Here is a 71,343-nt window from a genome sequence, read left to right as displayed (position 1 = left end):
TTTTTTATGGGGGGAGGGGACCCCCAGACCCCCTAAAAGATTTGGTCCCCCCCAATGTTGACTCCATGGCTACGGCCTTGGGGCAGCATGAACCCAGGATACACGAATCTGCAGTGAAGTCGTTTGCAGCCTCAAGGATTCCCAGCACCCAGCAGGGGGTGTCTTGTTTTGCACTGACAACTGCGCTCTAGAAGTATGCACTCAAAAAGACGGTGTTTATACTTGGCCGGCACCTCCGACCGCACGTTGAACGGCTTGGCGCAGCTGCAGTCTGAGGTCTCGGAGCCGCCTGATGGTCTCCTCCTGGAGTCCCGTGGTCACGGTGTAATGCGTGCATTTGTCGTATTTGTCATCATAAAGTACTGCGCTGTTCTTTGGTTTTTTCGGTATGAAAAGTGCTGACGTGTGAGCGCCAGGGGTGGCTGGTCAAAGTCCATCTCAACAAACATGTCAACTCATCTCATACACCTCATCTCATCTCAATTCACCTCAACCCTAATTCACGTCATCTTATCTCAACATACCTCATGCTAACTCACCTCTCATACATCGCCCTAAACTCACCACACCATCCTACTAACCCACCATCTCACGCACCCATCGATGTACTCACCGACCATCTCATTCACTCACTCACCATCTCACTCACATTGTGTCACTTTTACACTGACCCACTCACTGATTCAATCACCCACCATCTCACGCACCCACTCACTCTCATTTGGCTAGAACAAAATAACTTTCGTGTAGCTGCCCATATACCATTTAATACAAAGCCACATTGTAACAAAGCGTTCAATCCTGCATTGACCACAAACCACCAACACCTGAAACCACTTTAACATACAAACCACAACCTTAAGAAATCACCCTAATACAGGGGGATCCATTGAGAGATACCCCACTGATTTGCGAATGAACTCCGTCTTACTCTTCCCAGCTGACTAAATATGATTGCAGCGATGGCTACGTAATCTCGGAGCTGTGGGAGATGACAAGACTGTAGAGGTATTCACAAATATCCCCGTACAGCCTTAGCACACTTCTGCTGAGCCACGTGCTGTTAGCGAGTTGCACCTTTGAAGGCCGGCATGGCACACGAGGAGTGGGGGTGGGTGGGCAGTACCACTCTTGAACATCACCAAAGCCAAGGTCGTCCACCAACCGCCACTGGATCAGCCAACCACCCCCGACTATCCATGTCCATGGAGAGGCCCTTAAATATGTGAAGTGTTTCCCTCATGGAACGCCTCCTTATCTTCCCCATTCTGCTGTGTGAGCATATTCCAGGGTTAATGTTATTGTTAAGTTCATGAATCGTGGGTTAAGTTCGTCTCATTTGAGCAGGAGAAGTGACAGATGTGCCGAGGTACACCACTATCGGCTGTAGCGCTTAAATTAACGACAAATCGGCATTTTCTGTCTGCAACGTGGCATTGTATCCTCGTAAAAAGCCTTTTGAAACTTGCCCATGATATTCTACTCACTAGACACAGTCAGCTATTATTGTCAGACAGTATGATTAAATAATTTCAGAGATACATCTCGGACCATTATCAAAAAGGTACATTGTGGTAACATCTCGTCCACAAATTGTTAAATAACAAGGTACGGTGGCTATGGTGACGCTGCGTATACATCAGCTACTAATCTAACACTTAACAGACTAAACCCCATTTATCATTCTGATCTTATATTTGTATTGTATGTACCATGTAGCACCCACTAATGTGACCTCGACTTCAAATCCAATCTCACATCACTTGATGCAAAACAAAATCTACATTGGGCCCTGTTCATCCATAAAAACCCTTATTTGCAAATCTGTGCTTTAATTAGCTAAATCATAAACCCCACTGTCAAGCCAAAGAAACCTAAGACGCACATCTAATTGCCTGTGAACTATCCCAACAACGAGAATTGGAATGGGTGACAAGGCCTTTGCTGTTGCAACACCAACGTTTTGGAACAACCTTGTTTCCTCCCTTAACATCATGAATCTTCATTAAATAAATGTACGTGTTGAAAAAATCGGTTGCAATTTGTAGTTATATACTTTGTTTAATTAGTCTTTATCTAGTTTCAGTGATTTGCACACCTTTGCTATATTTTACACCCCTATCGGTTATTTGTACTGTTTGTTATTGTAACTTTCTGTCCTGCCCCTACTGCACATCTCGAAAAAGAGCTTCATAACTCATTAGATTCCTCCAGTTGAAATAAAGATGCTGATTCAGATTCTATATATGTATGATGAACTTCTTTCGCACCGTACATAGCCAACCGTGCTAATCAGAGGTGCGGGGTGAGGACAACAAACCAAACACAAAAATCAGTTCTAAAGAAATTAGTTTTCAATGTCTGTCAGATCAAGATGCCGCCATCTCTGTTATTTGAGAATGCTTGTCTGAAGTCGCTGTTTGAACAGAGCAAAACTGACTGCAGCGATCAGAGCTTGACCATGCGCTCACAACTCATAGCTACGTTCAGAGCAGATATCTACCACCTACAAACACTCGGAGGGTTGTGCCCGCTCCTCTTTGCCGCAGACCTGTCATCATTAGTTCATGACTTTTTCTTAACACGCCTGAATTACACTCATTGCTTATGCCTCAAAAGTACAGAATTGGCTATTCCCCACAAGATAGATTAAGTGCTGAGTAAATTAGGAGTAACTTCTAGAACATTATATAACTTTCCAGTAATATAAATAGTAGTATAAATACAGGGGCCTTAAGCCCACCAGTTCAGTTTAGTTCCAGCTGCCTAAGTGGATACATATCTGCATTTTTCTGAGATGGCATCAAGAGGCTGCAAGCATCCGGCAGTCACATTTTGCTATGTCTGTGGCCAATTTATCAAGACGAGCGAAAAGTACTCTGGAAGGATCTGCTAAAATGTGTGAGACCTACAAGGCATATTTCGGCATTCCTGTCGGGGATCAAGACAAACCTTCGGCACCTCATTTCACCTTCAAGCAATGTAATAAAACTCAGGAAGGTAACATGTACAATTGTTGATGAGAATTTTATATTATAAAATTTGTTCCAATTTTTTTAAATTAAGTTTTTAGTTTGAAAATGTTTTACAATTTTCAATGTTGAAAAAAATAAACATGAAAAATGTCAGACTCTCTTACACATTAGTCATGGGTGAAATTTATTTTTGAAGGATGGTACAGAGGGGAAGAGAGAGCCATGAAGTTCGCTATCCCAATAATTTGGCAGGAACTCAGTGACCACTCAAGCAACTGCTACTTTTGCAAGGTGGACCCTTCCAAACGTCGGACTGGCAATAATGCACCTGCTATCACGTATCAGGACCTTCCTTCATCCATCACCCCGGTAACACACTGCCATGAGCTCCCCGTACCCACTCCAGAGAGAGAGCAGCCGTCTTTAGAAGAGAGCAGCAAGTCAGAGCAAGGAAGATGTAGATCCAGATGACAATTTCAGAGGTGGAGCTGAGGAGAGAAACCATACTACCCCAACCAAAAAGACCTCAACGACTTGATTAGAGATCTTGGTCTCACCAAGTCCAATGCCGAGCTTTTGACGTCTAGGCTCAAGCAGTGGAACTTTTTGGATGAAAGTGTGCAAGTCGCAGATCAGAGGAAGCATCACCAACCTTTTTGCAGCTTCTTCACCCGTCAAGATGGGCTCTTCTTCTGCCACAATGTGACCAGTCTGTTCGTGGCAATCAGAATCGCCTGTAACCAGAATGAGTGGCGCCTCTTCATTGACAGCTCATCCAGGAGCCTCAAAGCTGTGCTGCTCCCTAATGGTAACAAGTACACGTCTCTTCCCCTGGCTCACTCGGTGCACCTCAAAGAGGATTACAACAGCATCAATACCTTGCTGGACGACTTGTAGTCTGATGAGTACGGCTGGGAGGTCATCGGAGACTTCAAAATGATGGCATTCCTGATGGGTCTCCAAGGAGGTTTTACCAAGTTTCCCTGCTATATTTGCCTTTGGGACGGCAGGGACAACCAATGCGCACTTACACAGGTGGGATTGGCCACAGCGGATCGAGTTCTCTGTGGGGAGGAACAACGTCAAGTGGGAGCCATTGGTGGACCCCCGGAAGGTGCTGATGCCAATGCTGCACATAAAATTGGGCCTTATGAAACAATTTTTCAGAGTTGGAGATAAAGAGTCGGCAGCCTTCAAGTACCTTCAAGACTTCTTCACTAAGCTGTCTGAGGCAAAGGTCAAAGCCGGTGTCTTCATCGGATCACAGATAAAGAATATCCTGGAGTGCAATGAATCCCCCAAGAAGCTCACTAGTAAGGAGGAAGCGGCTTGGAACAGCTTTGTTGCACTGATTTTTTGTCTTTCTGGGCAAACACAAGGTCAAAAACTATGTGGAGCTGGTTGAGGCTGGTGAAGAACTACGGCACAATGGGCTGTAGGATGTCCCTCAAAGCCCATATCCTTTATGCCCATCTTGATAAATTCAAGGAGAACATGGGAGTGTACTCGGAGGATTAAGGCGAGCGCTTCCACCAGGATATACTGGATTTTGAACTCCGCTACCAAGCCCAGAGCCCCCCACACCACTAACAACTCCCGTCTGGCCAAAAACCTGAACGAGTTCTACTGCAGATTTGAAAGACAATTGGACTGTCCTGAACTACCCCTTCCCACCCAAGAGGCATCCCCTCTCCCCCCCACTACAGAGATGACTCTCTCAATTCAGGAGGGAGAGGTTAACAGACTTTTCAAGAGGCAGAACCCCCACAAAGCAGCTGGGCCAGACTCTGTCTCTCCAGCGACCCTCAAGCACTGCGCTGACCAGCTGTCTCCAGTGTTCACCAGCATCTTCAACACCTCACTGGAGACATGCCATGTACCAGCCTGTCTCAAGTCCTCCACTATCATCCCTGTACCCAAAAAGCTAAGGCCAACAACTTAATGATTATAGACCCATCGCCCTAACCTCTGTGGTAATGAAGTATTTTGAGCGCCTGGTGCTGGCACATCTCAAAGCTATCACAGACCCTCTCCTGGACCCCCTGCAGTTTGCCTACAGAGCCAACAGGGCTGTGGACGACGCAGTTAACATGGCCCTCCACATCACCCTACAGCACCTGGACTCCCCAGCATCCTATGCCAGGATTCTGTTTGTGGACTTCAGCTCTGCTTTCAACACCATCATCCCTGCCCTGCTTCAGGACAAGCTCTCCCAGCTGAACGTGCCCGACTCCACCTGCAGATGGATCACAGACTTCCTGTCTGACAGGAAGCAGTGCGTTAGGCTGGGAACACAAGTCTCTGACTCCCGGTCCATCAGCACCGGATCTCCTCAAGGCTACGTCATTTCCCCTCTGCTCTTCTCCCTGTACACCAACAGCTGCACCTCCAGTCATCCGTCCGTCAAACTCTTGAAGTTTGCGGACGACACCACCCTCATTGGGCTCATCTCTGGTGGGGATGAGTCTGACTATAGGTGGGAAGCTGACAACCTGGTGACCTGGTGTAGCCAGAACAACTTAGAGCGTAATGCTCTTAAGACAGTGGAGATGGCTGTGGACTTCAGGAAGAATACAGCCCCCTCTCACCCCCATCACCCTGTACGACTCCCCAGTCAACACTGTGGAGTCCTTCCGCTTCCTGGGCACTATCCTCTCCCAGGACCTTAAGTGGGAACTGAACATCAGCTCCCTCATAAAGAGAGCACAACAGAGGATATATTTCCTACGGCAGCTGAAGAAATTCGACCTGCCAAAGACAATGATGGTGCACTTCTACACAGCCATCATTGAGTCCATCCTCACCTTCTCCATCACCATCTGGTACGCTGCTGCCACTGACAATGACAAGAGCAGACTGCAGCGTATCATCCGCACTGCTGAGAAGGTGATTGGCTGCAATCTGCCTACCCTCGAGGACCTGCACACCTCGAGGACCCTGAGGCGAGCGAAGAAGATTGTGGCCGACTCCTCCCACCCTGGGCACTCTCTGTTCCAGCTACTCCCCTCCAGCAGAAGGCTGCGGTCCATCAGGACGAAAACCTCACGCCACAAAAACAGTTTCTTCCCATCCACTGCTGGCCTCTTCAACAAGGCCAAGGGCTCACACTGACTTTAACACTTTATCTGCACAATGACACCTTGCCATATTTGCACTATGTTACCCTATTTGTATTTTTATATTGTGTAGTATAGCTATTTAAAAATCTTATTTTATTCTAAATTTTTACATACTTTATCCCCTTAGTATTAGTTAGACGTTGTACCTTTAGTATAGTTAGACTTGTACACCACTTATTTAAGATTTAAGATTCCTATATGTTGAATGTATGCACCTTCCTGCCAAAGTTAATTCCTTGTCTGTGCGAACTTTCATGGCGAATAAAACCCTTTGATTTTGATTCTGGAAACAACAACAATCTCGTGGAGTAGAGCGGCAGGGAGCAACGAGTTTACTAGCAAAGTTCTCCTGCCAGTTCAGTTGAGATGAGGTGAGTTGAAGTGAGTTTAGGTGAGTTGAGGTGAGGTGAGTTGAGGTGAGATGAGGTGAGTTGAGGTGAGGTGAGTTACGATGGGGTGAGTAGAGGTGAGGGGGAGTAGAGGTGAGGATGAGTATTTGAGACGAGGTGATCCGAGTCTTCTTTTTTAAGCCACCCCTGGAGCGGAGACGTCTGTACTCGCTCACACGTCAACACATTCCAGGGCGTGCCTCGTAATACGCAACTCAAACTGAAAGACTTCCTGCTTCCTTGTTGCCCATTTACGTGGCTTGTTCCTCGTTTAGCGTCTCAGACGCAGCCAGCGACAGCCTCAGAAACAGACAGCGACTGCCTGAGCTACAGAGACTGCCTGAGTTAGTCAGAGACTGCCTGAGATACAACCAGAGACTAACTGAGTTAGTCAGAGACTGCCTGAGCTACAGCCAGCGACTGCCAGAGTTAGTCAGATACTGCCTGAGTTACAGACAGAGACTGCCTGAGCTACAGCCAGAGACTGTCTGATCTACAGACAGTGACTGCCTGAGCTACAGCCAGAGACTGTCTGAGCTACAGCCAGAGACTGCCTGAGCTACAGCCAGAGACTGCCTGAGCTCCAGCCAGATACTATCTGAAGCTACAGCCAGTGGCTGCCTGAGGTACAGCCAGAGACTGCCTGAGCTCCAGCCAGATACTATCTGAAGCTACAGCCAGCGACTGCCTGAGCTACAGCCAGAGACTGCCTGAGCTACAGTCAGCAATTGTCTAAAGTTACAGCCAGAGACTGCCTGAGCTCCAGCCCGCGACTTTCTGAGCTGCAGCCAGCGACTGCCTGAGCTACAGCCAGTACTCGTCTCTGAGTGGAGCCACAGGGCATGGCGAGTGCGGCTCCCAGTGGTAGCGAGGGTCCAGGGGAGTTGACCTGCCCCATCTGCCTGGACGCCTTCCGCTGCCCCTGCACGCTCAGCTGCGGCCACTCGTTCTGCCTCAAGTGCGTGGAGGACGCCTGGGATGCGGCAGAGTCCTTCTCCTGCCCACAGTGCCGAGTGACCTTCCCTCGGAGGCCCAAACTGAACAAGAGCGTGACGCTCACCAACCTCATCGAGCAGCTGCGAGTGGCTGAGCCCGTGGCTGCCGATTCTGCTGCTTCGGCTGTTTGCTGCGATCATTGCAGGAGGCCCGCAGTGAAGACTTGCCTCAAGTGTGAGACGTCGTTCTGTATGACCCACGTCGCGCCCCACCGGCAGTTGGCAAAGTTTAGTGACCACGTCCTTGTGTCGCCCGGTGTGAATCTGGAGAATCGACGGTGCGCGGAGCACGGAGACGAGTACCGCTTCTACTGCGTTAACGACGGACGCCTCGTCTGCAGGGACTGCACCGTCACTGTGGATCATCGAGGGCACGAACTCGTCACTCTTAAGGTGGAGCACGACAAACGAAAGGTGAGGAGGAGGTTCTCACGGTCACCACGTAGCTGATGAACTCTGTCATTGGATCTCAAAAGCAACATCTAATAACGAAACCACAGTGAGTGGCTCAGACTCATTTTAAAGTGGATTTAATATTTTGCATGCCCGTCAATTTATTTTTCAAACGAGTTTTTGAAGGGTAGATTCATAGTACAGTCGACCCTTCTGCATCGTGACTTTCCCCATTACGGTTTCGATATATCGCGGGGTCGGCATAAGAAATGAAATGGGCATTTTTTGGGAGTTTCTGGGAGTTTTGCGAAAGCCGCAGGCGACACGCGAAAGCCAGTACATGACACACAAAAAGTTTAGTAACTCAAATGCATAAATTATATGTACAGTATTGTATAATATTAATGTATTTTATATTTTAGCTAGCTTGTTTGTCCGTCCAATGACGGGTGTATATTGCAGTAAATCTGAAATATTCAAAAGAAAAAATGTTCAACTCATGATTAATGTGGAGTGATGTAACCCGCTAATGGTTATTGGGGAGGAATGCGGTATATGGATTGACGTCACCCTCTCATGGTTATTAATGAGGTGGGGGGAGTCCATGTGGAGGACCCCACCTGTTCATGAATATGAATGAGGGGGTTGGCCTCATTTGGAGTGATGTCACGCGCGGGACACACAGACCATAAATATACACAATTTTTTCAAGTTACATTTTTTAAAAAGTTAGTTTGCGAAAAGAACTGCGGTTCTATGCGCTCGTTTGGAGGACACCAAGCGTGTTTACCGCAGCCTCTCACGTGATATCTCGCAGTGATCTCGCAGTGATCTTTGTATCTCGCGTTTCTCGTATCTTTATGTACCGCTTCGCTCGCCAAGGGGACCAAGGAAACCAACACATTTTAAGCGTTTTTTTCAGATCACGGGGGGCCTGCGCCCCAAAATCCCGCGATGTGGAAGGGTCGACTGTATACAGGTGTAGTGGGTTAAATTCAGGTGCACACTGGAACTTTGGAGACAACACTATTTATTAGGTAACATAACAATTAACACTTAACACAACGACTTAAGGTGGTAGCCACCTTACCTAAATTAACCAACCCATGGGGATACTACATCACTGGACCAGGACAGCCCAACACGCTGCCTGGTCCACTAGCGGAGACCGGAGAGCTTCATCCCAGAGATGACCCAGAAGAACATCACAAAACAGTCCAGAACAGCCCAGAACAGCACAGCTCTCCATCCACACCCCGCTTATAACCACTCCGGCATGGCCGGCTCTGCCCCAGGCCACGCCCCCCCCTGGGGCCCCTGGCCCGCTTTTATCCGGTCACGTGTCCTGTTGGGTTCACACATAGTGTCACGGCCCGACACGACCTCCGTGACAACTGCCGACAGCCCCCATACCGAGCCAATACAGTAGTGTCGTTCTACTACTCTACACAGGCATCAGGGTCCGGTTCGAACCCACGACCTCCTGTTTAGTAGGCAAGGCAGATAACATCTCACCACTATGGTGCCCTGTCCACCCTCTACTCAGATAGCCCCGTTCACAACTCGGATAGGCCCGCCCACTACTCACGTAGCCCCACCCACCACTCTGATAACCGCTCATTACTCAGGTAGCCCTGCCCACTACTCCAGTAGCCCTGCCCACTGCTGAGGCAGCTCCACCCACTGCTCAGGTAGCCCCGCCCACTGCCCAGATAGCTCCAGTAGCCACACCTAATACTTAGGGAGCTCCACCCACTGCTCAGGTAGCCCCACCCACTACTCAGGTAGCCCCACCCACTACTCAGGTAGCCCCACCCACTACTCAGGTAGCCCCACCCACTACGCAGGTAGCCCCACCCACTACTCAGGTAGCTCTGCCCATTGCTCAGGTAGCCCCACCCACTACTTAGGTAGCTTCACCCACAACCTAGGTAGCCCTGCGCATGTTTGAGCTCCTCGTGAAATCTGTTCCCTGCAGCGCTTGCTGCCCCAGCCTCCATTGCTGCACCGGGGCTACTGCCCCCGTCACTGTGGAGGGGTTCACGTAAGAGGGGACGCTCAGAGAGTTAGTAGAGTCTCCCCTGGTGACGTCTCTCACAGAAACAAGTGGGAGAGGAGACGCGGGCGGTGGAGGAGAAGAGGAAGGAGGCGGAGGAGTCCATAAAGCGGATGGAGGCCGCTCACAGGGACGTGCAGGTACCGTGTCTGGGCCAGACTCTGTGACCCCGTGACTCCACCCTGAGAAGAGTTTATGATGGAGAACAACTTCATTCATTCACGTGGACTTCCATTGGCTCTAAACACATTGTGGGACTAAAGAAACAACGGTTAATGCGCCTCAATAATCAGGACGATCAAAGAGGTGTTTCTCATCTCCACTGAGAAACTGAATCAGTGGTGGAATTTCCACATTCCCATATCTCCATACAACTTACCACTTCAACGACTGTTAACTATATTGGTCAGATGAGGTGGTACGTACCTCTTATCCAATGCTCTGGTGGCAGAGTTGGTGATCACACACAGGCTGTTGTACACCATCTTACTAAAATAACTCAAGCTTTGGGGTGGCCAGGTGGCAGTATAGCAAGTAGTTTCATGATCCGCTCTCTTCATCCATACATGTAGTTTTCCTCACATTCAAAACATTCATTTAAGGAGGAATTGGCCTAACTTTCCATTTCATTAAAGCTCTTTACAGATTTCCCTTCGCTTCGTGCGAAGGTAACAAAGCATAGTCCTGAAAACCTCGTGCAATGAGAATGGCACAGATGCTAAATGTACTCATGATGGTATTTGATGATTTCATTGCTTCACAGCCCTCGCCAGTTATGGTGAGTCGTGTTGTAGTGAAAATGTACAGTGGCGTTATCAGAGGCAGAGGAAGAAGGAGGCCTCAGTGCTTCAGACTCGTATCACTGCCTGGACACCTTCATAGTTGCACTCGGGTCACCGACCTGAATGTCATTTCACAAAGGACCAGACATTCAATGAACAGAGGTGGCTTTGTTTCTCTTTGCAGGGATCCATGACAGATGAAAAGGCCTCAATCTCGGTCAGATTCACCCACGCGAGAGCAGCGTTGGATGCGGAGGAGAAGGCGGCTTTAGAGCAAGCGGAGCAGAAAGGGCGCGAGCTGCTGTCCCAGATCGAGAAGAAGATCGCTCACTACCAGCGCGAGATCAGCGAGCTCCAGACAGCAGCCACTCGCCTGCAGGCCCTAGCACAGGAGAGGGACTCGCTCACGTTCCTGCAGGTGAGCGATGAGTCTCCAGTGTCACTATTGGCACAGAGCCCTCTCACCAGCAGCAGCAGAGGGAGGCTCCTGAATGAGAGCTCGCATCCACTGGGCTTGAGAACACAGCTCCACTCATGGATTCGCATCACAGCTCCAGTGACTGCCATTTGGAAGCCCAGCTCATATTTTCTCAGTTAAATGAATTCCCTCTCATATTCTTTAACAGATTCCCATTAAGTGTGCTTCATTGTGATATCAACTAAATGTTATTGAAATTACACTTTTTAAATAAACCCTACAACAACAGCAATAACTATGTACACGGTAATCATGATTATCATCAGCCGTGATCTATTAACTGATGGATGAAGGCCTCCCCAAGCTATTGCCACATCTCATGATGCTGCGATGCAACAATCAACCAGTGCCTGCTCATGAGTCAATGGAAGCTAAATTAAATACGAGGTTTCATACGCGTATTAATGACATTATTGTGTATTCACCACCACTTCTGTAAGACCTGCCACGTGTGCATTAACGACATAAATTAATCTCAACACTGATTAATATCAACTGGTCTCACTCTGAAATAGTTGCCCTGCAAATCAGTGTTGGTCCTCATGGGGTTGGTGAGATGTTAACTACCTCGCCTGGTATACCGAAGGTCGGGGATTGGATCAATACCCTGACGTCCTTATACATTTGGAGTTTTTATGCCTCTTTCCATGGTCGCATCGATTTTTCTCCGGGTCCTCCAGTTTTTCACTCCACATTTAGAAACGTGCGTTTAGAATATTGAGCTGCTATAAATTCCCACGTGATGAACCACTTCGTTGAGCTATCATTTGTGGCCAGGTCGCTTCTGAAAAAGAGCTCTATCACTCAGTGGGCCTTACGTGGAAAAATTCAAATAGTTTATAGTTGACTATCAATCGGTCTCACTCTGAAATATTTGCCCCGTAAGTCAGTGTTGGTGATTATGGGGTCATAATTTAAGACTTTGGGTTTATATTCCACCCACAGTGTTGCAGTGGGAACTCCATTGATCACAAGGGATTGGAGGTATTGTCACAGTAACGCATCTCCTTCTCCCACAGGGGCACCTGGAGGAGACGTGCAGGTAAAAGACGACTATCACTCACGACTCGACACACGACAACATGGGACTGAGTTTGGGGTGTGGACAGTGAGGCATTGGCTCTGTGTGGGGATGCTGTGTGATGGTGCTGTAATGATGCTGTGTGCTATGTGGTTATGCTGTGTGTTGTGATGCTGTGTGTGAAGCTGTGTGTGGTGATGCTGTGTGGTGATGCTGTGTGATGAAGCTTTGTGTTGTGAAGCTGCGTGGTGATGCTGTGATGAGGCTGTGTGGTGAAGCTGTGCGATGAGGTAGTGTCTGGTGAAGCTGTGTGATGATGCTGTGTGTGGTAATGCTGTGTGGTAATACCGTGTGTGATTATGCTATGTGTGATGATGCTGTGTATTGATACCGTGTGTGGTGATGATGTGTGTGGCAATAGTAATTCTGTGTGGTGATGCTGTAATTGTGAGATGAGTGATGATGCTTTGTTTGATGAGTGCCTGTGTGATGGAGCTGTGATGATCCCACGCCTGGTGATGCTGTGATGAGTGTCTATGTGATGGAGCTGTGATGATCCTGTGAGTGACGATGCTCTGTGTGAAACAGTAGCCATGTCTGTTCTGCTTTCACAGGGCAGGGAGGGTTACAGCAGCTCCATCCTCAGCTCCCAGCCAAGAGGACATTGCCTCACTTAAAGTTCTGGAGACAACTGCAGTCAAACTCCTGTGTGAGTTCTTCAGTGTGAATCATGGGTGATGGGGCCATCTTGACAATAAATGATCCCCGTGTGTGTGCACGAGTTCGACTTAGCCTCAAATAATTACCTGGATTTTTATAAACATCACCACTAGGGAGACAAAGGCGGCCAGGCGTAGTGCTGGCCACGCACCCCTCGTGTGTCATGTCAAACTTCAACGGTGCTGATTTGCCCCCACAGTCTGTAATGGCTACACAGGGGATATTTCTCTGTTTACATCCTGGAACCTGATGCGGTGTGTAAACCAAATTGCCACTAGGGAGACAAAGTTGGTCGGGCGCGGTGCTGGCCACCCACCTCGTGTGCCATGCCAATCTTCATAGAGAAACACGGACAGCACTTGTCCCAATAGTCTGTGAAGGCTACACAGGGGATCTCTGTCTTTGTTCACATCCCATTCCTGGACCCTACTGAACAGAACCGTGAGACTCAGTGTGGTGTTCTTGGGTAAATAATCAGCATTACGAGTCAGAGGTAATTGTGATGTTGAGATGGAGTGTGTGCCTGTGAATGGCTGTGCATTTGTGCATGGGGGGAGCGGTCTCATATGGTGTCGAACACCTAGCCTCATATGGTGCCGAACACCATATGAGACTAGGCTCCAAAGAAAGCTGTCTCTGGTGTGGACCAATCAGTTTCAAAGACAATGCATAAATTATCAGAGTATTGTTTTGTTTTTGCATTTGACTGCAAGTATTGTGGTTAATGTAAGCGGTATTCCTTGTAAAAGGTGTCAGTTTTGTTGCCAGAAAAAAGGGGAAAACCCTATTAGTATAACATGTAACCCAATCAACGGTGGAGAAGCGGGATGGTGAGGAGAGGGTGAAGTGAGGGGAAGGTGGAACGGAGGGTGAGGTTAGGTGAGGGTGAGGGGAGGGTGAGGTGGAAATTGAGGGAAGGGAGAGGTGAGCATGGAGGGGTAGGGTGAGGAGGGAGGGTGAGGTTCAGGTTGGCGGACATGAGAGGTATCGCCGGTGCAGAACAAATCGCAGGTTCGTGTGTCCGCTCCTTTGCCTGCAGTGCGCGCTCACGTCACCACGCCTCCTCATCCCTGCGATTCACCATCAGCACCATCGTCACCATCACCATCGTCACCATCACCAACATCATCATCACTATCAACAACAACCGCCATTCGCCACTAAGTGGCGGTGACGTCAGCACGACACTTGTGCCAGGCCGTGTGCACCTTGAGGCTACCACGTGAAGTGTCGAACGCCCGCTGGCAGGAGGTCACGGGGCAGACCCAGATGCCACAGGTCGACTGAGACGACTGGCTGATGCACCACCTGTGCCCCCTACTGTGCCAACTTGCTGTGCTTTAGCCACCCGGCGCTCCGCTTGTTGTTGTGAGCGTCACTCCTCCGCCCTCCGTTGTTGTTGGAGGGCGACTGCCTCCAACTGCCCAGTAGCGTCCTTCACGAGCCTCCTCCACTGAGGCCGATCTTGACACCGCTGGTTCCAGTCATTGGCAAGTCCACTCAGCTCCACGTCCTCCTGTACCACAGCACTCCATCTCTTCTCGGGCCCGCGCCGCGCCCGTTGAGCCCCCTCGATCCGGCCGAACAAAAGCTGTTAAAGGCATGCGGTGGCTGGGCAGGCGGTCTACATGGCCCAGCCAACGCAGCCTTGCCTGCCGGAGTAGCTCAACGATGGGGCCTCGTCCAGATCTTTCAAGGATTTGTGAGCTCCTCACACAATCCAGCCTGGTTAAACCCAGGATGGATCGTAGGTCGGCCAGCCAAAATGTTTCCAACTGGCGAAGATGCTCCATCAGGGGGGTCCACGTTTCGCAAGCATAGAGAAGGGAGGGAATGACTGTGGCCGAGAAGACCTGAAGCTTCGTGCGGAGCGAGAGACGCCACCTTCGTTGGTCGTAATATGCATCATGAGGGAAATGTGAGCATGAGGAAGACGACGTTTTTGCCACCAAATGGTGTGCAATGTACTGCTTGTCTATGAAAAGACGCCGCATCTCATGATGCGTATGACGACAAAAAAATCCGCAGACTACCTGCTGGATCTCCTCTCTGTTTCAAAGAACAAATTTGACCTAAGGTCTTCGCTCATTTACCAGCTTTACATTCCCTATTGCCGTACAAATACTGGAGTAAGGGCCTTTGCTATTAAAGCCCCCAGGGTCTGGAATGCTATTGCCAATAAACTGCAACTTGAATCGCTACCTATGAGATCTTCACTCAAAACTGCTCTAGAGGATTTCGATTTAAAGCTTTCGTGACTGCAGTGATTCATCTTCTTGGTTCTTTCGGTAAAGTCACATAGAAATAAATTAATAAAATAATAAAAATAAAACATAATAAAATAATTCTGTCTCCTTGACAGACCTGTTCTTCACCTGAAGACGGATACTTGCGTTGTGGCCGAAACTTCGTGAGAATTAAATTATTATTGTTTTATTTTTATTATTTTATTAATTTCTTTCTACGTGACTTTACCGAAAGAACCAAGAAGATGCTCTAGAGCAGTTGTCCACTCTAGCTGCCACTGCTATTCAGTGGCCTGAAATCAAATGTATCGCTCCGGATGACCGCTGCAAAGTAACATCTTGTGTTTTGATTATAGTGTGCTAATCTTTAAAGATACATTGAAAATGTTTGATATTCCTACTGATACTCCGGCTGTTATGCAGTGACTCATGCAGCCAGCTATTGTTGCAAAGTCTGGTCGTACATGTTATGTATATCGTTTATTGTTAAATTGGAATCACAGTTCCTATGATTACTGTTGTTACATTGTTTTTGTAGCTTTATTTTGGTGATTTCGACAAGGTTCTGGTTTAGCCATATTTGTTTGTTGTAGTACAGAGTTAGACTGATAATCGAAATTGTCTTAAGGTTGTTATTGTTTGACTTGCATCCCACTGGGATTCTTGCACACAGCGTAGATATGCGGTGCTTTATCTGGAAGACTTTGCTGTTTTTTCCTGGATTTTTCTGTTGCACGTAATCACTTTAAAATGTTTCTTGTTCATGTTTTTGTTTGTTGCGGTTGCACCCGATTCAAGAGCCGAATGGCTCACAGGGCTATACCTAATACATGAACTGAATTGAAATTAGCTCCCACACAGCGTTACGCAACCAATGAAAAGATAATGCCGCTTGACTGATTCGGAGTGAGACCTCTGCTGTTAAACCGGAGCCGGTCATGAGCACACTGCCCAGGTATAGGAAACTCTACACTCTCTCCACAACTGCCCCATCATGGTACAAAATACCCAGGCAGGTGCTTAGTTTTGGTGGGGCTGATGGTAAGGCCCCAACTCCCGGTGGCAAGTTCCAGTTTCAGCAGCAGCGTCTCCAACTCCTCCTCTGAGTGAGCAGCATTCACCAGATCATTGGCATACGTAACATGGTTGAGTAATAGGGAGTCATCCCTTGACTGCACCCGGGCATCGATCAGCCTCCCATTATATCTGGACCAGATGGAAATTCCTCCGGTACAGCTATTGAAGGCTTCACGAAGTACGTGGTCAAAATAGATGTTAAATAATGTGGGAGTAAGAGGACATCCCTGTCGCATCCCAAGGTGTACAAGAAATGGCTCTGACTCCCGGCCACGTAGTTTTCCCGGGCCCGCTCACCATCATGAAGGTCCTTAATGATCATGAGCAGAGGGTCAGGGACTCCGAAAGCACGAAGAACAACCGAGAGCCTACTGATGGTATCATAGGCGGTTCAATCTTAATTTTGGAGCTTGCGTGACTGCAGGAATTATTCTTTGGTTCTTTCGGTAAAGTCACGTATAAAGATAAAATAATAAATTAAATAATAGCATACGACGTTTTGATTGCAACACAAGCAATCATCATCAGGTATAAATGAAATAGCAACAAAAAATCTAACCAGAAAACTATAGACAGACATATAAGCAGACAGATATCACCAAGATACATAGAGAGAGAGTAACACATAGGCACAGAGAGGGAGATCGTCTCTGTGGCGAGGCCTTAAATAGACCGAGGAGGGCGGAAAGAGGGAGGGGTTAGAGAATTTTTTTTACATGTCAATGAGTACGAAGAGACGTGTAGTAAAGTACGCAGGCTTGAACTTTAGGAGAGAGGGAGAAAGAACACACTAAATTAAATAACCTAGCAAAATATCGAAATGATATGTAATACAACACAGAGAGTCGGTCAACACACAATTAACGCTTAGCCTGGTCGACTCTGGATCGCCTTCTGTCTATAGTTTTCTGGTTATATTTTTTGTTGCTATTTCATTTATACCTGATGATGATTGCTTGTGTTGCAATCGAAACGTCGTATGCTATTATTTAATTTATTATTTTGTCTTTATACGTGACTTTACCGAAAGAACCAAAGAAGAATGGTATCATAGGCCTTGACCAGGTCAATAAAGCAGAGATGTAGGTCTTGTTGGAATTCCCTACACCTCTGCTGTAGCAGACGGACAGAAAATATGGCGTCTGTGGAGGACCGCCCTTTCCTGACACGGCATTGGGGCTCCACAAGCCTCTCCTACCTAGAAAGCCGCGTGCCTAGCAATGCGATTTTGAGTAATCCTTGCCAGGACCTTTCCCGGCACACTAAGTAGTGAGATGCCCCTGTAGTTGTTACAGTCTGTGCGGTCCCCCTTCTTAAAGAAGGGGGACCACCAGGGTATCCTTCCAATCCTGCGGAACACGTCCAGTGTTCCAGACTATTGTTATGTCATGTAGGGCAGTCTGTGCACAAACGCCACCCTCCCTCAGCATTTCGGTTGGGAGATCATCTCTGCCCGGTGCCTTTCCTGGTCTCAGACTCTGGATCGCCTTCAGTACTTCTGTAATATGAGAATATATCCGGCTCACTGACGTATCACAACTTGTCATGGTGATTGGCTCTGCCGGTCCTGGTTTACAGCCAATGGGGGGAAGCCTGGGGGCATGGCCCTAACGTGATGGAGAGGTGACAGCTATGGAGATTGGTTCTGCTGGCTTTGGCCTCAGCCAATGGGGAGATGAGTCAGGGGCGTGGTCCCGGGAGCTGACGAGGGAACCTGGAAGATTCGATGCAGGCTAACGAGGATTGGCGGAAGCGTACCACGTGACCCGGGTATTAAATATGGGTAGAGAGGAACGACACGTGGTCAGAACGGGAACGAACGGAGGAAGGGGCCACGCGGGAGTGGGGCTCCGAGTTGCCACGTGGAAGTGCGTCTTATTCGGTCTATCTGTCCCCTTCACGTTGCCTATCAGCAGCGTGAAGTAACTGTAACCTAAAGTGAATAAAAGACTGATTCCAGAAGTCGTCTCAAAGAGCTTAATTAAACTTCCACAACAGATGGCACCTCAGCAGGCCACTCGAGCACCACCGCCAGCCTGACACCGTCGTCGTCAGAGGAGAGGAAGCGATCCGGCGCCTGCTGGCTCCTTTCTACCATAGGGAGGTGTCAGAGGCAGCCTCCTTGTGCTCCACTGCCCCTTCCCTGCTCCCCACCGGGTGTCCAAGCTGGAAACGTGGCCGGTTTCTGGGTACCGCTCTCGTTCCCTGCTGACCGGAGTTCAAGAGCGAAGAGGCCTGGGGTCTTCCTCCATTCACCCTCTAGTCTCTGGTGGTGACTGACACTTTGTTTGCTGCAGGTGTTTCAAAATTTCAATCACCCACTTTCCCTATGCAGGTGTATTTTCTTTTGCCACTTATTTGTACCATGTGACACAATACACTACACTACTATACTCTTCACTAAACAATACACTACTATAGACTACTATACACTACACTATACACTACTGTAGACTACTATACACTACACTATACACTACACTATACACTACTATACACTACACTATACACTACACTATACACTACATACTACACTACTATACACTACACTATACAATACACAATACACTGCTATAGACTACTATACACTACACTATACACTACACTATACACTACTGTAGAACACTATACACTACTATACACTACACTATACACTACTATACACTACACTATACACTACTGTAGACTACTATACACTACACTATACTATACACTACACTATACACTACACACTACACTATACACTACACACTATACACTATTAACTCAAATCCCAGCTCTCCCATGACCAAAGCTTGACACCCCAACCTCCAGAGGGGGACCCCCCCCCCCTCCCCCCACCACTTCCTAAGACCCCTTAAGAAAAGACCTTCTAGAAGGTTCTAGGTCGAGGTGATGCTGCTTTGAATCCTTGGAGTGCTGCACTACCGTTGGGTCCTGGGGGGGGGGGGTGGTCCCCGAGGCTGCAAGCGACCTCGTGAGTGAATGTTGCGCACCAAGCTGGTGGGCTTCTGCCGGGTTGCCTCGTCACCCCGGAGCGGAGCGCGCGTCAGGGTTGTGGTGCGAACGGTCGCCGCGGAGTTCTGCGATCGTCGACGCGCTGTGGCGTCGCCGTGTTAAGCCGGTGGACTTACGGGGTTTATGTAAACGTGCGCTGTTACTGTTGCCGAGACTTTTGAAGAATTGTTTGCACTTGGTTGTCAATAAATTTGTATCTGCCACAGTTGGTTTGCGTCCTTGAGCAAAGTGTTTCAATAGCGCATGACGAATCGAGGTGTGGTTATTCAATTCCAAATCTTGTTAAGTTTCTCTGTATTCCTGAGCCAGTTAATGTCCTTGTTTTTGTCGCAATTAAAACAATGTTGAAAAATCCGCGCTGGTGCCATATAACAAAATTTATTGTGGGAATTGCAGGGCAAAGAAAATGGATCCGAACTGCGTTTTCTTGCCTTTATACTGATCGTGTTTTAGTGTTCTCTGGTCTACAAACATTGGTGGTGAGACTTGGCCATTAAGAAGGCTGCTGTCTCTGGTGTAGGCCAATAAGTTTCAAATACAATGCCTATATAATTATCACAGCATGTTTTTAATGCATTCATCACAATCACTGTGTGTGGTTACTGCAGACATTTTTCTTTGCTTAAGTTTCTGTTTAGTGTTTCAACATCTTAACACAACTCATGCTTTATTGCCAGAAAGGGTAACACTTATTCTTATACAGTGATCCCTCGTTTATCGCGGTTAATGGGGACCGGAACCCCCCGCGATAAGTGAAAATCCGCGAAGTAGGATTGGCCCCCCTAGGAATTTCCGTATATGTGTGTGTGGGTACCAGAATGTTTAAAATATGTGTAGGGGTGTCAGGGGAAGGATTCCCACCAATAGATGGGTTAGTGGGAGGGGTGATCGAAGAGATATAAGGAGAGAACGGGCGGGAAGAAGGGGCCTTTGGCGGGAACGAGATTGGGACGGCTGGGGACAGGTGTGGATGGAAGGAAAGGAATAAAGGACGAGACCCCTGCAATCTGGTGTCGGCTCCTACTTTACATCTGGTGGCAGCGGTGGGATCTCATGGCTACAAAGAAAAATCCCCGCGGGAAAGAGCCAAGGGAGGAGGAAGCAGGGGCCGGGGATCCTTCCCATCCCGGGCAACAAGGGGGCCTGCTATCAGAAGCAGCAGCAGGGGGCCCGGATCGCCTGGAGGACCCCATGGAGGACCGCATGGCCCGTGTGGAGAGGGCACTCCAGGAGCTCCTACAGAGGCTCCCTATGGGGGGCCCGCCAGCACCGGGACCCCCACCCCCACGCGTACTACGGGAGGAGAGGCCACGGGACCCGGAGGCCGACCAGCCGGCCGGGCAAGAGCCGCAACCAACCTCGTCACGCCAGCCGCCGCCGGTCCCGCCAAAACCCACAGGGCTAACCACCCAACACGGAGAGCAGGTGGCCGGACGGCCGCGTCGGCTGGGGCCCGTCGACAAGTTCGTGGCTGAGGAAGAAGACTGGGAGGAGTTTGTCCGCCGATTCGAGGCTGCCTTCCACGCTCTCGAGTGGACAGACGAAGAGGCACTATGAGCGCTGCCATCCGTTCTGGGCAAGGAAGCACTCGCCTCTTACACCTCCCTTCCCTCGCACAGCAAGACCACGCTACAGGCGGCCTACGAGGCTTTGGGGGAGATCTATTGCCCGGCGGAAGGAGCCTTTAAACGGTTCCAGGATCGCCAGCGAGGGGCTAAAGAATCCCCTTTAGCCTACAGGGGTGCACTGCTCGTGTTGGCGAGGAGAGCTTTCCCTCGCCTGGCTGAAGAAGCGCTCGAGGACCTCGTGGTCGAGCACCTCATCGCCTATGCTTGCCGCGCCGGCGTTGTAATGCCCGTGGTGACGCCGGGGGAACGCACCTCGCTGTGGGCTGCCCGGACCATCCAAGCCCACGAGCAGGTCATGGGCCGGGCGCCACCCGTGGGCCCGGTGGCTGGCGCGGCGGGGGGGAACAGCCGAGCCGTTGCCGCGGCGCTACTGGGTCCAGCGACACCAACCGCCGAACCTGCACCGTTGCCACAGGCTGCCTGTGGGGCAGCTGGGGACGGATCCCCGACGTCTGAGCCGGAGCCATCGCTGCGGGAGGTGTACGCGGCGATCCGGGGACTGGCGGAGCAGAGGGACCAGGGGCGCAACCAGCCGCCGCGTCGCTGGCAGCCGCCTCTACAACATCGCGCCGAGCCCCCCCGACGAAACACCCCGTGGGTCTGCCACCGTTGTGGTCGAGAGGGGCATGTGGCGAGGGGGTGCCGCACGGAGCCGGAGGCCGCCAACGCCACCTGGAACCCGCCGGGGCCGAACGCCGACAGGATCCAGGCGAGTGACGCCGTCCCGCCCGGCCTCTCGGTCGGGCTGAGCAATTACAACCCCGACGCCGCGAACTCACCGGGAGTCTCCTCGGGGTGGGCGCCGTGGGTGTCGTTTCCCGGTCCCCACTGTCCTGGTCGGGGGAAGGGGATCGCGCCGGGGATAGCGCCGGGGCCAGGGATCGCGTCGCGACCAGAAGTGGCGTCGTGACCCGGAGTGGCGTCGCGAACGGACGTGACGTTGCATCCAGAAGTGACGTCGCGGCCGAAAGTGGTGTCGCGGATCGCGCCGGGAATTGCGCCGGGGCTGTGGACCCCGCCGGGAATCGCGCCGGGGCCGGGGACCGCGCCGGGGATCGCGCCGAGGCCGGGGATCGCGCCGGGAATCGCGCCGAGGCCGGGAGGGACGTTGCGGGCGGAGGTGACGTCGCGGGCGGAGGTGACGTCGCGGGCGGAGGTGACGTCGTGGACGGAGGTGGCGTCGCGGGCGGACGTGGCGTCGCAGGCGGAAGTGACGTCGTGGGCGGGCGTGACGTCGCGGGCGGGCGTGACGTCGCGGGCGGGCGTGACATCACCAGTTACCTTCGACGCCGGCGAGTTGCCAGGGGCAACGGCCCTTGGGCGGAGGCAGCCCACAAAATTGACATTGCGCCCTGGAGCAGTTCCACGGCCCGCCTCACCACCGCTTTGCGGCAGAGCGAGACGGAACCAGGGGGACCACGCCCCCGTGACAAAGGAAAGGGAGGGGAGAAGGGAGGGGCTCACAGGAAGGCCCACCCCCCAGTCCCCACCGCCCCCTACAATGGGGGGGCCCCCCCACACCGCAAGGGGGGCCCATCCTACGTCACCAAGGGGGGGCAATTTGCACCACATAGAGAGCCCAGCCCGCAACCCAAGGGGAAGCCCACACTATGTAACAAGGGCGCGTTTACCCTGCTGTGACGCACTCCAAAGGGAGGAACCCCATCTTCGGTCCATTCACATCCATCCCACATCATCTCACCATGCACCACAGGATAACGAGACGCCGCCTGGTCAGTGGCCGGACTCAGCCACACAATGGAGGAAGCTGGCAAGGCGGGTGGTAGCGGCCACGTCAGGAACCTCGGTCCTAGTCGGTGAAATCGCGGGAGTGTCGGCACGTATCTTGGTGGATACGGGGGCATCAGCCACGATCATCTCGAGCACCATGCACGAGATGCTGCCAGATAAAATCCGACCTTTGGTCCCCGTCAAGACAACGTTCATTGCAGCAAATGGAGGCAGCATGGGCTTCCTGGGCCAGGTTGAAGCCCCGATACAGATTGGGCAGCTTTCGGTAGCAGGACCCATCCTTGTCTCCGCAACGTTGCCCGTACCCTGCCTGTTGGGGACGGACTTTCTGAGGCGGATGCCAATGAAAATCGATCTGGCCAATGGGCGGGTGGAAGTCCAGGGAACGCATCTCCATTTCCTAAAGGCGGAGGGGGCCAGCCGGGGTGTACCCTACGTGCAGGCTCTGGTCAGTAAGTCTGTCTCCATTCCCCCGGCAGCCCAGATGCTAATTCCGCTGCGATATCGGTCCCCCCTCATGACAGCCCGACCAGACTCACCCATCCTGGTGTCTCCGGCGTCAACTGCCATGGATCGCCATGCGCTGGTGGGAGCCGAAACTATTGTACAGAGGAACCAGCATCTGTTCATTCAGGTGCTGAACACCTGCGATAGAACAGCAACGGTGCAGGAGGGAACAGTTCTGGCCCACGTTAGCCCCTTGTCACTAGGAGCCCCAGGGACAGAGCCCGAGCTTGTAGGCAGCATCAGCCAGTCCGAAGACAGAGGGGCCGAATCGTGGATGGAGCAGCTGGCGGGGCCTGAGCCGGGATTGCCGCCCGACCAGAAACAGCAGCTGCACTCGTTATTGCATGAGTTCTCGGACGTGTTCAGCCGGGGACCGTTCGACCTAGGGCACACAAATCTGTCGCAGCACCACATTAACACGGGAGATGCCGCACCCCTGCGCCAAAACACATATAGAATGAGCCCAATGGAAAAAGGGCACATTCAACAAGCGGTGCAGGAGATGCCGCGGGCCGACATAATTTCTCCATCCTCGAGTCCCTGGGGGGCACCGGTGGTCCTAGTCAAGAAGTCAGACGGGTCACTGAGATTCTGTGTGGACTTCCGACGCCTCAATGCCGTCACGCTGGCCGACACATATCCCCTACCACGTATCGACGACTCATTGGATGCACTGGCAGGAGCAAAATTTTTCAGTACGCTGGATTTATTGTCCGGGTTCTGGCAGGTCCCACTAGACGCGGATTCCCGGCCTAAAACAGCGTTCCGGACACCACAGGGCCTGTTCGAGTTCAACTGCCTGCCTATGGGCCTCCAGACGGCACCGGCGACGTTCCAACGCATAATGGAGTTGGCCTTAGCAGGCCACCAATGGGAAACGTGCCTCATCTACCTGGATGACGTCATTGTCTTCAGCCGATCATTCGAGGAACACATTGACCGATTACGTCAGGTATTCCTGCGGTTCCGGAACGCGAACTTGAAGCTCAAGCCGTCGAAGTGCCACCTTATGCAGTCGTCGGTACGCTACTTGGGCCACGACGTCAGTGAGTCTGGAGTGGCTACAGACCCGGAAAAGACGGCCTGCGTGAGGGCCTGGGCTGTTCCCACAACGGTTCCAGAGGTACGCCGGTTTGTGGGTTTCGTTTCTTACTACCGCCGGTTTGTACCGAACTTCGCAACCATTGTCAAGCCCTTGCACGTGTTGACGGCGAAGAACCAGAGGTTTTATTGGGGCCCTCTGGAGGAGGAGGCATTCCAGCAGCTGCGCTCACATCTGACGGATGCACCACCATTGGCCTTTCCCGATTTTGGCCTCCCCTTTATCCTGGATACGGACGCCAGCGATGTGGGCATCGGCAGTGTTTTGTCGCAAGTCCAGCAGGGTCGGGAGGTGGTTATCGCCTACGGTAGTCGCGTGCTTTCATCAGCGGAGCAGCGCTACTGCGTAACAGGTAGGGAACTTCTGGCAGTCGTTCACTTCGTGCAGCAATTCCGACCCTACCTATATGGTCACAAATTTACGGTCCGCACTGACCAAGCGGCCTTGCAGTATTCGCTCCGCATCGACCAGCCTTCGGGCCAGCTGGCCAGATGGATAGAGCGCCTGCAGGAGTACAGGTACCAAGTAGTGCATCGCAAAGGGACCAGACATGCCAACGCAGAAGCATTGTCCCGACTGGCGCCCCAGGGCCCTTGTGCATGCACCACAGGCGGGGCACGCTGCAAGGAGGCGAAGCCGGAGGGGACGGTCATCGCTCCCGTACGCACGGCGGAGGGCGCACAGGGTAAGGTCCAGCTGACCGACCATGACCTGGGACTGACCTTGGACGATTGGAGACGGCTACAGCTGGAGGAAGCCCCACTGCGTACACTACGTGCCTCAGCAGAGGCAGGGGGGGAGGAGTACATCGTATGGGAGGACCTCCTCATGCGATGGGACCCGACAGGGCACCGGCGATGCCTGGTAGTTCCGGAGTCGCTGCGTCAACAATTGGTTATGGACGTACACGGTCGCCAGCTTCTGCACCTGGCGGGGCGGAAGACACTGTACACATTACAGGGTCGGTACTTTTGGCCAGGTATGACTGCTGACGTGCATCGATGGGTCGCTACCTGCGTCGAATGTGCGCGGCGAAAGCCGCCACCCCGGGTAAGCCGGGCGCCCCTACAGCCCATCACGGTGACCAGGGTCAACGAATTGGTTGCGTTGGACATACTGGGACCACTGCCGGTCACGCCACGGGGAAATAAATACCTGTTGGTCGGAGTCGAGTACTGCACGAGGTGGCCGATGGCGTGGGCCCTCCCGGACCAAACGGCACAGACCATCGCCGATGCCTTCGTGGGAGGCTATGTCCTTGATAAGGGGGCACCGGAGCGGTTGCTCACGAATCAGGGCAGGAATTTCTCCTCACAGCTATTGAAGGACGTCTGCTCTATCCTGGGCACTAAAAAGGTCCGAACATCTCCGTATCATCCCCAGACCGATGGGATGGTAGAGTGGCTTAACCGCACCATAGCGGCCATGTTGTCCCAAGTGGTGGACGAAAACCATTCCGACTGGGACCTCCACATTCCCTCGGTCTTAGCGGCGTACAGGGTGGCCCCGCACGCGGCGACGGGGTTCTCGCCGTTTTTCCTGATGTACGGACGGGATCCCGTTCCACCTATTGAGGTGCAGCTGACGGAGATTCACCAAGAGCCGACGCATGGCCGAAGGCACTAAAGACCTCCCTCATTTATTTGAGAGAGGCCCGCCAAGCAGCCGAAGCCGCATCGGCCACGAGCCAAGAGAGTAATGTACGGATACGGGAGAGGACAGTGACAGCCAAGCCCTTTAAAGTCGGGGACCAGGCATGGCTACACTGTCCTCAGGTGCCGGTTGGCCTCTCACCAAAGCTGCACCGACCCTGGAAAGGGCCGGTCGAGGTCATTAAAGCACTCCGACCGCAGTGCGTCCAGGTCCAACTGGGTAAGCGACGAAGGTTTGTACACCCCACCCACCTTAAGCCATACATCTCTCCACCGTCATCTTCACCAACATCACCACCAACATCACTGCCAACATCATCATCATCATCATCATCCCTACCCAGGCCAAGGTCGCCGACCACCACGCGCCGACCGGCAGGGGGTTCGGTGCCCTGTGTTCCCTTGTCACCTACAGCACCCCATGTGAGGCCTGACGGAGCGGCGGCATGAGCGGGGGCCAGAGAGGCAGCGGCGCCAGGCAAGGCGACACCGGCACCACCGAACCAGGGACCGCGACGAGAGGGCCTTCGAAGAAGGGGGCCGCCACGGTCATCTGCTGCCTGTGGATGTCCGGGCTGTTACGGGACGCTGGCTGGAGACCTGGGCAGGCCGCGCAATTGATTTTGTTGTGTTATATTGCATTGTATGGTTGTGGGGGGGTTAAGGGCTGTCGTCACTGTCAGTGGGGGGAGGCATGGGGAGACTTAAATGGTCCATGGGGGAAGCAGAACCGAGGACGGTTTTTTTTCTCCGGGGGGGGGGGGGGGGGGTGATGTAGGGGTGTCAGGGGAAGGATTCCCACAAATAGGAGGGTTAGTGGGAGGGGTGATCGAGGGGATATAAGGGGAGAACAGGCGGGAAGAGAGGGCCTTTTGGGGGGAACGAGATTGGGACGGCTGGGGACAGGTGTGGATGGGAGAAAAGGATTAAAAGACGAAACCCCTGCAATCTTGTGTCGGCTCTCCTTTACACTAAGAATACGGGACTGCATGCAATAAGGTTCACGAACACCTTTAGAATGTGACCGTTGCACCCTGCACAGCTATTGCTTCACTGAATGTGGGCAGTTTAGTTAGGGCGGACGTTGTAAGAATGATTATAGACCAATCTATATTCTTTCAACAGTTACTAAAACAAGTTTTTACTTTAATCACGAATAGACGGATACCTAAAACTCACAATCTCCCGCACAGTAAACAGGTAGGGGGGCAATCCCTTCAGTAATGAAAAATTATAGGAGTTGTTAGTAAGTAAGGACTTGTCCTTTGCTTTTTATTCGATGCATGTGCGGCGATGGCGCAGCCATCGATCGAGGGTCGAATTTGAACCGTGTGTGATCGGCATCGCGCTCGCAGAAGGTGAATGCCTTCAGGGAAGTCGTGTACTGTATACGCAACTGCGCACAATTCTGAGTCACTTATAACTGCTTTGCCATTACTTATTACCAATTATGGACTAAGACTATCTCATAGAGTCCTTGGCACATAATAATATGCTACCCCAATGATCCGATGTAAATTAGGGATTTCGATCGGATCATTGTGGGGGCACGTGTCACCCCCCCCCCCCCCCACACTGTCTGAACGTAGCTATGAGCTGTGAGCGTACGGTCAAGCTCTGATCGAACAGAACACCGAGATTGCATACTTTGGACACACGGAGAGGGCGAGCTCTCCTAATCAGTAGAGGATCGATGTGGCCCTGCCACGCTCTCAGACGCTGCTTTGAGCCAACTATTTTGTACTCTGTCTTGCCCAGGTTTAAATGCAGCCAGTTTTGCTTCAGACAAGCATTCTAGAAGGACAGGAATTTTGGCGTCTGGATCACTCGAACATTTAAAACGAATTTCTTTAGAACTGATGGTTCTGTTTCGTTTATTGTCATCACCCCGCACCTCCGATTAGCACGGTTGGCTATGTACGGTGCGAAAGAAGTTCAAAATACATACATACATAGAATCTGAATCAGCATCTTTAAACTCGAGAAATCCAATAATTCTTAAAGATATTTTTCAAAGATGTCCAGTACGGGTGGGTCAGAAAGTTACAATAACAAACAGTCCAAACAACGGATATGGGTGTAAAATATAGGAAAGGTGTGCAAATCACTGAAACTAGATAAATACTAATTAAACTAAGTTTATAACTACAAATTGCAATCGTATAGTACTTCCTACCAATTTTCAAAACTAAATTCAAGCGTGAGCAAGGCAGTAACAACAGTCCCAGATCACACCAAGACAACACGGCAGTCCCTGGATACAACTGCACATGAATATTGAACTATCGATACATGGGTATGGATCAACGTTCCAATCACATTTGCAAATGAGGCTTTGTACAGCATGAATCTTCTGCTTCAGATCATTTATTGCAGGAAGATTTATGATGTTAAGGGAGGAAACAAGGTTGTTCCCAAACGTTGGTGCTGCAATGGCAAAGGCCTTGTCACCCATTCCAATTCTCATTGTTGGGATACTTCACAGGCAATTAGATGTATGTCTTAGGTTTCTTTGTATTGACAGTGGGGTTTATGATTTAGCTAATTAAAGCACATATTTGCCAATAAGGTGTTTATGGATGAACAGGGCCAAATGTAGGTTTTGTTTTGCATCAAGTGATATGAGATTGTATTTAATGTCGAGGTCACATTAGTGGGTGCTGTATGGTAGATCCAATACAAATCGAAGATCCGAATGATAAATGGGGTTTAATCTGTTAAGTGTTAGATTAGTAGCTGATTTGTACACAGCGTCACAGTAGCCACCATGCCTTGTGTAACGCCCTTTGTCATTTTTAAATTTATGGACGAGATTTTATGACGATGTACCGTTTAGATAAAGGTTTGAGATGTATCTCTGAAACCATTTAATCGTACTGTCTGACAATTCTAGTTGACTGCGTCTTGTGAGTAGAATACCATGGTCAAGAGTTTAAAAACGCTTTAGACAAGGCAAGAAACAGTCCACAGCAGTAGCGGCCTTCATGCATGTTACTGAAAAACATTTTAAATCATCCATAATAGCTGTGGTGGCGCAGTAATCCTCATGGAAACCAGACTGTTTACTGTGCGGGAGATTGTGAGTTTTACGTATCCGTCTCTTCGTGATTAAAGTAAAAAAAAATTTGTAACTGTTGAAAGAATATAGATTGGTCTATAATCATTCTTACAACGTCTGCCCTAACTAAACTGCCCACATCCAGTGAAGCAGTAGCTGTGCAGGGTGCAACGGTCACATTATAAAGGTGTTCATAAACCTTACCTTATGGCATGCAGTCCTGTATTTTTAGTCTAGCAAACAGCCTATTATCTCCGAAGAATAATAAAGCATTTCCACACTTTTAAAAGATTGCACTTTATTGGTGCCGAGTAACCTATTTTTGCGTACAAAAATGCAACTGGCTGTTTCTTAAAACGTTCACATAACATCCGACTTTTTCACATATCCACCAATGATTCAGACCCGAGTGAGTCAGACACGTGATGGTATACCACAAACATTTCAATAAAAATCCTCATTCTGTCCCAACTTTGTGTTGCCGTTCCAATCCTTAAGCCGAGAGGTAATTCCTCAAATCCTTACCCGTACCACACGACCGTTCTATTACGATACTCTGAAGCGTAGTCAAATAATCCACACAACCCGCACAGCGTGCAGCGGCCTTCATCCCGCAGTGGATTAAAAAAAGGGCTGTTCACGGACAGCGTATTGCATTGTGGTTAGGATACGGAATCAAGAATTCACGAACGTGTGTTGAACTTGTTTCGCAACGTACATTGCCAACTGTCCAAATCGGTACGAACTGTTTTCTGTGAAAAAAACACAACTTGACATAAGTTAAGTTGCGTCGACACCAGAGCAATCATTTGCATGCAACTTGGCAACTAGGGTGTATGCAACCGAATCGCTTCTACATGGGCGTTTCTGCAACATTTTGCTCACAGCGTAACGAGCAGAGGTGGGACAAAGTCATTGTTATGCAAGTCCAAGTCGAGTCTGAAGTCATCAAATTCATGACTCGAGTCTGACTCGAGTCCAAGTCACATGACTCGAGTCCACACCTCAGAGGTGGGACAGACAAAGTCATTGTTATGCAAGTCCAAGTCGAGTCTGAAGTCATCAAATTCATGACTCGAGTCTGACTCGAGTCCAAGTCACATGACTCGAGTCCACACCTCTGGTAACGAGACTACTGTCAAGCATCTCCTTAGCGAATCATATCAACGTATCGCATCATCACACGCTGCACAGTTCTGAATTGTGATAAACAGTTACATTCCAAATGCAGGTGAGGAGTCGTGTAACCAGAACAGGGCGCAGACATTATAGTCACTAAGACTTGTTATTTGTTGTGCAACTACTCGCAAAGATTTTGGCAAAGAAACTGCAGGTGACTAAGTCACGGGAATTCGAGTGATTTGGTTGCACAACTCATCTCTAATTTTGATTAAGAAAATGTTACACAATCAGTTTTGTCATTTTCCAAATTGTATAATGCAATCCGTGTTCATAATCATCAGCATCGTCCTTACCACTGAAACATGTAGGATCAGTAACACGTTACCTTGATGATACAATACCACGGTACAAGTAGGACATGCTCATACAGTATGTGGTTTATTTAAGCGACAGCTGATTGTGGTGTACCTCGAGACATCTGTCACTTCTACCTTACTGTACATCCCCTGCTCAAAGGAGACAAACATAACTCACGATTCATGAATGCACGAAACAATAACGCTGGCATGCGCTCACATACAGCAGGATGGAAACGATATGGAGGTGTCAAGAGGGAAATACTCCACATATTCAAGGGCCTCTCAATCAAAATTGATAGTTGGGGGATGTTTGGCTGTTCCAGTCACGGTTATTATCTTAATGACATTTATATAGCACATTTACGAAGGCGTTTTACAGCAATTATAAAATTGTATACAGCATGATAAATGAAATGAAGAATTGGGTTATTTAAGGGCCCGTTGATATTTCTAGTACGCGGGCTATCCCATGCTTGTGGAACAACGACTTTTGGAATAAAATGCCCTCAAAAATTGACGCAGTAGAAGTGTAATGGATGCCGTCGGGGCAGTGGATATTTTTTTATGGATCCTGTTGGAAGGGAGGCGAGTGCAATGTTGCGATTCAGGCATTGGTGAGGGAGTCAGTAGAAATCACTGCTGGGCATAGAGATGTTGGTTCCCTTGCGGTACCGGAAGCAGTTGCATTCGGCCGACCCAGATGCGGCAATTCTCCTGAAACCATCCAACACGAGCTTATGCTGACTCATTAATCCCCCCTCCCCCCCCACTTTGTGCAAGAGCGCAAAAGTGTGGTCACCACATCTACGCCTCTAAATAAGGAGCTAAACAGTTAGACTTTTCTACAAATCTGGCTGTCGCCTGATGAAGCGAGTTGTAATTACTGGCGAAACGTCGTACTCAGATTGTACATTTTGTGGCTTGGCTCTCCAACACACAGGTGTGCTGGACTAGTGACGAATTGGCATGTTCTGTTGACGTGACAACACTTACTAGTTGGCTGTGTCGGGTGGTGGCGGGTTTTAACTACACATTTATATATCTACACGATCTTAAACACAAGTACTGTGTGGTTAATGAATACATTACTCCTTCCAAAAGTATTTGTTTGGTGATTGAACATCTTAACACAACTGTTTTATTGCCAGAAAGGGTAACACTTATTCGTATATTTTAATACTGGTGTAGAGGTGTAATTGCACATGGCTGCGAATGTTGAGGCGTGATTATGCATGGCCACGGATGGCCAACAAACACAAGGGGCGGGGTTACGGCCGTACACAAGGGTGGCGCTCGCACCGACGTCCGCATGTGTATCCCCCACGGGCCCCCCCTTGGGGGCAAGTCCTATAAAAGGTGATGAGCCGAAAGGCTCGGGAGTCGGGACTCAGCTTTAACCAGAGAAGAACGAAGACCTGCTAGTATAGGCCCCGGAGCTCCCCTGGCTCGCTGTCCTTCTAAGGGCCGACCAGGGCAAGCCGGTGGCGTGGCCCCGAGAGCCCAGACGAAGCTGGTCTGGTGACTCAGGGAGCCGGGATCCCAGCTTAACCAAGCTGGGACAGATAGCCTCCCCTAGTCCCGTAGTGGAGGAGTTGGTATAGGCTAGAGGGGTTAGCTGTCGAGAAATCCCTGTAGCCAAGTGACCTGTAATAACTGTGTTGGTGTAATAAATAAGTGTGCCTCCGATCCTGTCGTCAAGCCTCCATATATACTTACTACATCTGGGGTCAGAAGTAAACGTCCAACGATGGACACACGAGGGACGACACGTACCAGGGAGTCGGAGATGGAAGACGCCGGGGCCGAATCACCACCAGAGATGGCCGGGGTCGAATCGGAGCAGCCAGGGCCGAGTACGCCCGCGCCGCTACGACAGGAGGAGGGGGATGCGTCGGCCGAAGGACTCCGGCTGGCCCACTCCCGCCTGGCGGACCTGCTCTACGCCGCGGCCGCCGCGTTGGAGGAGATCACGCGGCTGGGGGTTGGAGGAGCAGCGCGGGTCGACGACGGCAGCCGGCGCGGGGCGACGGTTCCCGCCACCCCGACGCGGCTCGCGGTCAAATTTCCCGCCATCTCTACAGTACGAGCGGTGGGCGGGGCCGGCCCGCGTCACGTGTCTGCTGAGCGCCAAGCACAAGCCGTGACATCATTAACGCCGGCCGGCGCGTCAACATCAGAGCGACCGGCGATGCCATGCTCACGGCCCGCCCACACTGTATCATCGGCGGGGAGCGACGGAGAGCATTCTGCAGCCACGGACGCCGCCTTACAGCAGCGTCTGCCGCCTCATAAAGAATTCGTCGGCGCTGACGGAGACTGGGGCGGCTTCAAGAGGCGGTTCATCGCTCATCAAGAGATGGCGAACTGGTCGGACGCCGAGGCTCTACGCGCGCTGCCAGCGATGCTGGACAACGACGCCCTGGCTACCCTCACCTCGGCGCCGAGGGAAAAGCGCGCCACTCTACACCTGGCGTTGCAGCTGCTGTCAGCCGTCTATGGGCCGCCTTCGGACTGCAGGCAGCTGTTCCACGATCGGCATCGGGGCGCCAACGAATCGCCCCTGGCCTTCCGGACGGCCCTCCTGGCCCTGGCGAAGGCTGCTTTTCCACGGATGGACGAGGAAGGAGTGGATGCCATGGTGGCTGAGAAGCTGCTGCTACTCGCTGATGAGCTGGACGTCAACGTCCTGGCTCAAGACGACGCAGAGATGTCGTCCCTGCTGGTCGCGCGCCACATCCACGGGGGCTTGCGGTCCCTTCGTCGAAAGGCGGCAAAGGGGGCGGCCAGCCATGCCATGGCGGCTACCGCCCTCCCATCGGAGGAGGTCTGCGGGGTGGAGCGGCGAGGGGAATGGAGAGCGGCGGCACCACAGGCTCGGAATGGACCGAGCCGCCAGGAGCAGCCCAGGACATCGGGGGCGCTCACACGCTGCTACAACTGTGGCCTGCAAGGCCACGTTGCGTCAGGATGCCGGGCTCCCCGTCAGCGCGGGGCGACACCTCGTCAGGACGCCACGCCGTCTCCTCCCAAGCTCCAGCAGAGAAATACGGCGAGTCGCGGCACCTCACACGTTTGGCCCACGCACACATCCGACACACACTCACGCGCTCAACTAAACAGGGCTCCAAATTCCCCATCCGTCGCGCGCGATTGTTCGGTAATGCGGCGAGCGCTCCAACCGGGTCAGTGGTCGGAGCTCGCCCATCGTGTCGTTGCTGCGTCGGCGGGATCATCGGTCGTGGTCGGTCACATTGATGGGGCATTGAGCTCACTTCGGGCTAACGCGTTACATTTCTGTCTTCCCCCACCACGGAGCGTCGGGCGTTTGCCACCGTGCAGGCGCTCGTCACAAAAACTGTGCGCGTGCCTCCGGGGGCTCAGATGCTCGTCCCTCTTAGGTTGCGTCGGCCGTTTAATGAAGGGGTTGCGGATCGGGGGGTCTTGTTGGGACCATCTCGGGCCGGGGTAAATGGACCCGATTTGCTCGCGGCTCAGACCATGGTGAGAGGGGATGGGGACCCCTTCATTGCAGTCCTTAATGTGGGATCGCGAACGGCCGTGGTTCCTCAAGGGACCGTGCTTGCACACGCAACGCCGGTACCCTATGAGGAACCACTCGTGGGTCAGGTATCCACCGATCCTCCGTCGCGACCGCATTCGGACTGTGATGACGGATGGCTGGATGCGCTTTGCGCGGGTTCAGTGGACCTGTCCGACTCGCAGCGCGCGCAGCTGCGAGTTCTCCTGAGCGAATTTGCTGACGTTTTAAGTCAACACAAATTTGATATTGGTTGTACTAAATTGCTGCGACACCATATTGACACGGGTGACAGCGCGCCAATCCGCCAAAATCCCTTTCGGTTGAGTCCCGCCGAAAAGGATCATGTCAAATCGGCTGTTGATGACATGCTAGCCGCCGATATCATTTCCCCTTCCAACAGCCCGTGGGGCGCGCCGATCGTTTTGGTGAAAAAACACGACGGCTCACTGCGGTTTTGTGTCGACTTTCGGCGTCTGAACAAAATCTCTGTGGCAGATGCGTACCCGCTTCCTCGAATGGATGAGTCGCTCGATGCCTTGGCGGGGGCGCGATTCTTTTCCACCCTCGATTTGCTATCTGGATTCTGGCAGCTTCCTCTGGATGACGAATCAAAACCTAAGACTGCTTTTCGGACACCGCAAGGTCTCTTCCAATTTAACCGCTTGCCGATGGGTTTACATTCTGCGCCGGCAACTTTTCAGCAGTTAATGGAATTGGTCTTGGCAGGTTTGCAATGGGATTCGTGTTTGATTTACTTAGACGATGTCATCGTCTTTAGCAAATCCTTCGAGGAACACCTCCAGAGGTTGCGTGCTGTTTTTCTCAAAATGCGGGCTGCCAATTTGAAATTTAAACCGCAGAAGTGCCATTTACTCCGCGAATCGGTGCGATATTTGGGTCACATTGTTGGGCGCTCGGGGATATCCACTGATCCCGCCAAAACGGAATGCGTCAGCTCCTGGCCGACTCCCACCTCGGTGGGAGAGGTCAGGAGTTTCATTGGGTTCGCGTCGTATTATCGACGATTTGTGGCTGACTTCGCTACGATTGCGAAACCGTTGCATGCCTTGACGTCCAAGGGAGTCAGGTTTCATTGGGGGCCGGAGGAGGAGACTGCTTTTCGTGCCCTCCGGAATGCTTTGGTGGGGGCTCCGCCGTTGAATTACCCCGATTTTTCACAACCCTTCTTGCTCGATACTGACGCAAGTAACACGGGCATCGGGGGCGTGCTGTCCCAGCTCATTGGGGGCGTAGAGCATGTGGTGGCTTACGGTAGTCGGGTACTGTCTCCAGCCGAACAGCGGTACTGCGTTACCCGTCGGGAATTATTGGCGATTGTTTATTTCATTCAGCAGTACCGCCCGTATCTGTACGGTCGGCGGTTCACCGTCCGTACAGATCATGCGGCCCTACAGTACGCCCTGCGGGTTCAACAACCATCGGGCCAGTTGTCTCGATGGTTGGAGATCCTCCAAGACTATGACTTTGTCACCACATATCGTAAGGGTGTCCGCCACACGAACGCTGACGCCCTGTCACGATTGCCACCCACTTTGGAGTGCGCGTGCCTGTTGGGTTCGGGGCGTTGTAGGCCCCCGAACGTCACCACCGATTCGGTCCTCGTGGCCGCTGCCGATGCACCTTCGGCTTCGGGTCCTATCGAGCAAGAAGGGAGGGATTCGTTGCTGGGGTTGCCGGTCGCGGAATGGGGACGCCTCCAAATGGAGGACACCTCCCTCCTCGCTTTGCGCCGTCGCGTCGGGGGGGCTGGTCAGGGGGTGGAAAACGTTGACTCGTGGGGGTTGTTCCAGGGTCTTTTGATGCACTGGGACGGACAAACCCGGCGCCAGCGGCTTGTGGTGCCTGCTGCTTTAAGGGGTAAGGTGGTATGGGCTGTTCATGAGCGGCTTCTGCACTTGGGGGTTCACAAGACCTTTGCCACGCTCCAGCTGGATTTCTTCTGGCCAGGCATGGAAAAGGACGTGGGGGATCTCTTGGGGTCATGCACGCAATGCGCGCAGAGGAAGCCGCCTGCGAGGGGGTCCAACCCTCCGCTGCAGTCCATAAAAGTTTCCCGGGTTAACGAGCTCGTCGCTCTGGACATACTTGGCCCATTTCCCGCTACGCCCAGGGGCAATAGGTATTTACTAACGGGGGTTGAATACTTCACGAGATGGCCTATGGCCTGGCCCCTGGCGAACCAGTCGGCAGCAGCCATCGCGGAGGCCTTTGTCCAGGGCTATGTCCTCGACAAAGGTGCTCCGGAACGGCTGCTTACTGACCAGGGTAGGAATTTTTCTGGTAAACTCCTACGTGAGGTGTGCGACCTCTTGGGTACGGAGAAGGTTCGGACCTCTCCGTATCACCCACAAACTGACGGGATGGTGGAACGGCTGCATCGGACCATCACGTCCATGCTGTCCCAGCAGGTGTCGATATCCCAGACGGATTGGGACCTCCGTATAGCCGGTGTGTTGCAGGCCTACAGAATGGCTCCCCATGCGGCCACCGGATTTTCCCCTTTCTTTTTGATGTATGGGCGCGAAGTTCACCCCCCTGTGGCGACCCAGCTGAAGCTCTCGGCGCCCCAGGCGAAGTCTAACTTGTCCGAACACGTTAAATTTAACATCGCTAAATTGTCTGAGGCGCGGGAAGCGGCCGTGCAAAATTCCGAACTCCGCCAGAAGGCGAACGAGAGGCTTCGGTTAAGGCGGGTGCAGGTGGTCAAATGGAAACCAGGGGACAGGGCGTGGTTGCACTGTCCTCAGGTGCCGCTGGCAACCTCGTCGAAATTGGTACGGCCGTGGCGGGGGCCAGTGGAGGTCGTGCAGGTTTTGCGGCCGCAATGTGTTCGCGTCAAATGGGGGAGGCGCCGGTGGTATGTGCACCCCTCAAGGTTAAAACCATTCGTCACGCCGCCCCGTGGTTCACACACACATACGCATGGCCAAACGTGTGAGGGTGTCGCCGACTCCCCGTCGTCGCTGCACTCGCCTAACCTGACGCCAGCTGTTCCGTCCCCAGGTGAAACAGGAGTGACGGGCCCACGCCCACCAACCCCTCCCGGAGGGGTCGGGGGTCACTCGGCAGCGACGCCTGACCCTCTTGCACCCGGACCGTCTACAACCGTCACTGAGCGTGCCGGGACGGGCCCTTGTGACGGGCCCGCCGCGAGAACGCGCGCCAAAACGCGCAGACTTTTGTGAGGTCGGCCGTTGGGGGGCCTTGCGGACAAAAAGGGAAGGGGTGTTGTGAGGTCGGCCGTTGGGGGGCCTTGCGGACAATGGGAAAGGTGGCGTCCGGAGCGTATATATATGTTGGTTTTGGGGTATTTATCCGGGGAGGGTGCGTCGGGTTATTTTTTTTCTCTCTCTCTCTCTTCCTCTTGTTGTTCTTGTTGAGGTTTTCTTGTTCTTGTTAAAAATTATGCGAGGCACACACATGGGGTTTTCGTGAGGGATGCACCTTTATTCAGATTTTTTTTTTTTGCAGCCGGGGACGGCTGCGAGCTGTACAGGGGGGGGGTGATGTAGAGGTGTAATTGCACATGGCTACGAATGTTGAGGCGTGATTATGCATGGCCACGGATGGCCAACAAACACAAGGGGCGGGGTTACGGCCGTACACAAGGGTGGCGCTCGCACCGACGTCCGCATGTGTATCCCCCACGGGCCCCCCCTTGGGGGCAAGTCCTATAAAAGGTGATGAGCCGAAAGGCTCGGGAGTCGGGACTCAGCTTTAACCAGAGAAGAACGAAGACCTGCTAGTATAGGCCCCGGAGCTCCCCTGGCTCGCTGTCCTTCTAAGGGCCGACCAGGGCAAGCCGGTGGCGTGGCCCCGAGAGCCCAGACGAAGCTGGTCTGGTGACTCAGGGAGCCGGGATCCCAGCTTAACCAAGCTGGGACAGATAGCCTCCCCTAGTCCCGTAGTGGAGGAGTTGGTATAGGCTAGAGGGGTTAGCTGTCGAGAAATCCCTGTAGCCAAGTGACCTGTAATAACTGTGTTGGTGTAATAAATAAGTGTGCCTCCGATCCTGTCGTCAAGCCTCCATATATACTTACTACACTGGCAAGGGAGGTCCCATGAGGTGTTAAGATGTTCATACTCAAAATGGATGCCTTTTGCAACGAATAAAGTCTGCATTAACTACACAAACTTATTTGGTGTTTGAACATCTGAAAACAACTCCTGTTTTATTGCCAGAAAGGGTAAAACCTATCATTATTATTTTCTCACACTTTGATACCAGCAAAAAAAAGGTCCTATTTTTTTTTTACGCGCTGATGTTGATGTGATACGGCCAGACTACCCCTGGGGCGCCTGCCCCCTGCCCACATGAGCGGTTAACGGTGCCGGGTTCAGCAAAGGGCCTCGCCCGGTGGTTTGTGACTCCACAAACTGGACCCTGAGCCGCAGCCCCGTGACCGAGTTAAACACGACAACTCCCACCGGTGTCTCACAGCTCAACAACTGCATCGCGACTTTGAGACAAAAACACATTATTTTCATAAAGTAGTTTAAAGTGTTAAACTTAAAACAAATAAAGTGAAGCCGGAAGACGAAGATAACAACAACAACAATCAATCTTAATTTGAAGCTTTCGTGACTGCAGGGATTACTGTTTGGTTCTTTCGGTAAAGTCACGTATAAAGATAAAATAATAAATTAAATAATAGCATACTACGACGTTTCGATTGCAACACAAGCAATCATCATCAGGTATAAAAGAAATAGCAGCAAAAATCTAACCAGAAAACTATATCTGTCTGCTTATATGTCTGTCTATAGTTTTCTGGTTAGATTTTTGTTGCTATTTCTTTTATACCTGATGATGATTGCTTGTGTTGCAATCGAAACGTCGTAGTATGCTATTAATTAATTTATTATTTTATCTTTATACGTGACTTTACCGAAAGAACCAAAGAACAACAACAATGTCGTGGAGTAGAGCGGCAGGGAGCAACGAGTTTACTAGCAGCGTTCTCCTGACAGTTTAGCTGAGACGAGTTGAGGTGAGGTGGTGAGGTGAGTAGAGGTGAGTTGAGTTGTGATGAGGTGCATGAGGATGAGTATTTGAGACGAGGTGATCCGAGTCTTCTTTTTAAAGCCACCCCTGGAGTGGAGACGTCTGTACTCACTCACACGTCAACACATTCCAGAGCACGCCTCGTGATATGCCAATAAAACTGGAAGACTTCCTTCTTCCTTGTCACCTATTTACGTGGCTTGTTCCTCGTTTAGCATCTCAGACGTAGCCAGCGACTACCTGAGCTACAGACAGAGACTGCCTGAGCTACAGCCAGAGACTTCCTGAGCTCCATCCAGCGCCTGTCTTTGAAGCCACGGGGCCATGGCGAGTGCGGCTCCCAGTGGTAGCGAGGCTCCAGGGGAGTTGACCTGCCCCATCTGCCTAGACGTCTTCCGCTGCCCCTGCACGCTCAGCTGCGGTCACTCGTTCTGCCTCAAGTGCGTGGAGGACGCCTGGAATGCGGCAGAGTCCTTCTCCTGCCCGCAGTGCCGAATGACTTTCCCTCGGAGGCCCAAGCTGAGCAAGAACGTGACGCTCACCAGCCTCATCGAGCAGCTGCGAGTGACTGAGCCCATGGATGCCGATGCTGCTGCTTCTGCTGTTTGCTGCGACCATTGCAGGAAGCCCGCAGTGAAGACTTGCCTCAAGTGTGATACGTCGTTCTGTATGACCCACGTCGTGCCCCACCAGAAGTTGGAAAAGTTTAGTGACCACGTCCTGGTGTCGCCCGGTGTGAACCTGGAGAATCGACGGTGCGCAGAGCACGGAGACGAGTACCGCTTCTACTGCGTTAACGATGGACGCCTCGTCTGCAGGGATTGCACCGTCACTGTGGATCATCGAGGGCACAAACTTGTCACTCTGAAGGTGGAGCACGACAAAAGAAAGGTGAGGAGGAGGTTCTCACGGTCACCGTGTAGTACCCATGATACCGCAGCATCAAGCTGATGAACTCTGTCATTGGCTCTCAACAGCAACATCGAATGATAACGAAACCACAGCGAGTGGCTCAGACTCATTTTAAAGTGGATTTAATATTTTACATGTCCGTCAATTTATTTTTCAAACGAGTTTTTGAACGGTAGATTCATAGCACCCTTCTGCATCGCGACTTTCCCCATCGCGGTTTCGATATATCGCGGGGTTGGCATAAGAAATAAAATTGGCATTTTTGGGGAGTTTTTGGGAGTTTTGCGAAAGCCGCAGACGACACGCAAAAAGTTTAGTAACTCAAATGCATAAATTATATGTACAGTACTGTATAATATTAATGTATTTAATATTTCAACAAGCCTGTTTGTCCCTCCAAGGACGGGTGTATATTGCAGTAAATCTGAAATATTCAATAGAAAAATTGTTCAGCTCATGATTATTAATGAGGGGGGTGGGGGGGGGGTTGCCCCACGCCCCATGTGGAGTGATTTAACCCGCTAATGGTTATTGGGGAGGAGTGCGGCATGTGGAGTGACGTCACCCGTTCATGATTATTAATGAGGCGGGGGGAGTCCATGTAGAGGACCCCATCTGTTCATGAATATTAATGAGGGGGGTTGGCCTCATTTGGAGTGACGTCACGTGCGGGACACAAAGACCATAAATATACACAAATGTTTTTAAGTTACATTTTTTTAAAAGTTAGTTTTCTAAAAGAACTGCGGTTCTATGCGCTGGTTTGGAGGACACCAAGCGTGTTTACGGCAGCCTCTCACTTGATGTCTCGCAGTGATCTCGCAGTGATCTTTGTATCTCGCTTTTCTCGTGTCTTTTTGTACCGCTTCGCTCGCCAAGGGGACCAAAACATTTTACGCGGTTTTTTTTAGATCACGGGGGGCCTGCGCCCCAAAATCCCGCGATGTGAAAGGATCGACTGTATACAGGTGTAGTGGTTTAAATTCAGGCGCACACTGGAACTTTGGAGGCAATTCTATTTATTAGGTAACATAACAATTAACACTTAACATAACGACTTAAGGTGGTAGCCACCTTTCCTAACTTAACCAACACACGGGGATATTACATCACTGGACCAGGACAGCCCAACACGCTGCCTGGTCCACTAGCGGAGACCGGAGAGCTTCATCCCAGAGATGACCCAGAAGAACAGTCCAGAACAGCCCAGAACAGCACAGCTCTCCATCCACACCCCGCTTATAACCACTCTGGCGTGGCTGGCTCTGCCCCAGGCCACGCCCCCCCCCTGGGGCCCCTGGCCCGCTTTTATCCGGTCACGTGTCCTGTTGGGTTCACACAGAGTGTCACGGCCTGACACGACCTCCGTGACAACTGCCGACAGCCCCCATACCGAGCCAATACAGTAGTGTCGTTCTACTACACTACACAGGCATCAGGGTTCGGTTCGAACCCACGACCTCCTGTTTAGCAGGCAAGGCAGATAACATCTCACCACTATGGTGCCCTGTCCACCCACTACTCAGATAGCCCCGTCCACGACTCGGATAGGCCCGCCCACTACTCATGTAGCCCCACCCACCTCTCGGGTAGCCCCACCCACCACTCTGATAACCGCTCATTACTCAGGTAGCCCTGCCCACTACTCCAGTAGCCCTGCCCACTGCTGAGGCAGTTCCACCCACTACTTAGGTAGCCCCGCCCACTGCCCAGATAGCTCCAGTAGCCACACCTAATACTTAGGTAGCTCCTCCCACCGCTCAGGTAGCCCCACCCACTACTCAGGAAGCCCCACCCACTACATGGGTCACCTGCTCATTATTCGGGTAGCCCCACCCACTACTCCAGTAGCCCCACCTTCTGCTCAGGTAACTCCACCCACTACTCAGCACCACTCACTACTCACGCAGCCCCAACCACTATGCAGGTAGCTCCACCCTCTGCTCAGGTAGCCCTACCCAATGTTCAGGTATCCCCACTCACTGCTTAGGTAGTTCCACCCACTACTCAGCACCGCTCAACACTCACGCAGCCCCAACCACTACGCAGGTAGCCCAATCCACACTGCAGGTAGCCCCACCCAATACGCATGTAGCTCCACCGACTCCTCAGGTAGCCCCACCCAATACGCATGTAGCTCCACCCAATACACAGGTAGCTCTGCCCACTGCTGAGGCAGCTCCACCAACAACTTAAGTAGCCCCCCCCCACTGCTCAAGTAGCCCCACCCACTACTTTGGTAGCCCTGCGCACGTTTGAGCTCCTCGAAAAATGAGTTCCCTTCTGCGCTTGCTCCTCCGGGGCTATTGCCGCCATCATTGTGGAGGGGTTCGCGTGGAGTTGGGGTGAGAGGGGATGCTTAGAGAGTGAGTTGAGTCTCTCCTGGTGACGTCTCTCACAGAAACAAGTGGGAGAGGAGACGCGGGCAGTGGAGGAGAAAAGGAAGGAGGCGGAGGAGTCCGTGAGGCGGATGGAGGCCGATCGTAGGGATGTGCAGGTACCGCGTCTGGGCCAGACTCTGTGACCCCGTGACTCCACCCTGAGTAGGGTTTGTGATGGAGGAGAACTCCATTCATTCACGTGGACTTCCATTGGCTCTAAACACATTGTGGGACTAAAGACACAACAGTTAATGCGCCTCAATAATCAGGACGAGCAACGAGGTGATTCTCATCTCCACTGAGAAACTCAATCAGTGGTGGAAATTCCACATTCCCATATCTCCATACAACTTACCAATTCAACGACTGTTAACTATATTGGTCAGATGAGGTGGTACGTACCTCTTATCCAATACTCTGGTGGCAGAGTTGGTGGATCACACACAGGCTGTTGTACACCATCTTACTGAAATCAATCAGCTTTGGGGTGGCTAGGTGGCTGTATAGCAAGTGGTTTCATGATCCCATCTCTTCATCCATACATATGTGGCTTTCTCTTACATTCAAAACATTCATTTCAAGAGGAATTGGCCTAACTTCCCATATCATTCAGGCTCTACTTGTTGAAGGCAAATTACAAATTTCCCTTCGCTTCATGTGACGGTAAACAAAGCATAGTTCTGATAACCTTGCACAATGACAATGGCATGGATGCTAAATGTACTCATGATGGTATTTGATGATTTCATTTCCTCACAGCCTCCGCCAGTTATGGCGAATCGTGTTGTAGCGAAAATGCACAGCGGCGTTATCAGAGGCAGAGAAAGAAGGAGGCCTCAGTGCTGCAGACTCGTATCACTGTCGGACCACCTTCAGAGTTGCACTCGGGTCACACCGACCTGAATGTCATTTCACAACGGACCAGACATTTAATGAACAGAAGTGGAATTTATTTCTTTTTGCAGGGATCAATGACAGATGAAAAGGCCTCAATCTCGGTCAGATTCACCCGCGCGAGAGCAGCGTTGGATGTGGAGGAGAAGGCGGCTTTTGAGCAAGCGGAGCAGAAAGGGCGCGAGCTGCTGACCCAGATCGAGAAGAAGATCGCTCGCTACCAGCGCGAGATCAGCGAGCTCCAGACAGCAGCCACTCGCCTGAAGGCCCTAGCACAGGAGAGGGACTCGCTCGCATTCCTGCAGGTGAGCGATGAGTCTCGAGTGTCGCTATTGGCACAGAGCCCTCTCACCAGGAGCAGCAGAGGGAGGCTCCTGAATGAGAGCTCGCATCCACTGGGCTTGAGAACACAGCTCCACTCATGGACTCGCATCGCAGCTCATATTTTCTCAGTTTAGTTAATTAGCTCTCCTATTTTTTAACAGATTCCCATTAAGTTAGTTTTATTGTGATTCTAAACTAAATGTTATTGGAATTGCACTTTTTAAATAAACCCTACAACAACAGCAACAACAATGTACATGGTCATCATTATTATCATCAGCCATAAGCTATCCACTGATGGATGAAGGCCTCCCCAAGCCATTGCCACATCTCATGATCCTGCGATGCAACAATCCACCAGCGCCTGCTCACGAGCCGATGTCATCTCTGCTTCTTACTTTGTGGACCTCCTCTTGGATGCGCTACCTTCAGTGTTCCTATTATGGAAGCTAAAATAAATACGAGGTCTCATACGCGTATTAATGACATTCTTGTGTATTCACCACCACTTCTGTAAGACCTGCCACGTGTGCATTGACGACAGAATTAATCTCAACACTAATTAATATCAACTGGTCTCACTCTGAAATAGTTGGTCCTCATAGGGGTGGCGAGATGTTAACTGCCTCGCCTGGTATACCGAAGGTCGGGGATTTTATCCCAACCCTGATGTCCTTTTACATTTGGAGTTTTCATGTCTCTTTCCATGGTCACATCGATTTTTCTCCGGGTCCTCCAGTTTTTCACTCCACATTTGGAAACGTGCGTTTAGAGTATTAGGCTGCTATAAATTCCACACGTTATGAACTACTTAATTGAGCTATCATTTGTTGCCAGGTCGCTTCTGAAAAAGAGCTCTATCGCTCAGTGGGCCTTACGTGGAAAAAAAAATAGTAGTTCATAGTTGACTTTCAACTGGTCTCACTGAAATATTTGCCCCGTAAGTCAGTGTTGGTGATCATGGGGTCATAAGCAAAGACTTTGGAGTTTACATTCCACCCACGGTGTTGCAGTGGGAACTCCACTGATCACAAGGGATTGGAGGTAGAGACACAGTAATAAATCTCTCTCTATCTCTCCCACAGGGCCACCTGAAGGAGACGCACAGGTAAAAGACGACTATCACTCACGACTCGACACACGACAACATGGGACTGAGTGTGAGGTGCGGGCAGTGAGACATTGGCTGTGTGTGGGGTAGCTGTGTGTTGTGATGCTGTGTTTGGTGATGCTGTGTGGTAATGATGCTGTGTGGTAATGATGCTGTGTGTGGTGAAGCTGTGTGTGGTGATATTGTGTGATGAGGCTGTGTGTGGTGAAGCTGTGTGATGAGGCTGTGTGTGGTGATTCTGTGTGATGAAGCTGTGTGGTGATGCTGTGTGGTGATGATGCTGTGGGATGAGGCTGTGTGTGGTGATGCTGTGTTATGAGGTTGTATCTGGTGAAGCTGTGTGAAGATGCTTTGTGATGATGATGTGTGCTGTGTGGTGATGCTGTGTGTGGTGATGCTGTGTGTGATGATGCTGTATGTGGTAATGCTGTGTGATTATGCTATGTGTGGTGAACTGTGTGTTGATACCGTGCGTGGTTATGCTGTGTGTGGTAATATTAATTCTGTGTGGTGATGCTGTAATTGTGAGATGAGTGATGATGCTTTGTTTGATGAGTGCCTGAGAGATGGAGCTGTGATGATCCTGTGAATAACGATGCTCTGCGTGAGACAGTAGCCATGTCTGTTCTGCTTTCACAGGACAGGGAGGGTTACAGCAGATCCACCCTCAGCTCCCAGCCAAGAGGACTTTGCCTCACTTAAAGTCCTGGGGACAACTAGAGCCAAACTCCTGTGTGAGTTCTTCAGTGTGAATGATGGGTGATTGGGCGGTCTTGACAAAAAAATAATCCCCGTGTGTGTTTTATAAACATCACCACTAGGGAGACAACGGCGACCAGGCGTAGTGCAGGCCACCCACCCCCTCGTTTGCCGTCCCAGCCTTCAACGGTGCTGATTTGCCCCAAGAGTCTGTAAAGGCAACACGGGGGATGTATTTGTTTACATCCTGAAACCTGATGTGGTGTATAAACAAAATCGCCACTTAGGGAGACAAAGGTGGTCGGGCGTGGTACTGGCCACCCACCTCGTGTGCCATGCCAGCCTTCATAGACACACACGGACAGCACTTGTCCCAATCGTCTGTGAAGGCTACACAGGGGATCTTAGTCTTTGTTCACATCCCATTCCAGGATCCTACTGAACAGAGCCATGAGACTCAGTGTGGTGGTCTTGGGTAAATAATCAGCATTACGAGTCAGGGGTAATTGTGATGTTGAGATGGAGTTTGTGCCTGTGAATGTGTCTGTGCATTTATGCATGGGGGGAGCGGTGGCATAGTGGTGAGCACACTGCACTACGAACCTATTTACCTGGGTGTGATTACCCGCCATGGCTAACATCAGTGGCAGGTGATATCTGATCCAGTCCTGGGCCTATGCTAGGCAGTTTCATCCTCAAATGAGTTCCTGACGCTGGTAATGGTCATAATGATGGTGATAGTGGTCGAGATGAGGATGGTGGTAATGATGCTGATGTTAGTAATGTGAGTGATGGGGATGGTGATGGTGTTGGTCGTGTTGATGGCAGCGATGGTCGTGGTGATGGCAGTGATGGTGACATTGGTGATAATATAGGTGGTGATGGATGTGATTGTTTTGCTAATGGCGCTGATGGTAGTAATGATGATGATATTGGTTAAGGTGGTCATGGTAGTGATGGTGGTGATGATGGTTTTGATGGCCGTTGTGATGGTTATGATGCTGATCGTGTTGGTGATGTTGGTGATGAAGATGGTGCTGATGGGGATAGTGGTGATGGAAATAGTGGCGATCGTCGGGGGGGTGGTAGTGATGGTGGATGGCGCTAGTAGTGGTGATGATGGTTGTGATGTTGCTTATTGCGGTAGTGATGTTGATATTCAGTGTTGATGATGGTGGTGAATGTGATATTTATGTTGTTGTCATTGGTGATATTGATGGCGAGGATGGTTGGTGATGGTGATGTTATTGTTGATGGTGAAGATGATAGTTGGTGATGGTAATGTTGATGGTGGTGATGGTGGATGATGGTGATGACGGTGTTCTGTAGTGATGTGATCGCTGTTGTCACAGACGGATGCTCACCAACTCTGGACACAAACTCAGCTCAAAACAAACTCCAGATCTCCTCGGATCTCAGGACGATGACAGCATTCCATGCCTCCCAGGGTCGCCCCGATCACCCACACCGGTTTGATGGCTGTGCACAAGCCCTGTGTTGTGAGAGCTTCTCGTCGGGCCACCACTACTGGGAGGTGGACGTGGGGGACGCGCGGTGGTGGCGGATTGGAGTCGCGTACGGGACGATTCCACGGAAAGGACGTGGTGATGCACAGCAGATGGGAGGGAGCGACGCGTCCTGGTGTTTAGAGAAATGTTACGACAACTTCTCAGTGTTTCATGGTGGAGTGGAGACTGCACTGTCAGTGAGGGGGGCCCCCTCCCCCCGCAGAATCGGGCTTCACCTGCACTGGGAGGAGGGGCTCCTGGCGTTTTACCGCGCCGACTCCATGGAGGTGATCCACGAGGTTCGGCAGAGATTCTCGCAGCCTCTCTACCCTGCGATGTGGGTGGGGTTTTGTAATGAACCATTGAAGATTGTGGATCTGAGTCGTGCATCCTGAGGATGAAGAGAGATAGAACCCCAATAAACGGTGGAGAGGGGGATGGTGAGGAGATGGTGAAGTGAGGGTGAGGGGAAGGTGGAACGGAGGGTGAGGTTAGGTTCAAGTTCATGTATTAGGTGTAGCCCTGTGAGCCATTCGGCTCTTGAATCGGGTGCAACCGCAACAAACAAAAACACTAAAACATGAACAAGAAAACATCTTAAAGTGACTATATGTGACTGAGTGCAAAGAGAAATACAAGAAAAGACTGCTAAATATTGCAGAAAAAAATCACCGTACACCAACGCTGTGTGCAAAAATCCCAGTGTGATGCAAGTACAACAACAACCACAAGACAACTTAGATTAAGGCCATCAGTCTAACTCTGTACTACAACAACACAAACATGGCTAAACCAATATACTTTTCGAAATCACCAAAATAAAGCCATGAAAGCAATGAAACAGTGATCATAGGAACTGACGGAATTTTCACAATAAATGGCATAAACAACATGTAACCCATCATGGGACCTCCTTTGCCAGTACCAAAATATACTAATAGGGGTTTTTCCCCTTTTTTTCTGGCAAAAAAACTGACACCTTTTGCAAGGAATCATGCTTACATTAACCACAATACTTGCAGTCAAATGCAAACAAAAAACAATACTCTGATAATTTATGCATTGTCGAACACCATATGAGACAAGCTCCAAAGAAAGCTGTCTCTGGTGTGGACCAATCAGTTTCAAAGACAATGCATAAATTATCAGAGTATTGTTTTGTGTTTGCATTTGACCGCAAGTATTGTGGTTAATGTAAGCATGATTCCTTGCAAAAGGTGTCAGTTTTGTTGCCAGAAAAAAAGGGGAAAAACCCCTATTAGTATAACATGTAACCCAATCAACGGTGGAGAAGCAGGATGGTGAGGAGAGGGTGAAGTGAGGGGAAGGTGGAACGGAGGATGAGTGGACAACTCCTCTAGAGCATCTTCTTGGTTCTTTCGGTAAAGTCACGTAGAAAGAAATTAATAAAATAATAAAAATAAAACATAATAAAATAATTCTCACGACGTTTCGGCCACAACGCAAGTATCCGTCTTCAGGTGAAGAACAGGTCTGTCAAGGAGACATAATTATTTTATTATGTTTTATTTTTATTATTTTATTAATTTCTTTCTACGTGACTTTACCGAAAGAACCAAGAAGATGCTCTAGAGGAGTTGTCCACTCTAGCTGCCACTGCTTTTCAGTGGCCTGAAATCAAATGTATCGCTCCGGATGACCGCTGTAAAGTAACATCTTGTGTTTTGATTATAGTGTGCTAATCTTTAAAGATACATTGAAATTGTTTTGATATTCCTACTGATACTCCTGCTGTTATGCAGTGACTCATGCGGCCAGCTAGGGTTGTAAAGTTTGCTCGTACATGTTATGTGTATCGTTTATTGTAAAATTTTAATCACAGTTCCTATGATCACTGTTACATTGTTATTGTAGCTTTATTTTGGTGATTTCGAAAAGGTTCTGGTTTAGCCATATTTGTTTGTTGTAGTTGTATTGTTTGACTTGCATCCCACTGGGATGTTTACACACAGCATTGATATTCGGTGCTTTATCTGGAAGACTTTGCTGTTTTTTCCTGGATTTTTCTGTTGCACGTAATCACTTTAAAATGTTTCTTGTTCATGTTTTTATTTGTTGCGGTTGCACCCGATTCAAGAGCCGAATGGCTCACAGGGCTATATCTAATACATGAACTGAACTGAAGTTAGCTCCCACACAGCGTTACGCAACCAATGAAAAGATAATGCCGCTTGACTGATTCGGAGTGAGACCTCTGCTGTTAAACCGGAGCCGGTCATGAGCACACTGCCCAGGTATAGGAAACTCTACACTCTCTCCACAACTGCCCCATCACCAATTGAGAGTTGTGAGGGTGGAGTGTCCGATGGTACAAATTTCCAGGCAGGTGCTTAGTTTTGGTGGGGCTGATGGTAAGGCCCCAACTCCCGGTGGCAAGCTCCAGGTTCAGCAGTAGCACCTCCTACTCCTCCTCTGAGTGAGCAGCATTCACCAGATCTTTGGCATACGTAACATGGTTGAGTAATAGGGAGTCATCCCTTGACCGCACCCGGGCATCGATCAGCATCCCATTATATCTGGACCAGATGGAAATTCCTCCGGTACAGCTATTGAAGCCTTCACGAACTACGTGGTCAAAATAGATGTTAAATAATGTGGGAGCAAGAGGACATCCCTGTCGCATCCCAAGGTGTACAGTGTTGTATCTATGCCCCTTTTTAAAATTTATATTAAGAATAATTAGGCCAAAATGTTTATATATATATTAATTAAATAATGAAAACAACCCACTACTCACCACATTCCATGCCGGGCATCTGGGAAAGTGGAATGCCACCAAAAACAGCAACGTCAGGACCTCCCCATCAACCTTTGTCTTCTAACGGTTCGGCACAAACATGCCAGCCATCAAATAGAGAGGGGTCTGGCCTCGGGGCGACCCACTCAGGGGGAGGAGGGGTCAAAATGTCGAGAGGGGGGTCTGTGCTGGCATAGCTGGGACGTCTGTCTTTGGTTGTTTTTCTCTCGCAAGAAATGCGTAGAGGGGAGGTTTTTTTTTTCACTTTTTTGGGTTTTAAACACAAACGCACATCACGCAGTGCAGTCTGGTTCGAGTCGCGCTCAGTCTTGCTCTCGGCTTGCGACGGGGCTCGCAAGGGAGTTGGGGCGCGTCGTGCCTCGAGGAGAGATGGGACGACGAGGGGTCGTTAGAGTGACAGTCTGATGGCAGTCTGGTTCGAGTCGTGTTCGGTGTGACTCAAGCTTGCGACGCAGAGTTGCGAGGGAGGCTCATAAGGGAGACAGGGCGGAGGCTTGCCGAGGCATCAACAAACCATGGGTCGTGCCTCGAGGAGAGATGGAACGAAGTGGCGAGGTGTGGTTAAGAGCGAGTGAAGCTGTCAGCTGCACGAACAAAGGAAAGCACGGAGAAATGAGAGAGAGAGAGTGACAACAAGCAATCAACCTGTAGAAAAGGGCGGAAATCGCCAAGCGTCGACCAAGCGAGCATCGCAAAAGACGAGCAGCAGCGGATGAGCAACGAGAGCCATCGTTCATCGCCAGAGCGCTCCAAGCGCACAGCCGCGTCGTCCAGAGCCTGAGCCAACACATCCCTGAAGTAAGGGCGCGTGTCCGTGTGAAGTTGGCAGCGATCAAGGAGAGAGAGAGAGCACGAGCAGCACCACCCGGGCGTCATCGAGCGTCGTGCCGACTCGTCATCCAGCGGTGGAGGAGCTGCGCGCTATCCGATGACGGAATCACCGCGCACCACGACGGCGAGCGTCGTGCCGACGCCACTCATCAAGCAGTGGAGAGAGAGAGCGCACGAGCAGCACCAAGCCCCCGGAACCATCAAGCGCCATGCAACCAAGTTCTTCAAGGAACATCGTGCCAACGCCGCTCAATCTAGCAGCGGAGAGAGAGAGCGCACGAGCAGCACCAAGCCCCGGGCGCCATAAAGCGCCAAGCAACCAAGTTCTTCAAGGAACATCGTGCCAATGCCGCTCAATCTAGCAGTGGAGAGAGAAAGCAGGACGGGCTCGCTGCTGCCACGCCCAAGCGAGAGAGAACCTCTCTGGCTCTTGGTGGAATATCGCCTTCCCCCACCCCCTGTAAGCTAACGACACAACTCCAAGCTCTAAAAATAAATTAATTTTTCAAGGATACAACGCACACACAACACGCACACGAATAAGACTTTCAAAAAGTTATCTTTGTGTTTCGAAAAGGGTTGCAATTTCAAGTTGGTACGTTCAATATCAGCTGATCGTGCAAAACAGTTGCTGCCGTCGAGTTCCATTAATAAGAAATGTTTTAGTCATTTATTTTCGTTAATTGCATAATCTTGCCGATTAATCTATTGACATATACTTTTGTCTTTGCATATTAGAGTGTCATATTTTTGTTTAGAATTAAAATTGCTTAACACCAAGTGTTCGAGTGCTTCTTTCCCAGTCCATGCAAAACTGTCTTATTCGTTGAGATATGAATTTGGAGACCTAACATAACAAACACACTAAGATAATCAATAAATGTTTAATCAAAGATAATCGTTTTATCCTGATTGATACAACTCTGGATAACGAATCTAAGTCTAATTATCATAACTGCACACATTAACATAATCGCAAGCATTCGCATAAAGCAATAATGTATTCACATAATTTAAAACATTAGCATAATTTATGCGAAATTTTCTAGAATTATCTTTTTTTTTTCAATATTTCATACTCCAGCATATACAAGAACAGGAAATGGCTCTGACTCCCGGCCACGTAGTTTTCCCGGGCCCGCTCACCATCATGAAGGTCCTTAATGATCATGAGCAGAGGGTCAGGGACTCCGAAAGCACGAAGAACAACCGAGAGCCTACTGATGGTATCATCAGCCTTGACCAGGTCAATAAAGCAGAGTTGTCGGTCTTTTTGGAATTTCCTACACCTCTGCTGTAGCAGACGGACAGAAAATATGGCATGTGCAGGACCGCCCTTTCCTGAAACGTCATTGGGGTTCCACAAGCCTCTCCTGCCTAGAAAGCCGCATGCCTAGCAAGGCGATTTTGAATAATCCTTGCCAGGACCTTTCCCGGCACACTAAGTAGTGAGATGCCCCTGTAGTTGTTACAGTCTGTGCGGTCCCCCTTCTTAAAGAGGGGGACCACCAGGGTATCCTTCCAATCCTGCAGAACCCGTCCAGTGTTCCAGACAATTGTAATGTCATGTAGGGCAGTCTGTGCACAAACGCCACCGTCCTTCAGCATTTCGGTTGGGAGATCAACTCTGCCTGGTGCCTTTCCTGGTCTCAGACTCTGGATCGCCTTCAGTACTTCTGTAATATGAGAATATATCTGGCTCACTGACGTATCACAACTTGTCATGGTGATTGGATCTGCCGGTCCTGGTTTACAGCCAATGGGGGGAAGCCTGGGGGCATGGCCCTGACGTGATGGAAGGGTGGCAGCTATGGAGATTGGTTCTGCTGGCTTTGGCCTCAGCCAATGGGGAGATGAGTCAGGGGCGTGGTCCGGGGAGCTGACAAGGGAGCCTGGAAGATTTGATGCAGGCTAACGAGGATTGGCGGAAGCGTACCACGTGACCCGGGTATTAAATAGGGGTAGAGAGGAACGACACGTGGTCAGAACGGGAACGAACGGAGGAAGGGGCCACGCGGGAGCGGGGCTCCGAGTTGCCATGTGGCAGTGCGTCTCTCTCTATCTGTCCCTCTCACGCTGCCTATCAGCAGCGTGAAGTAACTGTAACCTAAAGTGGATAACAGACGGATTCCAGAAGTCGTCTCAAAGAGCTTTATTACACTTCCACAACAGATGGCACCTCAGCAGGCCACTCGAGCACCACCGCCAGCCTGACACCGTCGTCGTCAGAGGAGAGGAAGCGATCCGGAGCCTGCTGGCTCCTTTCTACCATAGGGAGGTGTCAGAGGCAGCCTCCTTGTGCTCCACTGCTCCTTCCCCGCTCCCCACCGGGTGTCCAAGCTGGAAACGTGGCCGGTTTCTGGGTACCGCTCTCGTTCCCTGCAGGCTGGAGTTCAAGAGCGGAGAGGCCTGGGGTCTTCCTCCATTCACCCTCTAGTCTCTGGTGGTGATTGACACTTTGTTTGCTGCAGTTGTTTCAAAATTTCAATCACCCACTTTCCCTATGCAGGTGTATTTTCTTTTGCCACTTATTTGTACCCTGTGACACAATACACTACACTACTATACTCTACACTAAACAATACACTACTATAGACTACTATACACTACACTATACACTACTGTAGACTACAATACACTACACTATACACTACTATACACTACACTATACACTACACTATACACTACACTATACACTACACTATACACTACATACTACACTACTATACACTACACTATACACTACTGTAGACTACTATACACTACACTATACACTACTATACACTACACTATACACTACACTACACACTACACTATACACTACTATACACTACACTGTACACTACACACTATACACTACTAACTCAAATCCCAGCTCCCCCATGACCGATGCTTGACACCCCAACCTCCAGAGGGGGACCCCCACCCCCCACCCCCCCACCACTTCCTAAAACCCCTTAAGAAAAGACCTTCTAGAAGGTTCTAGGTCGAGGTGATGCTGCTTTGAATCCTTGGAGTGCTGCACTACCGTTGGGTCCTGGGGGGGGGGGGGGTGGTCCCCGAGGCTGCAAGCGATCTCGAGAGTGAATGTTGCCCACAAAGCTGGTGGGCTTCTGCCGCGTTGCCTCGTCACCCGGGAGTGGAACGCGCGTCAGGGTTGTGGTACGAACGGTCGCCGCGGAGTTCTGCGATCGTCGACACGCTGTGTTAAGCCGGTGGACTTACAGAGTTATGTAAATGTGCGCTTTTACTGTTGCCGAGAGTTTTGAAGAATTGGTTGCACTTGGTTGTCAATAAATTTGTATCTGCCACAGTTGGTTCACGTCCTTGAACAAAGTGTTTCAATAGTGCATGACGAATCGAGATGTGGTTATTCAATTCCAAATCTTGTTAAGTTTCTCTGTATTCCTGAGCAAGTTAATGGCCTTGTTTTTGTCGCAATTAAAACAATGTTGAAAAAACCGCGCTGGTGCCATATAACAACATTTATTGTGGGAATTGTAGGGCAAAGAAAATGGATCCGAACTGCTTTTTAAATCCTTTATATTAAGTTTGCTTGCTTGCTTGCGTGCTTGCGTGCTTGCGCGCTTAGGACCGTGCAAATCTTTCGGTCGTTTTTTAACCCACTTCCCGTGATCCAATCGAGCTGACATATTCCACACAGACTCGGTGTGCGTGACAATTAATGTTCGTGAAATTATTTTCCCAAAATTTTACACTTTTTAGGACAAAAATATTATATTTTATTACCAATTGCTTAATGGTGCAATGCAATCATCTGACCCATAGGTGGCAGCCATCTCAAGCCATAGGACGAGAGGACTCTAGCCGCCACGCATATAAAGGATTTATAGTGAAAAACTTTGTTTTTACGGGTTATACTTATTCTTGCCTTTGTACTGATCGTGTTTTAGTGTTCTCTGGTCTACAACACTGGTGGTGAGACTAGGCCATAAAGAAGGCTGCTGTCTCTGGTGTAGGCCAATCAGTTTCAAATACAATGCCTATATAATTATCAGAGCATATTTTTAATGCATTCATCACAATCACTGTGTGTGGTTAATGCAGACATTATTCTTTGCTTAAGTTTCTGTTCGGTGTTTAACATCTTAACACAACTCCTATTTTATTGCCATATTTTTTTTACCTATCATTATTATTTTCTCACACTTTAAAGGGACCTATTTTTTTTACACACTGATGTTGACGTGTTACGGCCGGACCCCCCTGGGGCGCCTGCCCCCCGCCCACATGAGCGGGTCACGGTGCCGGGTTCAGCAAAGGGCCTCGCCCGGTGGTTTGTGGCTCCACAAACTGGACCCTGAGCCCCAGGCACGTGACCGAGTTAAACACGGCCACTCCCACCGGTATCTCACAGCTCGACTACTGGAACGCAACTTTGAGGCAGGAACAAATTATTGTAATGAAGTAGTTGAAAGTGTTAAACTTAAAAGAAAAAAAATGAGGCTGAAAGACGAAGATAACAACAACAATCTCGTGGAGTAGAGCGGCAGGGAGCAACGAGTTTATTAGCAGCGTTCCCCTGCCAGTTCAGCTGATACGAGTTGAGGTGAGGTTAGTTGAGATGAGGTGAGATTAGGTGAGTTGAGGTGAGGTGAGTTGAAGTAAGTTTAGGTGAGTTGAGGTGAGTTGAGGTGAGTTTAGTTACGATGGGATGAGGTGAGTTGAGGTGAGATGAGGTGAGTTGAGGTGAGTTGAGGTGAATTGAGGTGAGTTGCGATGAGGTGAGTTGAGGTGAGTAGAGGTGAGGATGAGGTAATCTGAGTCTTCTTTTTTTTAAGCCACACCTGGAGTTGAGGCGTCTGTACTCGCTCACACGTCAACACATTCCAGGGCACGCCTCGTGACATGCAAATCAAACTGAAAGACTTCCTACTTCCTTGTCACCTATTGACGTGGCTTGTTCCTTGTTTAGCGTCTCAGACGCAGCCAGCGACTGCCTGAGAAACAGACAGAGACTGCCTGAGCTACAGACAGACTGCCTGAGATACAGACAGCGACTGCCTGAGAAACAGACAGAGACTGCCTGAGCTACAGCCAGAGACTGCCTAAGCTACAGCCAGCGACTGCCTGAGCTACAGCCAGAGACTGCCTAAGCTACAGCCAGCGACTGCCTAAGCTCCAGCCCGCGGCTTTCTGAGCTCCAGCCAGCGACTGCCTGAGCTACATCCAGCGCCCGTCTCTGAGTGGAGCCACGGGGCCATGGCGAGTGCGGCTCCCAGCGGTCGCGAGGCTCCAGGGGAGTTGACCTGCCCCATCTGCCTGGACGCCTTCCGCTGCCCCTGCACGCTCAGCTGTGGCCACTCGTTTTGCCTCAAGTGCGTGGAGGGCGCCTGGGATGCGGCAGAGTCCTTCTCTTGCCCACAGTGCCGAGTGACCTTCCCTCGGAGGCCCAAGCTGAGCAAGAGCGTGACGCTCACTAACCTCATCGAGCAGCTGCGAGTGGCTGAGCCCGTGGCTGCCGATGCTGCTGCTTCTGCTGTTTGCTGCGATCATTGCAGGAAGCCCGCAGTGAAGACTTGCCTCAAGTGTGATACGTCGTTCTGTATGACCCACGTCGCGCCCCACCGGCAGTTGGCAAAGTTTAGTGACCACGTCCTTGTGTCGCCCGGTGTGAACCTGGAGAATCGACGGTGCGCGGAGCACGGAGACGAGTACCTCTTCTACTGCGTTAACGACGGACGCCTCGTCTGCAGGGACTGCACCGTCACTGTGGATCATCGAGGGCACGAGCTCGTCACTCTGAAGGTGGAGCACGACAAACGAAAGGTGAGAAGGAGGTTTTCATGGTCACCACGTAGTACCCACGATACCGCAGCATCAGCTGATGAACTCTGTCAACAGCAAAATATAATTATAACGAAACCACAGCGATTGGGTCAGACTCATTTTATAGTGGATTTCATATTTTACATGCCCGTCAATTTATGTTTCAAACGAGTATCTGAAGGGTAGATTTATAGTACAGTCGACCCTTCTGCATCGCGACTTTCCCCATCTCAGGTTCGATATATCGCGGGGTCAGCATAAGAAGTTAAATGGGCATTGTTTTGGAGTTTTTGGGAGTTTTGCGAAAGCCACAGACGACACGCAAAAAGTTTTGTAACTCATAACTGCATAACTTATATATACAGTACTGTATAATATTAATGTATTTTATCTTTTAATACCAAAAAAAGACGCAATTTTTTTCTAAGTTACATTTTGTAAAAAGTTAGTTTGCAAAAAGAACTGCGGTTTGGAGGACACCAAGCGTGTTTACGGCAGCCTCTCATGTGATATCTCGCACTGATATCGCAGTGATTTTTGTATCTCGCGTTTCTCATATCTTTTTGTACCACTTCACACGCCAAGGGGACCAAAACATCTTATGCGGTTTTTCCAGATAGCGAGGGGCCTGCACCCCTAACCCCCGTGATGCGGGTCGACTGTATACAGGCATCAGGGTCGGGTTCCAACCCACGACCTCCTGTATAGCAGGCAAGGCAGATAACATCTCACCACTTTGGTGCCTTGTCCACCCACTACTCGGATAGCCCTGCCCACCACTCGGATAACACCGCTCATTACTCAGGTAGCCCAACCCACTACACCGTTAGCCCCACCCACTACTCAGGTAGCTCCACCCACTACTTAGGTCGCCCTGCACACTGCCCAGGTAGCCCCACTGACTATAAAGGTAGCTCTGCCCACTGCCCAGGTAGCTCCACCCACTACTCAGGTAGCCCCACCCACTGCCCAGGTATCTCCACCCACTACTCAGCCCCACCCACTACTCAGGTAGCCCCACCCATTGCTTAGGTAGCTCCACCCACTACTTAGGTAGCTCTGTCAACTGCTTCGGTAGCTCCACTCACTACTTAGGAAGCCCTGTGCATGTTTGAGCTCCTCGTGAAATCAGTCCCCTGAAGCCTTTACTCCCCCAGCCTCCATCGCTGTACCGGGGCTACTGCCCCCGTCACTGTGGAGGGGTTCGCGTGGAGTTGGGGTGAGAGGGGATGCTTAGAGAGTGAGTGGAGTCTCCCCTGGTGACGTCTCTCACAGAAACAAGTGGGAGAGGGGACGCGGGCGGTGCAGGAGAAGAGGAGGAAGGCGGAGGAGTCCGTGAGGCAGATGGAGGCCGCTCGCAGGGACGTGCAGGTACCACGTCTGGGCCGGACTCTGTGACCCCGTGACTCCACCATGAGTAGGGTTTGTGATGGAGGAGAACTCCATTCATTCACGCGGACTTCCATTGGCTCTAAACACATTGTGGGACTAAAGAAACAAATGTTCATGCGCCTCAATAATCAGGACGAGCAAAGAGGTGTTTCTCATCTCCACTGAGAAACTGAATCAGTGGTGGAAATTCCACATTCCCATATCTCCATACAACTTACCACTTCGACGTCTGTTATCTATATTGGTCAGATGAGGTGGTACATACCTCTTATCCAATAGTCTGGTTGCAGAGTTGGTGGATCACACATAGACTGTTGTACACCATTTTAGTGAAACCAATTAGACGTCAGAGTGGCCAGGTGCCAGTATAGCAAGTGGTTTCATTATCCCCTCTCTTCATCCATACATATGTGGTTTTCTCTCACATTCAAAATATTCATTTGAAGAGGAATTGGCCTAACTTCAAAATTCCTTAGGGCTCTACTTGTTGGAGGCAAATTCCATATTCATCTTCGCTTCATGTGAAGCATCGTCCTGATAGCCTTGCGCAATGAGAATGGCACAGACCCTAAATGTACTCCTGATGGAATTTGATTATTTCAATGCCTCATAGCCCCCGAATCGTGTTGTACTGACAATGCACAGCAGCGCTATCAGAGGAAGAAGGAGGGCTGAGTGCTGCAGACTCGTATCACTGTCTGGACACCTGAATGTCATTTCACAAAGGACCAGACATTTATTGAACATAGGTGGCATTTCGTTCTCTTTGCAGGGATCCATGACAGATGAAAAGGCCTCAATCTCGGTCAGATTCGCCCACGCGAGAGCAGCGTTGGATGCGGAGGAGAAGGCGGCTTTAGAGCAACTGGAGCAGAAAGGGCGCGAGCTGCTGTCCCAGATCGAGAAGAAGATCGCTCACTACCAGCGGGAGATCAGCGAGCTCCAGGCAGCAGCCACTCGCCTGCAGGTCCTAGCGCAAGAGAGGGACTCGCTCGCGTTCCTGCAGGTGAGCGATGAGTCTCCAGTGTCGCTATTGGCACAGAGCCCACTCACCAGCAGCAGCAGAGGGAGGCTCCTGAATGAGAGCTCACATCCGCTGGGCTTGAGAACACAGCTCCACTCATGGATTCGCATCGCAGCTCAAGTGGCTGCCATTTGGAATGCCAGCTCATATTTTCTCAGTTAAATTAATTATGTCTCCCATCCTTTAACAGATTCCCATTAAGTTCGTTTCATTGTGAATATAAACTAAATGTTAATGGAATTTCACTTTTTAAATCAACCATACAACAAAAGTGTACACGGTATTTATGATTGTCATCAGCCATCATCTATCCACTTATTGAGGAAGGCCTCCCCAAGACATTGCCACATCTCATGATGACGCGATGCAACAATCCACCAGCTCCTGCTCACGAGCCGATGTCATCTCTGCTTCTTACTTCGTGTACCACGAACTTCATTGTTCATATCAGGGATGCTCAAATATATACTATCTCATACACTTATTAATTATATAATTGTGTCTTGAACATCACTTTTACAAGATCTGCACCATGTGCATTGATAACTCGAGAAACTTCTAGTCCTACGTTCCTCTCAACACAGATCAGTATCAACCGGTCTCACTCTGAAATATTTGCCCTGCAAATCAGTGTTGGTCCTCATGGGGGTGGCGAGATGTTAACTACCTCGCCTGGGATACCGAAGGTCGTGGATTTAATCCCATCCCTGACGTCCTTATATATTTGTAGTTTTCACGTCTCCCTCCATGGACGCATGGATTTTTCTCCGGGTCTTCCAGTTTTTCCCTCCACATTTGAAAACGTGAGTTTAGAGTATTGGGCTGTTAGAAATTTCCACGTGGTGAATCACTTCCTTGAGCTATCATTTGTGGCCAGGTCGCTTCTGAAAAAGAGCTACATAGATCCGTGGGCCTTACCTGGAAAAATAAAAATAATAGTTTTTAGTTGACTATCAAGCGGTCTCACTCTGAAACATTTTCCCCGTAAGTCAGTATTGTGATCATAGGGTCATAAGCCAAGACTCTGGGGTTTGTATTCCACTGTGTTGCAGTGGAAACTCCACTGATCACATAGGATTTGAGGTAGAATCACAGTAACGCATCTCTCTCTCTCCCACAGGGGCACCTGGAGGAGACGCGCAGGTAAAAGACGACTATCATTCACGACTCGACACACGACAACATGGGACTGAGTGTGGGGCGCAGACAGTGAGACACTGGCTGTATGGGGAGGCTGTGTGTGGTGATGCTGTGTGTGATGATGCTGTGTGATGGTGCTGTATGTGATGATGCTATGTGTGGTAATAGTAATGCTGTGTGGTGATGCTGTGTGGTGATGCTGTGTGCTGTGTGGTTTTGCTGTATGTTGATACTGTGTGGTAATAGTAATGCTGTGTGGTGATGCTGTGTGGTGATGATGCTGTGTGTGGTAATAGTAATTCTATGTGGTGATGCTGTAATTGTGAGATGAGTGATGATGCTTTGTTTGACGAGTGCCTGTGAGATGGAGCTGTGATAATCCTGTGAGTGACGATGCTCTATTTGAGACAGCAGCCATGTCTGTTCTGCTTTCACAGGGCAGGGAGGGTTACAGCAGCTCCACCCTCAGCTCCCTGCCAAGAGGACATTGCCTCAATTAAAGTCCTGGAGACAACTGCAGTCAAACGCTTGTGTGAGTTCTTTCGTGTGAATCATGGGTGATGGGGCCATCTTGACAATGAATGATCCCCGTGTGTGTGCACGAGGTCGACTCAGCCTCAAATAATCACCTGGAGTTTTATAAACATCACCACTAGGGAGACAAAGGCGGCCAGGCGTAGTGCTGGCCACGCACCCCTCGTGTGTCATGTCAAACTTCAACGGTGCTGATTTGCCCCCACAGTCTGTAATGGCTACACAGGGGATATTTCTCTGTTTACATCCTGGAACCTGATGCGGTGTGTAAACCAAATTGCCACTAGGGAGACAAAGTTGGTCGGGCGCGGTGCTGGCCACCCACCTCGTGTGCCATGCCAATCTTCATAGAGAAACACGGACAGCACTTGTCCCAATAGTCTGTGAAGGCTACACAGGGGATCTCTGTCTTTGTTCACATCCCATTCCTGGACCCTACTGAACAGAACCGTGAGACTCAGTGTGGTGTTCTTGGGTAAATAATCAGCATTACGAGTCAGAGGTAATTGTGATGTTGAGATGGAGTGTGTGCCTGTGAATGGCTGTGCATTTGTGCATGGGGGGAGCGGTGGCATAATGGTTAGAACACTGCACTACGAACTCAGTGAGCTGAGTTTGTTTCGATTTAAAGCTTTCGTGACTGCAGGGATTCATCTTCTTAGTTCTTTCGGTAAAGTCACGTAGAAGGGAAGTAATAAAATAATAAAAGTTAAACATAATAAAATAATTCTCACGACGTTTTGGCCACAACGCAAATTCTTTTGGCAAGGCTCTCTTCCTCCTCCCTCACAGCTTAAATAGACACTCCAAGCCTAAGACGTGTCATTTAGACTCTGTCTTATCGACAGACATGTTCTTCACCTGAGGACGGCTGCTTGCGTTGTGGCCGAAACGTCGTGAGAATTATTTTGTTTTATTTTTATTATTGTATTACTTCCCTTCTACGTGACTTTACCGAAAGAACCAAGAAGATGAATACCTGAGTATGATTACTCGCCATGGCTAACATCAGTGGCAGGTGATATCTGATCCAGTCCTGGGTCTCTACTAGGCAGTTTCAATCTCAAATTAGTTCCTGATGCTGGTAATGGTCATAATGATGGTGATTGTGGTCGAGATGATGATGGTGGTAATGATGCTGATGTTAGTGATGTGAGTGATGGGAATGGTGATAGCATTGGTGATGGTGTTGGTCGTGGTGATGTCAGTGACAGTCGAGGTGATGGTAATTATGGTGACATTGGTGATAATATAGGTGGTCATGGATGTGATGGTTTCGCTGATGGCGCTGATGGTAGTAGGTCTGATGATATTGGTTATGGTGGTCATGGTAGTGATGGTGATGATGATGGTTTTGCTGGTCGTTGTGATGGTTATAATGATGCTGGTCGTGTTGGTAATTTTGGTGATAGTAATGAAGATGGTGGTGATGGGGATAGTTGTGATGGTAGTGATGGTGGTGATTGTTTGTGATGGTGCTTATTGCCATAGTGATGCTGCTGATGTTCGTAGTGTTGATGGTGGTGATGGTGATGTTTATGTTGTTGTCATCGATGATATTGATGGCAAGGATGCTTGGTGATGGTGATGTTTGTGATGTTATTGCTGATGGTAAAGATAATGGTTGGTGATGGTAATGTTGATGGTGGTGATGGTGGATGATGGTGATGGCGGTGTTCTGTAATGATGTTGTCATCGCTGTTGTCACAGACGGATGTTCACCGACTCTGGACACAAACTCGGCTTATAACAAACTGCAGATCTCCTCGGATCTCAGGACGATGACGCTGACCAATGCCTCCCAGGGTCGCCCTGATCACCCACATCGGTATGATTACTGTGCACAAGCCCTGTGCTGTGAGAGCTTCTCGTCGGGCCACCACTACTGGGAGGTGGACGTGGGTGGCTCGTCGCTGTGGCGGGTTGGAGTCGCGTACGGGACGATCCCACGGAAAGGGTATCGTGCTGCACAGCTGCTGGGAGAGAGCGACGCGTCCTGGTGTTTAGAGAAATGTCGCGGCATCTTCTCAGTGTTTCATGGTGGAGTGAAGACTGCACTGTCGGTGAAGGGGGCCCCCTCCACCCGCAGAATCGGGCTTCACCTGCACTGGGAGGGGGGGCTCCTGGCGTTTTACCGCGCCGACTCCATGGAGGTGATCCACGAGGTTCGGCAGCGATTCTTGCAGCCTCTCTACCCTGGGATGTGGGTGGGGTGTGATTATCAACCATTGAAGATCGTGGATCTGAGTCACGCATCCTGAGGATGAAGAGAGATAGAAACCCAATAAATGGTGGAGAGGGGGATGGTGAGGAGAGGGCGAAGTGAGGGTGAGGGGAAGGTGGAACGGAGGGTGAGGTTAGGTTCAGGTTCAAGTTAATGTATTTAGTATAGCCCTGTGAGCCATTCGGCTCTTGAATCGGGTGCAACCGCAACAAACAAAAAAGAAAAAAAAATCACAAAAACATCTTAAAGTGAATATGTGACTGAGTGCAAACAGAAATCCGAGAAAAGACAGCAAAACATTGCAGAAAAAAATCACCGTACACCAACGCTGTGTGCAACAATCCCAGTGGGATGCAAGTCAAACAACCAACAACAACCACAAGACAACTTAGATTAAGGCCATCAGTCTAACTCTATACTACAACAAACAAACATGGCTAAACCAATATACTTTTAGAAATCACCAAAATAAAACCATGAAAGCAATGCAACAGTGATCATAGGAACTGTAACGGAATTTTCACAATAAATGACATAAACAACATTGAACCCAATAAACGGTGGAGAGGGGGGATGGTGAGGAGAGGGTGAAGTGAGGGTGAGGGGAAGGTGGAACGGAGGGTGAGGTTAGGTGAGGGTGAGGGGAGGGTGAGGTGAAAATTGAGGGAAGGGAGAGGTGAGCATGGAGGGGTAGGGTGAGGGGGGAGAGTGAGGTTCAGGTTGGCGTGCGTGAGCAATGTTGCCGGTGCAGTTCAAATCGCAGGTTCGTGTGGCCGCTCCTTTGCCTGCAGTGAGCGCTCACGTCACCACGCCTCCTCATCCCTGCGATTCACCATCAGCACCATCGTCACCATCACCAACATCATCATCACCCCATCATCATCACTATCAACAACAACAACCGCCATTCGCCACTAAGTGGCGGTGACGTCAGCACGATGCTTGTGCCAGGCCATGTGCACCTTGAGGCTACCACGTGAAGTGTCGAACGCCCGCTGGCAGGAGGTCACGGCGCAGACCCAGCAGGTGCCACGGGTCGACTGACTGAGACGACCGAGATGACTGGCTGATGCACCACCTGTGCCCCCTACTGTTCCAACTTGTTGTGCTTTAGCCACCCGGCGCTCCGCACGTTGTTGTGAGCGTCACTCCTCCGCCCTCCGTTGTTGTTGGAGGACGACTGCCTCCAACTGCCCAGCAGCGTCCTTCACGAGCCTCCTCCACTGAGGCCGATCTTGACACCGCTGGTTCCAGTCATCGGCAAGTCCACTCAGCTCCACGTCCTCCTGTACCACATCACTCCATCTCTTCTCGAGCCCGTGCCGCACCCATTTAGCCCCCTCGATCCGGACGAACAAAAGCTGTTGAGGCATGCGGTGACTGGGCAGGCGGTCTACATGGCCCAGCCAACGCAGCCTTGCCTGCCGGAGGAGCTCACCGATGGGACTTTGCCCAGATCTTTCAAGGATTTGTGAGCTCCTCACACAATCCAGCCTGGTTAAGCCCAGGATGGATCGTAGGCAGGCCAGCCTAAATATTTACAATTGGCGAAGATGCTCCATTAGGGGGGTCCACGTTTCGCAAGCGTAGAGAAGGAAGGGAATGACTGTGGCCGAGAAGACCTGAAGCTTCGTGCGGAGCGAGAGACGCTACCTTCGTTGGTCCTAATATGCATCATGAGGGAAATGTGAGCATGAGGAAGACGACGTTTTTGCCACCCAATGGTGTGCAGTGTACTGCTTGTCTATGAAAAGACGCCGCATCTCATGATGCGTATGACGACAAAAAATCCGCAGACTACCTGCTGGATCTCCTCTCTGTTTCAAAGAACAAATTTGACCTAAGGTCTTCGCTCATTTACCAGCTTCACATTCCCTATTGCTGTACAAATACTGGAGCAAGGGCCTTTGCTATTAAAGCCCCCAGGTTCTGGAATGCTATTGCCAATAAACTGCAACTTGAATCACTAGCTATGAGATATTCACTCAAAACTGCTCTAGAGGATTTCGATTTAAAGCTTTCGTGACTGCAGGGAGTCATCTTCTTGGTTCTTTCGGTAAAGTCACGTAGAAAGAAATTAATAAAATAATTAAAATAAAACATAATAAAATAATTCTGTCTCCTTGACAGACCTGTTCTTCACCTGAAGACGGATACTTGCGTTGTGGCCGAAACCTCGTGAGAATTATTTTATTATGTTTTCTTTTTATTATTTTATTAATTTCTTTCTACGTGACTTTACCGAAAGAACCAAGAAGATGCTCTTGAGGAGTTGTCCACCCTAGCTGCCACTGCTATTCAGTGGCCTGAATTTAAATGTATCGCTCCGGATGACCGCTGCAAAGTAACATCTTGTGTTTTGATTATAGTGTGCTAATCTTTAAAGATACATTGAAAATGTTATATATTCCTACTGATACTCCTGCTGTTATGCAGTGACTCATGCAGCCAGCTATGGTTGCAAAGTTTGCTCGTACATGTTATATATATCGTTTATTGTTAAATTGGAATCACAGTTCCTATGATCACTGTTACATTGTTTTTGTAGCTTTATTTTGGTGATTTCGAAAAGGTTCTGGTTTAGCCATATTTGTTTGTTGTAGTATAGAGTTAGACTGATAATATAAATTGTCTTATGGTTGTTATTGTTTGACTTGCATCCCACTGGGATTCTTGCACACATCATTGATATTCGGTGCCTTATCTGGAAGACTTTGCTGTTTTTTCCTGGATTTTTCTGTTGCACGTAATCACTTTCAGATGCTTCATGTTCATGTTTTTGTTTGTTGCGGTTGCACCCGATTCAAGAGCCGAATGGCTCGCAGGGCTATATCTAATAAATGAACTGAACTGAAGTTAGTTCCCACACAGCGTTACGCAACCAATGAAAAGATAATGCCGCTTGACTGATTCGGAGTGAGACATCTGCTGTTAAACCGGAGCCGGTCATGAGCACACTGCCCAGGTATAGGAAACTCTACACCCTCTCCACAACTGCCCCATCACCAATTGGGAGTTGTGGGGGTGGAGTGTGTTGTATATGTTGGGTTATGAAATTTGTTATGTTGTATGCGTGCGTGGGTGAAATTATTATGTTGTATATGTGGGTTATGAATATTCAGTGAAAATAATAATAATTAAATGAAATTTGGCCAAATGTGTAATTATCCGGAAATATGTTAATTTATGTAATTACGCACATTTTAATTATGCCAATTCGAGAGGTAATCGTATTAATTATGCGAGTGGGTGTAATTATGATAATGCAAGTCGTTATGATAACCAGACCCCGCCTCGGTGACGAGGGTGGGTTATGATCGGAATAAGGCGATTAATCGTATGCAGTTATGCAGGTGTGGTGTAAGTATGCAAGATTAACTTAGATTAACTCGGCATCGTTGTCTAGGTTCGTCTCATTCTCGCTTTAACATTTACTGAGTATGTATTAGTGTGTTTATTAAGGTCACCAAGTTCAAATCTCAACGCAGAAGCAGATCTTATGCATAGATTTCAGGAAAGAATCACACAACCACTTCTGTATTGATCGGTTTATTACTAATTCAACCTTAACTATGATATAATATGCGAACTCTCAATCCCGGAACGTCAACACGGCATCAATACAGTATCATCAACGATTGTCTGATTTCACTTTGACAACGGCACATGGATCCCGCATAACGCGATGGTTGTTAGTGAGAGAGAGAGTCGTTAAAACATGCAAATACTATGTTAAGAAAACCTTAACGTTAATGAACGATTATACTCAATATTGTTCACGCGATGGTTGTTAGAGAGAGAGAGGGTCGTTAAAATATGCAAATACTATGCTAAGAAAACCTTAACGTTAATGAATGATTATACTCAATATTGTTCACGCAGTACCGCACTCCTTATTGATCATACGCAACCCTTATCACGTTGTTAACACCTTGGGCCACGGGACAGTTGAATATTCTGTAGAGGATGCGAGTACGTGCGGCGATTATGACTGAAAGATACTTGAAAGATTATACGGCGATAAAAAAACACAATCAAAACAGTTATTATTCTTAAAGGCACCAATCTCAACAGATACATCGGCAGGTTATCTGACCACAGAACGGCTCGGAGTAAGGGCCTGCGACGGTGCTCCTTTTCCGAAGATCGTTATCTTATACCAAGTTTACTAATTGGGGACCAGATCACCTGATAAGGATCCGGCGGGCCACCACTCCCCACGTGAGCGTGGCTCGGCGGAAGGAGGTGCCAAGAATCAGTTCGTATTGATGGATCTGTTGGGAATTTATGCGATTAAGAGTACAGCCCACTAAATATTAAAGATAAAAATTACGAATACTCTTATAAACGACGGATGGCCATCACTCGGTCTCGTTGTGATGCCTTCCCAGCCACGGATGGCTCATGGGTTCGAGTGTTTTTGAGTTGTCTTGAATAGTCAGTGTTCGGAGTCGATTCTTTATGTCAACAGACGCCTGGTGGTCGTGTGGTGAGGGGGCGGTGCGCGTCATACGTAGCAGTCGCTCCCCTGTCGGATGGCTGTTGATACGCTGTCGCAGTTCGGAACCCGGTCGGTAGGTGGCGCCCACAACTCGCTCGTAGCGTGCAGCGCTGGATCGTCGCGACGCTCACCGCTCCGGCGGCAGCGGAGGTTGACGAGCTGAAGATGAGTCGAGCCGACCCGCTGGTCGCAGCTCGCTCCTGAGTCGACCCTCCCGGTCGAGCTCGCTCCTGGGTCGACCCGCTGGTCGCCCTCGCTCCTGAGTCGACCCTCTGGTCGCACTCCTGAGTGGACCCTCTGGTCGCACTCCTGAGTGGACCCGCTGGTCGCACTCCTGAGTGGACCCACTCTGGTCGCACTCGTTCCTGAGTCGACCCTCCCGTCGCACTTGAGTGGACCCTCTCGTCGCACTGGTTTCCAATGCTCAGGATCCTTTACTTTATGCCGAAAAATCCCCCTGGATCCCGCCCACAAGGCGGGACTTCTTTCGATTTTTTTTGTGTCAGGATCTGTCCGTAGGCAGGTGTGTCCATGTGTGTGTCCGTACGTCCGTATGTCCTTGTGTGCATCACTCACGGTATATTCCGTTGTCACACTCCCTCCATAAACCCACGAGCAAACAATCAGATGTTACAAATTGCCTCGAGGTCGTCTCTCTGTCTGGGTTCAATAGTATCTCTTGTTTGGCCTTCTTCATGAACCCAAAACACAGACGTTACAAATCGTCTCATAGGCGTCTTTGTTCGTGTTGCACCACCTGGAGGGAGGGGCAACACTCTCTCCGACCCGGCGCACAAAGAAATGGTTAAAAAGTTTTAAGTTAACATTTGTCCCTTACTATTTCACAGTTATGATTCTGTATGTAACCTAAGGTCTGTCGTTTCCCATCGTGGTGCTTGACTCAAGTGGAGGTGTTTCCCCGAGCGTATACACACTCCTATCCCGCGCTGCGGGGATACAAAGACGGCCGGGATCTCCCTTTCTCTCCGACCCTGGGTTTAACATCGTTTTTTTATTATGTATTATATTCGACCTGGTGGTGATTCATCCCGTTATCCTGGCTTTTCATAAGTTTTACTTCAGTTTACGGTGAATAGCGTTAACATTGATGTTATGTCCGATATTATGTATTGTGATGTCTTTAACTTAACTTGTTTGTCAGAGCTTTACTGACACGAAGTTGCATTTCATAGCCCCGCAGTCTTTGCCCCACCCTATCTCTGCTCGCCGTGGTTGTTGCCGTCCAGCTGAGTCGTTAATTCAAGGCCTCATTAATTTCCGTCACTCCTGAGTAGGTGAGGGCGGTTGAACCTTGGAGTCAGTTCTGGTTTTTGTCTGCCTGCTTCTTCTTGTGTCCTCTGACCCCGGGAGTTATTATTCTACTTTATGGCCTGTCGAAGCCCCACTCGCTGTTGCTGGGCTGGTGTTGTTCCCGGCTTTTTGCTTACGTTTGCAGTTCGCCGTGCTCTTAATTTCCTTCCCTCTTCAACCTTATATCGACTATTCGCTCCTGTCTGGGTGCGATTCAATTTTGACTTAGGAAGGTTCTGATTGTCATATGCTTCGGGTCGAGTTGTATATAAAAGTATTAAAGTACGGAAATAACATTTCATATTGACTTAATGATGGTGATGGTTCAGTAGGCGTAACTTGTGGCCTGGTTTAATTGGAGTGGGTGTGAATATCAATAACTTTAGCCTACCCTGTTGTTAAATTCCGACTTTAACGTTACTTTAATAGCAATACAGAATAATTGAGCTTTTTGTCTTAACTAGGCGAATGCGAACTTCTGGTGACCCCCGCAGACTTGTTATTCAGCTGGGTCTGCCCGCCTTGAGAGATATACAACACTTTTTTTAAATCAGCTCTCCCCTGTCCCTCCAACCTTCTGCTCTGGGAATGTTATTCTTAATGTCAGGTCCAAGGCCTCTTTGGGTTTATCTTTGTTTCCTCAGCTGCAGGAGAACAAGGCGTGCTTCTACCTCCCTTCCTGTGTGCACGTGTTCTAATTAGCTCGGAATCCCTAACACACAATCAGTGATGATTCCTGGCTTTCTGTGGTTATGACTTAGACAAAGGCGCCTTTGCTTTCTTTCACTGCCTTTGCCTTGAAGCAAGGTTGCAATTCTGTCATCCTAGCCCTCCTCTCGTTCATTACTTAACAACACCTGGTGTTTTGCAGTTTGGTGCGCTTTGGTGTGTTTCACTCATAAAAAACAAGTAAAAAGATAATATATAAAAATCATCAAATATTATTAATCTCAATTATGGAAGAAGGGTTAGGATACAACATTCCGCCCTTTTAAAAATGACCAGTGGTCAAATGGCCACGGGTTATTTTTAAAAAAAATGTATACCCTTCTTCCATCATGAACCATCGATTGTCCTCAGTTTTGCTGCTTTTCCTTACAACGCGCGCGTACGTGTCACAACTTAACAGGTTATATGTGACAAGAGAGAGAAAAAAAATTCTAAAGGAAGGTAAAACGATAAGGGAGGGAAAATTATTCTATTGACTACCTGTTATAGGAGATATCGTTAAAAAGATAGTCTCTACGGTTATTCTTGGGTGGCATCATCAGGCCTTGGCTCTATCCCTGTTCCTGGGCTCGAATGGTAGGTGGCTTGTGCCTGCGATTAGTCTTTTAAGTTCGGCATTCATTTTGGCCACACGGTATGTTAAGGTTAGAATAGCCAGGACTAGTATGATCATCCCTGTTGCCCCTGTGATTCCCATCCCCATCTGTTGATTTCGCTGATATCCAGCCTCTTCGGTCGCCCAAGTAAGATCTGTTATGTTAATCTCTGATTCGCTGAGGGATAATTTCACCATATGGAATTCTTTACTGTTCAACAAGTTGGACAGAGTGCTGCTTATCTCAAACTTGTGGCCTCGGAATGTGTCTACTATTTCTACCTCCGCTTGGTGTAGGCTTTTGTCTAGGTTATATAATACCTTGTCCCCTATACGTACGAATGTTCCTCTTGGTATTGTGACCAGTGCGACGTGGCTTGGAATCGGAACCTCCATGGTTATGGAGTGTTGATCGGTGGAAACAATTGCCGTGTCTAGAGGGGTGCTAATCAACCACTGGGCATTAGATATCATGGCCACTGTTCCGGTTCTTTCTTTGGGCTTACTTAGCTTAAACTTGCAAGTTTCCTTGGAGCTTAGGTTTGACAGACCACACATTATTTCTGCTGGATCTTGGATATGATCGGCGAGTGTCTTTAGTGTTTCGTCCTCTTGTTGCATTCTGATCAGGTCTTCGGATGGCTGGGCACTGTTCAATTGGGCTCTGGTTCCAGCTTCTGCCGGGTTCTTCCCACTTCTTGTGACCAGTCTTATCACGGCGATGTCTTGGTTCGTCGACTCTTGTTGTCCGTCTCTGTCGGTTTGGTCTTCTAGCTTCCACGGGGTGCCTTCCAGGCTTCCCACTTTTGCTATGGCATCTGCTTGGTCGTTCCCAGTTTTCTCTTGACCAGGTATCTTGGAGTGCCCTTTGACTTCCTTCCAAAATATCTTCATATCCTTGTTCTGAACCATCTTATCTATGGCCTCGAATAGTTCTCGATGGTGAATTGGTTTATTCCTATAGTTCTTCATCTCGTTTTTTTTCCATATGGGTAGGTGGTGCAGGAAGCTGTGCTGTACGTAGTTGGAATCAGTGCACACCACCATGGTCCGTATTTGGTTATCGGATGCCATCTGGACAGCGATGTGTACCCCGACCAACTCTGCATACTGGTTTGACTTTGGTCCCAGCTGAAATCCCTCTTGAATCCCTGCGAGTGGGCCAGTTTCCCAAAAGACTCCTGACCCAGCGTGAAGCTTGTTCTCCTTCATCTTGGAGCATCCATCGATGTATACCACTGGTAGGTCGGCACATGTCTCCTTCCTGAAGGGCAGGTACCTGTTGTCCTCCGGAGGTATCTTTTCGTCCTCTGCTTCTATGCTGTCAAAGGTACAATCATGTAACTCGGCAAGACCTTGGGCCATTGGACTTTTCTTGTTTTTTGCGTATTTCACTGTGATTGGTAGGCCTTGGAGTGTCAGTGCCCAGCTGGCTATTCGGCTGCTGGTTACGCGGCCCTCTCGAATCTTCTTACTGTTGAGGTATGCCAAGGATTCATGATTCGTTTCCAGGATGATCCTCTCTCCGTTCAACAAGTTCCGAAAATGTTGTATGGCCCAGATGTTTCCAAATATCGCCTTCTCACACTCGGAGAACTTCATCTCCACTCCCCGGAGGGCTTTGCTGGCATAGGCAATAACTCGTTTC

General features: G+C 49.9%; 3 protein-coding genes across 3 annotated transcripts; all 3 read left to right on the top strand.

Annotated features, from left to right (window-relative positions):
• The first annotated feature begins 6,754 nt into the window (after positions 1-6,754).
• Positions 6,755-12,337, top strand: LOC133339134 (E3 ubiquitin/ISG15 ligase TRIM25-like). Its single transcript, XM_061547260.1, has 4 exons — positions 6,755-7,892; positions 9,972-10,067; positions 10,894-11,127; positions 12,207-12,337. The coding sequence occupies exons 1-4, from the start codon at positions 7,326-7,328 to the stop codon at positions 12,231-12,233; spliced, it is 924 nt and encodes a 307-aa protein (XP_061403244.1). The 5' UTR covers positions 6,755-7,325; the 3' UTR covers positions 12,234-12,337.
• Positions 12,338-39,340: 27,003 nt separating this feature from the next.
• Positions 39,341-52,892, top strand: LOC133339069 (E3 ubiquitin/ISG15 ligase TRIM25-like). The gene is made up of 6 exons (XM_061547191.1): positions 39,341-39,907; positions 42,330-42,425; positions 43,275-43,508; positions 44,613-44,635; positions 47,069-47,182; positions 52,841-52,892. Exons 1-6 carry the CDS (start codon positions 39,341-39,343, stop codon positions 52,890-52,892), a joined length of 1,086 nt encoding a protein of 361 aa, XP_061403175.1.
• A 2,530-nt stretch (positions 52,893-55,422) lies between these two features.
• LOC133339126 (E3 ubiquitin/ISG15 ligase TRIM25-like) lies at positions 55,423-62,596 on the top strand. Its single transcript, XM_061547252.1, has 6 exons — positions 55,423-56,245; positions 57,521-57,616; positions 58,410-58,643; positions 59,782-59,804; positions 60,239-60,333; positions 62,046-62,596. The coding sequence occupies exons 1-6, from the start codon at positions 55,679-55,681 to the stop codon at positions 62,594-62,596; spliced, it is 1,566 nt and encodes a 521-aa protein (XP_061403236.1). The 5' UTR covers positions 55,423-55,678.
• Positions 62,597-71,343: the final 8,747 nt, after the last annotated feature.

Source organism: Lethenteron reissneri, unplaced genomic scaffold (genome assembly GCF_015708825.2).
Source record: "Lethenteron reissneri isolate LAM-NWPU_2019-01 unplaced genomic scaffold, ASM1570882v1 scaffold_1640, whole genome shotgun sequence".
Lineage (NCBI taxonomy): Eukaryota > Metazoa > Chordata > Hyperoartia > Petromyzontiformes > Petromyzontidae > Lethenteron > Lethenteron reissneri.
This window is presented reverse-complemented; position numbering and strand designations above follow the sequence as displayed.

Excerpts from the sequence above, each read along its gene's own strand:
- LOC133339126 (XM_061547252.1), top strand. The coding sequence starts at position 55,679 with ATGGCGAGTGCGGCTCCCAGCGGTCGCGAGGCTCCAGGGGAGTTGACC. Across the intron at positions 57,617-58,409 it reads CCGCTCGCAGGGACGTGCAG|GGATCCATGACAGATGAAAA; the intron begins GTACCACGTCTG and ends TTCTCTTTGCAG. Across the intron at positions 59,805-60,238 it reads CACCTGGAGGAGACGCGCAG|GGCAGGGAGGGTTACAGCAG; the intron begins GTAAAAGACGAC and ends CTGCTTTCACAG.
- LOC133339069 (XM_061547191.1), top strand. The coding sequence starts at position 39,341 with ATGGCGAGTGCGGCTCCCAGTGGTAGCGAGGCTCCAGGGGAGTTGACC. Across the intron at positions 42,426-43,274 it reads CCGATCGTAGGGATGTGCAG|GGATCAATGACAGATGAAAA; the intron begins GTACCGCGTCTG and ends TTCTTTTTGCAG. Across the intron at positions 44,636-47,068 it reads CACCTGAAGGAGACGCACAG|AATCGGGCTTCACCTGCACT; the intron begins GTAAAAGACGAC and ends CTCCCCCCGCAG.
- LOC133339134 (XM_061547260.1), top strand. The coding sequence starts at position 7,326 with ATGGCGAGTGCGGCTCCCAGTGGTAGCGAGGGTCCAGGGGAGTTGACC. Across the intron at positions 7,893-9,971 it reads TGGAGCACGACAAACGAAAG|AAACAAGTGGGAGAGGAGAC; the intron begins GTGAGGAGGAGG and ends CGTCTCTCACAG. Across the intron at positions 11,128-12,206 it reads ACTCGCTCACGTTCCTGCAG|GGGCACCTGGAGGAGACGTG; the intron begins GTGAGCGATGAG and ends CTTCTCCCACAG.